The 63,058-nt window shown below is 55.8% G+C and overlaps 1 protein-coding gene, 1 long non-coding RNA gene and 1 other non-coding gene across 6 annotated transcripts; 2 read left to right on the forward strand and 1 right to left on the reverse strand.

The window, feature by feature from the left end:
* Positions 1-11,336: 11,336 nt before the first annotated feature.
* On the forward strand, positions 11,337-18,549 carry LOC137222622 (uncharacterized). The gene is made up of 3 exons (XR_010942523.1): positions 11,337-11,754; positions 12,367-12,541; positions 17,769-18,549. It is a non-coding gene; the product is annotated as an uncharacterized lncRNA (long non-coding RNA).
* On the reverse strand, positions 18,230-18,301 carry TRNAG-UCC (transfer RNA glycine (anticodon UCC)). Its single transcript has one exon. It is a non-coding gene; the product is annotated as a tRNA-Gly (tRNA).
* Positions 18,550-18,635: 86 nt separating the features above from the next.
* On the forward strand, positions 18,636-59,738 carry DPP9 (dipeptidyl peptidase 9). Of its 4 annotated transcripts, XM_067734107.1 has the most exons (22): positions 18,636-18,721; positions 19,710-19,762; positions 22,358-22,445; positions 26,086-26,339; positions 32,153-32,265; positions 33,461-33,634; positions 33,718-33,886; positions 34,635-34,748; positions 38,013-38,141; positions 39,413-39,474; positions 41,053-41,153; positions 41,816-41,993; positions 42,223-42,385; positions 45,772-45,851; positions 48,862-49,014; positions 49,420-49,555; positions 51,519-51,664; positions 52,615-52,761; positions 53,646-53,798; positions 54,425-54,567; positions 55,893-56,004; positions 58,674-59,738. In XM_067734107.1, exons 3-22 carry the CDS (start codon positions 22,390-22,392, stop codon positions 58,764-58,766), a joined length of 2,676 nt encoding a protein of 891 aa, XP_067590208.1. In that variant the 5' UTR covers positions 18,636-18,721; positions 19,710-19,762; positions 22,358-22,389; the 3' UTR covers positions 58,767-59,738. The 4 variants fall into 4 exon arrangements, with proteins under 4 accessions (XP_067590208.1, XP_067590209.1, XP_067590210.1 ...); XM_067734108.1 differs by lacking the exons at positions 55,893-56,004; positions 58,674-59,738 and adding an exon at positions 53,921-54,055 and having other exon boundaries at positions 54,425-54,562; XM_067734109.1 differs by lacking the exons at positions 55,893-56,004; positions 58,674-59,738 and adding an exon at positions 53,924-54,055 and having other exon boundaries at positions 54,425-54,562.
* The last annotated feature ends 3,320 nt before the right edge of the window (positions 59,739-63,058 follow it).

Here is a 63,058-nt window from a genome sequence, read left to right on the forward strand (position 1 = left end):
TCCTCTGTGTCTGGCTTATTTCACTCAGCATCATGTCCTCAAGGTTCATCAGTGTTGTAGCAGGTGTCAGGATTTCCTTCCTTTTTAAGCTGAATAACATTCCATTCTTGTGTATATACTGTGTTTTGTTTATCCATTCATCTGTCAGTTGACACTTGGGTTGATTCCACCTCTTGGCTCTTGTGAATCATACTGCTATGAATATGGGTGTGCAAATATCTGTTTGAGCCCTTCTTTCCAATTCCTTGGGGGTACATACTCAGGAGTGGGATTACTGCATCATACAGTTTAATCTTTTGAGGAACTGCCATACTGTTGTCTACAGTGGCTTAGCACGAGAGATGTTTGGTGTGAGAAATCTTCCTTTGACAAATAGCTAAATTTGAAAACAAATCTCGGTGGCCCTGTATTGACATGAGAGTATGTTTCTCCTACATTAAGCGAAGAAGCAGATTCCAAAAGAGTGTGTACGGTGATTCTTTTGATGTGCGTTTGAAATACACATACATCCCTCAGGGTCTTGGCCTTTCCCCAGAGACCCACACGATTCACTCATCCCCTCTACTCAGGTCTCCGCACAAATGTATCTTCCCTGAAACCTTCTAAAAAGAACGTCCCCCCTTGCCCCACTTAATTTTTCTTCCTTCACTTACTCCTTCCTGTTGTATTATAGTTGATTCTACTTATTCATAGGGGTTCTGTTTCACAAAGTTGCCACAAACACGGACCTAGCCAATGCTGGACCACTGCTCCTGGGGGAAGTACGAGGTTAGGTTCCTGTGAGCCTCTGGGTCACAAGATTTTCATCAACCAGTCAATACATAGCCTTGTTTTACGTGTGTTTCTGTTTAGGGACACCTCATTTAATATATATTGTTGATTCAATAGCATTGAACTCCCAACCAGTAGCACTATAATTCATGCCTGAATGAAGCTCATCTAACACACGTGTTTTCCCCATAGGCTTAGGACACACTGGGCGGTACTTCAGCACGGCGCTTGGGGCCACTTTAGAGAGCCAAATCACCACCACCACTGCCACCAACACAAAAAAGACAACACAACACTCACATCACCCAGAAAAGGACACTTGTCCACAATCTGAGCTGAAATCGGAAGACGGGCTTTGCCTGGTTCAGCCTCAGCAGGGAAAATATGTGGTGGGTGACATATTTTTTCACCATTCTGCACATGTCCACGAATGACTGTGAAAGTCAGACGTATTCATTTCGGAGTTACAAATAAATGTTAGCAACGAGGTGATTTTGCATATACCAAACCTGAAAATAATGAGGATTGACTATATAAAGAATGTGTATTTAGGGAATTCCCCGGCGGTCCAGTGGTTGGGACTCCATGCTTCCACCGCAGGGGGCACAAGTTTGATCCCTGGTCAGAGAACTGGGATCCTGCATGCCATGTGGCGAGGCCAAAAAAAAAAAGAATGTGTATTTAAATTTCATTATTGTTGTCTGTATTCCCCGGCTAAACTATCACATGGGCAGGGGTCTTGATCTCTCTTGTTCAGAGCTGTGTTCCCTAGCTCCAAAAAGAGAGACTGGCACACAGTAGGTGCTCAATAAATATTTACTGGTGGACAAAAAAGAACAGATAGATACATTTAAAAACAGCTATCTTGGGACTTCCCTGGTGGCGCAGTGGTTGAGAGTCCACCTGCCGATGCAGGGGACGTGGGTTCGTGCCCTGGTCCGGGAGGATCCCACATGCCGCGGAGCGGCTGGGCCCATGAGCCATGGCCGCTGAGCCTGCGTGTCCGGAGCCTGTGCTCCACGACGGGAGAGGCTACAACAGTGAGAGGCCCGCGTACCGCAAAACAAACAAACAAACAAACAAAAACATCTATCTTGTGGTATAATTGACATCGAATGAGCTGCATTTAAAGTGTACAATTTGCTAGGTATCGACATCCATGAAGCCATCACCACCATAAAGATAATGAACACATCTGTCACTCCCAAAACTTTCCTCCTGTCCCTTTGTCATCCCTCCCTCCTACCCCTCCCCATCCCCAGGCAAGCACTGACCTGTTATCTGTCACTATAGATGAGTTAGCACTTTCTGGAGTCTTCTATAAATGGAATCTATAACTGTATGTACTCTTTTGTCTGGCTTATTTCCCTAAGCATAATTGTATGTGATTCATCCATACTGTTGTGTGGATGTATAGTCTGTTCCTTTTTCTTGCTGAGTAGTATTCCATTGTGTGGATGTACCACAGTCTATCCATTCACCTGGAATGACATCTGGCTTTTCCAGGCTTCTTGTGATACGATACAATGAAATTCTGACATAACCACCTGGAGTTAAGGAAGACCCCACAAGTTAAGGGCATAGTCGCCAACAAGACTGTCTTCACTTCAGATGCATTCACGGACCAACAAGCTCTGCTGAGCCTTGGTGGTCAGAGTTTTTACTGGAGTTTCATTATATAGGTATGATTGATCCAATCATTGGCTATGAGATTGAACTTAATCTGCAGCCACCCTCCCCCCCCCCCATCCCTTAAGGTCAGGTTGACATCTTAAGGTTGGTGTTTCCTGCATGACCAATCCCCATCCTGAGTCATCTCATTTGCATAAACTCAGGTGTGGTCACGCCCCACCACGAGCAACCAACACTCCTATTGCTCAAGGAAAATCCAAGGATTTAGAAGTTATCTTTCAGGAACCTGGGACAAAGTCCAGATACTTTATAATACAACAGTTGATTACAAGTAAGGCTGCTGTGAACATGCAGGTACAACAAGTCTGCATATGAATATAAATTCCCTTTTCTCTTCGGTAGGAGTAGAAAGAGTGGGTCATGGCATCGTAAAAGCATTTGATTATGGACACTTTCAAACACACACACAGGGAAGAAGACAGAATAGTGAGTTCCCATCCCCGTCTCAATTTTGTAGCCATTCCCAGACATTAGGTAAGCATTCACAAATGTTTTAATGATCTCTCAAAGATATGGACTCTTTATAAAAAGTATAATTCCAATATCATCACCACTCTTTTAAAAACTAGCCATAATCTTTAATAAGCTTAATATCATGGACTAGTAAGTAGCCTGTCAGGACGCATAACGTTTTTGCACAATTGGTTTCTTCAAATAGCCCACATGTGGTGCTGGCGTACATTTTTTTTTTTCATCTAAAAGAATATTCACCAAAAAGTTACCAGTGGGGAAAGGAGTTAGGAGTGGCTGCTATTTTCTCCTGTTTGTAGATGGTAATAATGATAGTTAAAATTTATTTTTAAAATGTGCTTACCTCAGTGTCTGTCACCTGTGGACTTTCAGCTTTTACTGTCTGAGCGTTTGCTGTGTCCTCAGCACCGAGTCCTTTAGAACATGTTTTATCTTATTTAATCTGGACAGCTGCCCTCTGCATCAGGCTTGGTTATTCCCTTTTGCAGATGAGGAAACTGAGGCTCAGAGAGGTGGAATGACTTGCCCTCGGGAGCACCCAGCTAGTTAGAGAGGGGGGTCAGCCTGGAAGCCCAGGTGTGCCCAACTATAATTTCTAAATCGAATCTATATTTTCTAAAGATTCTACAACAAATATCTACCACTTTGGGGAAAACAGGGTGTATTCATCTCCTGTGGCTTCTGTAACAAATTATCCCAAATTCGGTGTCTTTACAACAATAGAAATTTCTCCTGTCACAGTTCTGGAGACCAGAAGTCCTAAACCAAGGTGTCGGCAGGGTTGGTTCCTTCTGGAGGGTGTCGGGGAGAAACTGTCCCATGCCTTTCTCCTAGCTTCTGGTGCTTGCCCGAAATCCTTGGTGTTCCTTGATGTGTGGATGTATCTCTCAAATCTCTGTCTCCATCTTACCATCATCTTCTCCTCTGTGTCTCCCTGGAGGTCCCCCTCCTCTTATAAGGACACCATTCATTGGATCTAGGGGCCACCCCAAATCCAACATGACCTCATCTTAACTAATTACATCTGCAAAGACCCTATTCCCAAATAAGGTCACACGTGGAGGTTCCAGGTGGCTGTGAATTTTGGGGGGGACACACTGAAGCCAGTACATAAGGTTAGCTTTTTAGGCACAAAAAGGCAGGAAGGAGGACCCTTCACCTGCTCTCCATAGCCTGGTGCCCCAAGAGCTCTGTGCCTGGGTCCCCTGGCTGGGATGGGGCCGAGTGCAGAGCCAGCAGCGACATGGGGAGTGTGAACCGATTGCCCCAAATCATCAGTGACACAGCCAGGGAAGGAGCCAGTCTTCGAGGCTCCAGGCTTCCAGGCCCCTGCACTGTGGGTTTCTGACACTTCCAGCCCTCAGCCAAGCTCAGGATGGGGACACAAATGTGGCCAAGCAGGGCAGGGACATTGGGGTTCTAGAGACACTTGTCCCATCTCCTCCCTGCTGCCCCCCCGCCACCTGTCGTTGTATGAAGTCGCCAGAAGGACCTTTGATGGTATTTCTCCTACTTTTGATGGAGACATCACCTGCACACGTGAAGCAGACAAATCTTGTGTGTTCAGCACCCTGAGATCATACATGTGTGTAGACAGTGTAACCACCATCCAGCTGCTTGTATGGAACACTCTGGGCTCCCCAGAGGGGGCTCCAAGGAAGTGTTTCAAACGGTAAATCTGGTCCTGTTCTCCCTCACCTAAAATCTTTCCATGAGTCCCATCACCGTGAGGATGACACTCACAATAATCATAACGATGACAGCAGTGTGGTGGGTGCTCAGGGTACACCAGGCACTCAGTCTACACCATAGAGCTTGTCTGCATGGACTGCCTTTCCCTCCCGACATCCTTTAGACGCAGGTACTCTTATTATGCCCATTTTATAGATGGGGAAGATAAGGCATGGAGTGTTGAATTCGTTTGGGCTAAATTTGAAGCCACATGTCTGGCTCCATCCCCACCTCCAGATGGTCATGCGGCTGCTCCTTGTTACACAGGTGTATGCTTGAATGTCACCTCCTGTGACCCCTAGCACCTAGCAGTCCGGGGTTAGGGGCTCAAGCCAGAGATGGGGAGAGACAGAGGTAGGGTAGGAGTAAAAAGACAGAGAGAAAGAGGGACTTCCCTGGTGGTCCAGTGGTTAGGACTCTGCGCTTTCACTGCAGGGGGCGAGGGCTCGATCCCTGGTCCAGGAGGGATCCCTGGTCCAGGGGGTTCGATCCCTGGTCAGGGAACTAAGATCCTTCATGCCGCGCGGTGCACAGCCAAAAACAAACAAACGAAGGCAGAGAGAGAGACAAAAAGAAGCAGAGACGGAGAGAGAGTGCAGAGAAAGAGAGAGAAATAGGCATAAAGGTAAAGCGATCATTGGAGACAAACAGAAGAGCTGATGTTCCTAGCAGGAGCTTCCTATATGTGCATGGCTGGGGACCACTGATGAGATCGACAGGCACCGATGCCAGTGGGGGCAGGGGAGAAAGCGGCAAGACCCCAAACCCAGGCACCTGAGCGTGGAGCATGGTGAGAGGGGGCTGCGACGCACCAGCGTGTGTGCACATGAGCTGAGCGTGAGGGAGAGCCCTGCGTGGATGCAGCTCTTTGGCCTTATGGCCAGGCTAGCATCCTCTCTCCCTCTCTCTCTCCCCCATCCCGGGTCTCCCAGCTTTTTCCCATGACTCTCTGTCTCTTGTCATTGTGTCTCTGTCTCTGTGTCTCCCTGGCAGCCAGTGCTGTGGGTGAAGGGGCGTGTGTTGGTATAGAAGGCAGCTCCTGGGGGTGGGGTCACCATGGCAGCGGCTGACGCCTTGCACGCCATCATTCACGTAGAAGTGGACCCACCCATGGCTGACAGTCACCCTGTGGTCCCAAATGACAGCCTCCACCCCATCTCACCCACCCAGTGTGGACTGCAGAACCACAAGCAGCCTGCTCTGACACTGAGAAGGGGAAATGGATGGGAGCCCCCTTCCCCCCAAACCCCAAAAACCTGGCCAAGGAAGAATCATGGGGCCTCTCAAGCCAGGCCCAGCTGAGGACTTCCATTCCCCAGGTCCCCAGGGAGGCAGGCTGGGGGTGGGGGGTGCTCAAGAGGAGGAGGAAGGGGGGAAGGGGCTCAGGGAGGAGAGGGGGCTCCGAGTGGGGAAGGGGGCTCACAGAGAGGGAGCAAAGTCAGAGAGTGGCTCAGCGAAGGGGAGGGGGCTCCAAAGGTGAGGGGGTCTCAGAGGTGGGCTCCAAGAGGGGGAAAGCTCCAAGAGGGGTGGGGCACCTGGGATTGAGGACTCCCCAGAGAGGGCCTGCGGCAATCCTGGAAGACTTCCAGGAGGCCTGGCCTGCTTCCCCCTGGGAGAGTCCTTCCCACCGCCACCCCCCAACCTGGAGGAGTGGACCCTGGACCCCACGAGTAGATGGCCAAAGGGACTGACCAGCTGACCCTGGTTTACCAAGGAAAGCTGGCCGCCAGTCAGGTTCTGAGTGGCACAGGGGTGTGTGTGTGTGTGTGTGTGTGTGTGTGTGTGTGTGTGTGTGTGTGTGTGTGTGTGTGTGTGTGTGTGTGTGTGTGTGTGTGTGTGTGTGTGTGTGTGTGTGTGTGTGTGTGTGTGTGTGTGTGTATCTCTGTCTTCCTAATCAGGTCTGGGGAAACAGACATGGCGATGGACAGAACTCAGCCCCTTCTGTGCTTTGGGGGGGTTTCAGCTGCCCCCACTGGTACAGGTCCCCATGGGCCTGGGAGCCCCAGCCTAGGTGCCCCGACGACCCTGGATCACGTGGTCCCCTCCCCTCCCCCACTTCTTCCCTCCTCCTTCCTCAGCCCACTGGGCCCCCTGCCGACTTTAATTGGCTTTCGTGGAGCTGAATTCATTGGGACTCTGCACAGCCCTGTGAGGTGGGGCCGGGCTGCAGCTCTCCCGCCTCCCTGCCTGGCTAATTGGGGGGCTTCATTGTCGAGAGGAGGCCCCCCCAGCGCTCCCCACCGCCGCCTGCTCGCTCCCGCAGACAATGCTGGGAGCCCGCTGTCCTTAAGGGCGGGCTGCTGTAATTTGGTCTAATTCATCCAGGGAGACAGCGATTAGAGCTAATAAATGGCCCCCAACCCTGCTTTGTCTCACCCGCACCCCCGGCCCCGCTTCCATCCTCCCCCAGCGGCCCAGCTCCTCTCCCCTCCCCCAGCCAGGAGAGGGCCGGAAAACAGAAAGGCCCTCCAAGCCTCAGTTTTGCCATCTAGGAAATGGTTATAGCGTTGGTCCCCAGGAACTGGTGCCCACCTGTCTCCGCCGCAACTTGGAGGCGGGGGCAGCAGCCTGCTCAGATCGGCGACCCTCCCCCATGTCCTGGAGACACCAGTGGGCCCCATTCCTTAATGGAATCTCCACTCCACCCCCCAAATTCAAGGTCATGGTTTGTGAATCTAGCAAAGGGCTCTGGGCCCACCAGACTGGGCACACCTCCCCTCACATAGATTAACCCTGACATAAAGCCACTCTTTTTTTTTGGCTGTGTTGGATCTTCGTTGCTGCGCGCGGGCTTTCTCTAGTTGTGGCAAGCAGGGGCTACTCTTCGTTGTCTTGTGCGGGCTTCTCGTTGCGGTGGATTCTCTTGTTGCCGAGCACAGGCTGTAGACATGCGGGCTTCAGTAGTTGTGGTACGTGGGCTCAGTAGTTGTGGCTCGCGGGCTCTAGAGCGCAGGCTCAGTAGTTGTGGCGCACGGACTTAGTTGCTCCGCGGCATGTGGGATCTTCCCGGACCAGGGCTTGAAGCTGTGACCCCTGCATTAGCAGGTGGATTCTTAACCACTGCGCCGCCAGGGAAGTCCCATAAAACCACTCTTGATGGTGGCTTGAAGCACCGAGAGGGTCAGTAGCATATCTGATGTCACACAGAAATTAAGGGGCAAGGTTGAGGGAATTCCCTGGTGGTCCAGTGTCCAGTGGTTAGGATTCCACACTCCCACTGCAAGGGGCATGGATTCGATCCCTGGTCGGGAGCTAAGATCCTGCAAGCCATGCAGCACGGCCAAAAAAAAAAAAAAAAAAGAAGGCTGGGGCAAGGTTGAGATTTGAACCAAGGCTTCAGGAGTCCAGTGCCTGTGTTCCTAACCACTAAGATATAGTAGCTTAGGGGATGAACTTAGCTTAGAGGATGAATTAATTTAGGGGAAGAACTTTGAATGTAGTCAACTCATGGGCAAGTTGGCCTTACTTCCTCAAACAAAGGAAAGAGACTTCTAGAAGGAAGACAGGAAACATTCATTCATTCATTCACACAATTAATGTATTTCCTGAACACAACAGGCTGTGTACTGTGGACAGAACAGTGGCTAAGACAGGTGGGCATGGCTTGGGGAAAAGCAGAAACAACAAGGAGACATCTGAAGGGACAATCTGGAGATGGCGGTGTTTCCCTGCCTGAGTGGGGACAGGTCAGGGCACAACTGGGGAGGGGGCTGGGCTGAGCAACAGGGGAAAGGGCACCAATGACACCCTGGGGACCGGGGGCCTGCAGTGGGAAACCCTTCCTGCGTGTCATCGCCGTGAGCCATTCAGTGCTTGCAACAACTCCAGGGGCAGGTGCTATGGTCACCCCCATTTTTCAGATGACAACACTGAGGTCGTCACAGGGCCCTCCTTGCCCAGCATCAGAGGCGGAGCCCGGTAAGCATCAGCTGCGCTCGTTGGCACATCCGTCTTTAGCCTCTGCAGCCGTGTCAGGGGTGGGGGTGAGGAGTAGGCCTGGTGCACACAGAGAGGACAGTAAAGGAGCTGGAAAATTCAGCTGAAGATTCACGGTGGGAGTTGTCACATGGTGGTCCAGCCCGGTCGACGGATGGGGTGGCGGATTCTTTCTCACGGTGGGCTCCAGACGGCGTCAGGGATGAGGATCCCTATGTTGGATCTGAGGCACTGACAAGTGTCCGTGTGATGACACTCCCAGTCAACAGCAGGATTCATACCAGTTCCCCCACCCGGAGGGGCCCTGGGGCCAAATAAAAATCACCACGGATGCTCTGTATCAAGGACCTTCTTTGTGCCAACCCCATAGTTAGCCTTTATTTTATTTAATCCTCCCATCACCCTCCACGAGAGAGCGTTATTATTATCACCCCCATTTCACAGATGAAGAAGTTGAGGCTCAGAGAGGGAAAGCCACCTGCCCAGTGTCACACAGTGAGGCTGAGTTTACCAGGATAGCCAAGAGTGAGTGAGACAGAAACGCAGTCCTGGGGAAATTCCAGTGGTGTGTGTGTGTGTGTGTGTGTGTGTGTGTGTGTGTGTGTGTGTGTGTGTCGGGGTGGGGGAGACAGATATGGGGGATGAGAAAAGCTTTCTCACGTCCCTCCATCACCGCACCCCCTCCCCCCCCCCCGCCACTTCCCATCTCCCCCCACATTTAGCCTTCAGACAGTGACGGTTTGATTGTGCGGAGCTAAGAATAACCCTCAACGGCAAAGTGCCCTGGAGATGCAGGGAGGTGAGAGGCAGAGATGGGGGGAAGGAAGTAGGCAGGGAGGCAAGTCTCATCCATGCATGCCCCCCACCAGCGCGCCCAGACTCCCTGATCTGTAGCTTCTGTCAACAGCCCAGGGCTGCTTCTTCTCTTATCTACCATTCCTGCAGCCCCATAAAAAAAATAACAAGCCGACTTTGTCATCATCTCTTGATTAGGAGGGCCCTTTCTATATTTATAGGTACTGGGCTAGCTGCGGACAGGTTTCGAGACTTGTGTTCCGGAGTCAGAATGCCAGGGTTAGAATCGTCACTCCCCGGCTGGCTGACAGGTGACTTCAGCTCTTTCAGCCTCAGTTTCCCTATGTATAAAATGGTATTAATGATCACACTTCACAGCGTCGCCAGAGGATGAAATACGTTAGAAGGGCACCCACGAGGTCTCTGATTAATGTTATCTGCAGTTATGGTTGTGGTGATGGTGGTGTGTGAGATAGAATTTAAGGACCCCCAAACACCAGGGATTGTGTGTTGGCGGGGGGACTCCACATGGGCTACGGAGGAAGAGGCCTCATTTCATAAATCGATCAAAATTGCGAAGATAAGGTGAGCAGGTGAGTTCCCAGCTACTGCAAACCTCCCCAGATAATCAGTCAAAGAACTGATTCATTCAAACATGATCATTGTGGTTCCAACACCCAGGGAACAAATAGTTTAAAAGTATTTCTCAACAGCAAAAAAGGAGTGAGCGAGGTTGTTTATAAAATTAATCTCTCTCCCTCTCTCTCTCCCCCTCTCCCTCCCTCCCTTCCTCCCCTCCCCCCCATACACTGCTTTTTGTGTAACTTAAATTGCCAAGACTCAGTTTCCCCATCTGTAAAATGGGCATAATGAGAGTCCCGACCCCCATAACTGTGGGTTCTGATAAGGAAGTGATTAAAACAACTAGTTCAGGACCTGGCACCTTAACTATCATTATTTAACTACTAGTTAACCAGTTCATTAGCTAGGAGTTAACTATCATGATTTTCTTAATTAATTTTTAATTAAAAAGGTGGTCCCAGCTCAAAGAGGACATCAACTGTATCAGAAATGGCTTATTTATTGTTTTTAAAAGACTCAAAGCAAATATCCTATATTCTTACCATTTTAATGGGTTTTAATTATGACGCGTGGCTCACCAAAATTCAACAGTGCATAAGGGTGTGCCGTGAACAACGAGGCTCTCTCCCACCTTGTGAAAAAGATTCGATGGCCTTTTATTTTATTTTTCGTTATCTTGATGTCCTTGAATTTTATCTATATAGAAGGCCGTCTAGTCTAGTTACTGCCAGAAATTACTTTCCTCGGTGTCTCCTATTCGATTCTAGCAATTTCCAAAGCACGTCTATTTTCACGCGTCTGCCCATGCAAAGGGGAGACCCATCTGTTGTTTGCTCTTTTTAACTGTAAATGTCTCGAGGTTGCTGGGGGAGGGGGGGGTGTCTTTCTACATCAGCACATCCCCTCTCCTCCTTCCCTAACTCCACTGAAATCGGGGGCGCCGGGGGCGGGGCGGGGTACCACTCTTTATTTTATTTTATTTATTTATTTGGCCGCGCTGCGCGGCTTGCGGGATGCTAGTTCCCGACCAGGGATCCAACTCATGCCCTGGGCAGTGAAAGCGCGGAGTCCCAAGCACTGGACCGCCTGGGAATTCCCCGGGACGGGGTAGGGTGGTTCCATTCTTTAAATGAGCTGTTGAAGAAAAGAGGTTTTTGCATGAGAGCCGTGATTCCACTGTCCCACAAGCTTTTCTGTATGTTTGGAATGGTTTCCACAACGGAATCTCAATTTGTATGCAAGCTGAGGAGTAGAAAGTCAGTCTTGCCCAAGCTCGCAGCCCCCAGCCTCCAGGAGCCTCACCCAAAGGTCATGGCCAGCCACCCCTGCTGCCCATTTCCTGGATTCCTTCCAGGGGTATTCCGTGGATACACCCGACTGTGTTCATATACATTTGTATCCTTTCTGGATCGTGATTATTCTGATAAATGGTGGTGTAGGACATACACCTCCCCAAACTGTCCCAGCTCAGAGCACAAAGGGCCTCCTAATTCATTTTATGGCTGTGAGTGGACAATTGGGCTGTTTCTGTTCTTTAGCCCAGAAAGCTCTTGGGCTACACTGTCTTAATATACTCGTGAATGACCCTGGTACGGCCCAGGCTGAATGTTCCGATGGCTGGTTCTGATTCAATGACTTTTATTTTATTTTTAGTTATCTTGATTACCTTGAATTTCAACTATGTAGTACACAATCTAGTCTTGTGCCATGGACTTTGGAGCAAGACCATCTGGCTTCGAATCTCTAGTCTGCTACTTATAAGCTGTGTGACCTTGGGTAAGTTATTTAACCTCTCTGTGTCTCCTTGAGTGTGTTACTAACTTCTCCATGCCTGAGTCTCTTCACCCATTAAAAGGAGGCTGCTGCTGATGATAGCGCCAGTATCACGGGATTGTTGGGAGGACTAAATGAGTTTAAAATGTGACATTGTCTCGCATTTCCATTATTTTATGCATGCTATTCCCAGACATACAAAGGGATCTGTTGCAGCCAGCATTTGCAAGAAATGTTTCCCAGACTGAAAACATTAAATCCTTACCCCCTTCCCTTCTTTCTTTCCTCTTCCTTTTCTTCCCCCCAACCTTCCTGAAGGCTCCTGGAAAGCTAGACACTTTGGTAGGACAGGCCAGCAACCCTGCCTGCTGAGGCCACCTGCTTCGGGACAAGCGGGTGCTTCTGCAAATACTGGGGCGGGGGGAGGGGATATTAGGGGTGTCTGACTCTGAGATGCTGAGGTCTGGGGCTCAGAGTGGCGCTGGAAGGGAAGATGGGGTGGATGGCAGTCAGGGGATAATGTTGGGTGGGTGGCGGAGATACTGTGCGATGCCCGGGGTCTGGGCTCCTGCTGCCACCTAGTGGAATGACAGAATTATCTTCTTTTTTATCCAGGGAACCTGAGTTTGTAGTCTCCCCAGGAAGATGTACCAGACCTCACACAGGCAAACACAGGCTCAGAGAAGGGGAGCGACTTTCTGGGAATCACACAGCGCACTGGATGCCTTGAGTATGTTTGAAGGACACAAGAGATAATTTTAAAGGAAGTTTTTTTTGTTTTGTTTTGCAGGTAAGTGAGCTCTCAGGCCTCGATGGGGCTCATGGGGGAGAGAACATGTTTTCAGAGGTTCTCCCCCTCCACCAGGAAGCCCACCTGTATTACTCCATCCCCACTCCCAGGCGTTTTCTCTCCACTGGCCAGCTGTTCATTTGTTCATAATTTCAACAAATGTTTACCGAGCCCGTAATGACACGTAGAGAACAAAATAGATTCAAACAAACAACAAAAAACCCTGAGCTGGTGGAGCTCACAGCCCAGTGGGGTAGGCAAAGGAGAAACAAGTAAACAAATCTACAAATGGGATTATTTCAGAGACTGATAAGTCATTGAAAGAACAATGAACTGATAGGGACTGAATTTATCGGTGCCAAGGTTGGGGGAGAAGATTAAAGTTAGCAGGGCTCAGGGAAGTCACCTCTGAGGAGGTAACATTCAAACCAAGACTTGGAGGAGAGGGAGTGAGCCCTGGAAAGAACTTGGAAAACCAGCAGGCACGGCCCGTGCAAAGGCCCTGGGGCAGGACTGTGCCTGGTGTGTTGGAGGAACAGCCAGGAGGCCTGTGTGTCTGGAGTAGAGTGAGTGAGGGGGAGAGAGGGAGGAGGGGAGGGCAGGGAGGGGATGGGGCAGGTCGTGCAGAGCCTTGTGGGCTTCGGGGAGGACTTGGGCTTTTACCTCGAAGGAGGTGGGAGTCCTGGAGGGCTGTGGGCAGAGGAGGGGAGGGAACCTGAGTCCGGTGCTCACAGGTGCAGTGGCTGCTGCGGGAAACAACAGGCTGTGGGCGGGAAACAACAGGTGACTGCATTTGTCCAGGTGGGCCATGATGGGGAGGACCAGGGAGATGGCCATCAAAGAGGGAAGAAGTGGGACTTCCCTGGTGGCGCAGTGATTGAGAGTCCGCCTACCGATGCAGGGGACATGGGTTCATGCCCCGGTCCGGGAGGATCCCACATGCCACGGAGCGGCTGGGCCTGTGAGCCATGGTGGCTTAGCCTGCGCGTCCAGAGCCTGTGCTCTGAGAGGCCCGCGTACCGCAAAAAAAAAAAAAAAAAAAGAGGGAAGAAGTGATCAGATTCTGGGTATATTTTGAAAGCAGCGCCAATTGGATTTGCTAAGGGATTGGGTGGGGGTGGGAGAGCAGGTTCTGGCTGAGTGCCTGGAAGGAAGGAGCTGTCCTCTACTGGGGCAGGAGATGGAGGGAGAAGCAGTTTCATAGTTCATCTGGGCTACTGTTACAAACCACCATAGACTGGGTGGCTTATACACAGGAGACATTTATTTCTCACAATTCTGGATTGCTGGAAGTCCAAGATCAAGGTGACAGCAGATTCAGTGTCTGGTGAGGGTGTTCTTCCTGGTTCACACATGATGTCTTCTTGCTGTGTCCTCATTGGAGGAAGGGGTGAGGGAGCTCCCTGGGGTCTCTTTTATAAGGGCACTAATCCCATTCACGAGAACTCCACCCTCATGAGCAAATCACCTCCCAAAGGCCCCACCTCCTCAGACATCACATAGGGGGTTAGGTTTAACATATGAACTTTAGGGGGACACAAACATTAAGTCCTTAGCAAGCAGGTTGGGGAAGATAGGAGCTCAGGGCCATGGTAAGTGTGAGTCCCCCACAAGCCCTCCAAGCGCAGACATCCAGGAGCAGTCGGATCCCGAGTCTGGAGCTCAGGGGAGGCCTCGGTGTCATCGGGGTATAGAAGGGGTTAACGTCCTAGGAGTGGAGGAGGAGAAGGCTGCCAGAGAGGAGGGGAAAGACCTGAGGACCCAGCCCTGGACCAACGAGGGAGAGAGAAGGAAATCAATGGGGCCACTGAGGAGAGGAGGGTACCTGAGTATTTCCCAGGAGGAGGGGGCGGTTGGGTCAGGTGCTGAACTTAACATGAAGTCACCAATACGTTTCCCCTTTTTATGGCTGAATAATATTCCATTGTGTGATGGACCACATTTTGGGTATCCATTCATCCATTGATAGACCCTTGGGTTGTTTCCACGTTTTGGCTATTGTCAATCATGATGCTATGAAAATGTGTGTACAGGTTTTTACAGGGATGTGTTTTCACTTTTCTTGGGTAGATACCTAGGAGTGGGATTGCTGGCTCAGATGATAATTGTTTAACCTTTTGAGGAACTGCCAGACCATTTCCCACAGCAGCTGCCCCATTTTTCACTCCCACCAGCAAAGTCCAAAGGGTCCAGTTTCTCCACATCCTCAGCAACACTTATTATTGTTTTTCTTTTTCCTGTATGTACATATGTATGTATGTATGTATTTCTGGCCAGGGAATTGAACCCGCGCCCTCGCAGTGAAAGCCCAGAGTCCTAACCAGTGGACCGCCACGGAATTCCCTGTTATTGTTTTTCTTGATTACAGCCCTCTTAGTAGGGGTGAATTGGTAAGTCTGGTCAACATTAGCTTCCAGATATCCCTCAGGAAAAAAAAAAAAAAGAAGGAATTCGCTGGCAGTCCAGTGGTTAGGACTCCGCAGTTCCACTGCAGGGGACTGCGTTTGATTCCTGGTCAGGGAACTAAGATCCCGCATGCCCCACAGCGCAGCCAAAAAATAAAAAAAAATAAAAAATCCATCAGATCAGCCCACTCATCACCAGCTCTGGGTCAGCTTGACTTCTGCCTTACCCACTCCACTTTCCCCAGTTCACATAGTACGTGTCAGTAATACTTGTTGAATGAATGAATGAATAGATGGAATACTATGCAGCCGTCAAAAAGGATGTCACAGAAGAATGTTTAATGACGGGGGGAAGGTGTGGTCGCTAGAATAATGCCCACCACAATGTCCACATCCTACTCCCCAGAACCTGTGAAGATGCTCCCTTCCATAGCACAAGGGACTTTGCAGGTGGGATTAAGTTAAAGATTTTGAGATGGGTAGATTATTTTGCATTATCTGGGTGGGTCTGATGTAACAAAGGGGTCTTTGTAAGAAGGAGACAAGAGAGTCAAAATCAAAGAAAGAAATGTGACAACAGAACCAGAAGTTGGAGTGATGTGGGACCATGAACCCAGAAGTGTGGGCAGCCTCTAGAAGCTGGAAAAGGCAAGGAATGGATTCTCCTGGATCCTCAAGGAACAGCACCTCCAGAAGGAATGCAGCCCTGTGGACACCTTGATTTTAGCCCCATTTGGACCACTTTTTGGACTTCTGACTTCCAGAACTGTCAGATGATACATTTGTGTTGTTTTCAGCCAGTGTTTATGGTAATTTGTCGCAGCAGCAGTAGAAAACTAAAACAGAAGATCTTCAAGATATATTACTGGGTCACAGTGCCCTGCTGAGCCATATTGGGATCTGAGGCAAAAGGAAAACTGTGTGCTTCTTGGTATGTTTTACGTGATTTTTAGTAGTTAATTCCTCCCCCCAAAAGCATATGTTGAGAATATTATCGATATGTTTGCTTCCATTAAACACAGAAAAGTAAAATTATAAAAAAGAGAAAAGTAAAATTATAAGTTCTTAATGTTGTGAGTTCTAATATACCTTTTTTTTTTCTTTCTTTTTCTTTTTTTTTTTTTGCGGTACGCGGGCCTCTCACTGTTGTGGCCTCTCCCATTGTGGAGCTCAGGCTCCGGACGCGCAGGCTCAGCGGCCATGGCTCATGGTCCTAGGCGCTCAGGGGCATGCGGGATCCTCCCGGACCGGGGCATGAACCCGTGTCCCCTGCATCGGCAGGCGGACTCTCAACCACTGTGCCACCAGGGAAGCCCTCTAACATACCTATTTTTAAGTTTCAATATTTTCAACCATGTCCTGGGGGAAAATAACCATTAAAAATGCGTAAAAACAGACATATGGGACTTCCCTTGTGTCCCAGTGGTTAAGACCCCCACCTTCCGGCCTTCCCTGGTGATGCAATGGTTAAGAATCCGCCTGCCAATAGAGGGAACAAGGGTTTGATACCTGGTTAGGGAACTAAGATGCTGCCTTCTGTGGGGCGGGACCTGTCCTGTGTCTGTATGTCTGTCCTTCTGCAATGATTCCTGCTCTGTGGTCAGACACCTCCCCGCAAAAAGATCCTACTTTCTTTAAATAGTCATGGACTTTTAAGGTTTCCTTTAAAATGTTTACCATTGTTATTTCACATCTAACTGTAGAAAAGTTTCACTATTGTATCAGAACTTCTCCAGAAAAGTGTCACAGACCTTTTCTCCTTTGGGGAATTACGCCTAAATCATGGTCTCCATTAAAAGGCAGATCTTAGTTGCTGCAGGGCAACTAAGCCCAGTGCAACGCAACTAAGACCGTATGCAGCCAAGTAAATAAATTTAAAAAAAACAAAACAAAACAAAAAACAGATGTAGAGGGGCACACGTTTTTGCTCTTGCCTCAGACTCCAATATGGCTTGGTAAGACACTGTCAGAACCTGTCTTGCTTTAAGATTTTGATATTTTGTTCACCATGGGGTTGCTTTTTGCCATTATTTTGATATTTTAGAATAATGCAGGCTTCCCTGGTGGCGCAGTGGTTGAAAGTCCGCCTGCCGATGCAGGGGACGCGGGTTCGTGCCCCGGGCCGGGAAAATCCCACATGCCGTGGAGCGGCTGGGCCCGTGAGCCATGGCCGCTGAGCCTGCGCGTCCGGAGCCTGAGCTCCGCAACGGGAGAGGCCACAACAGTGAGAGGCCCGCGTACCACAAAAAAAAAAAAAAAAAGAATGCATTAAAATATTATTTAGTTTTTTTAGAGCCACCTTAATTTTTGCACTTGAGGTCATTGCCTCACTCTCCTTCTAATCCTGGCCCTGTAAGGGGGAAAAACAAACAAAACAGATTTTACAGCAATCTGATCCTAACTCCTTGCCATTACCTCCCTTCCTTCTACTATCTCTCTTAAAAAAAAAGAAAGAAAAAAAAAGATTGGTCCAAAATGAGTTAACTCTGGGTTATAAGATGAGAAGTCATTTAAATTATCTTCTTTCCATGTCCGGCTTGTTTTGGTTTTTTTCTTTTCACTTCGCAATTTGCTGCACCTGGCGTCCTTCAGCGGTCTTGCAGAAAGTTCTTGTAGAAAGTGGTTTGGGCTGAAGCAACAATGTCAACATTTGTAGACAGGCAAGAGTTTAAAATCTATCTATGAGACGAACAATGAAACATTGTTGGGCTTCAGGGTGGGTTTGAGAGCAGTTTCTCTCTTGGATTGTTTTAATAGTGTGTTTGTGCGTGTTGCGAAGGGGGTTATTGGATTTTTTTTATTCTGTATCTTCCTCCTTCCAGCTTCCATTGCATCAAGCAGAGTGATGGATATTCAGTAAGAGCGGATATTCAGGAAGTTGCTGCCCAGACCACCGTGAAGGAAGGAAACAAATAATGTTCATTTTAGGAGCTACAATGTAACAATCTCCGTAACATTGTTTATGATAAGCTTAAGAAGCGCGACCCTAACATGTTTCCCTAGTGCTGCGGTTATCACGTTCTCCTCACAATAGAAAGGTCCCCGGTTCGATCCCCAGCAGAAACATTTCTACATCTTTACTGTAGAATTTTAAAATTTGCTTCAAAGTAATTTCAGTAGAAATTCAGCGTCGGTGCCTTTTTCTTTTTTCTTATTTCTCTAGTCTTTTTTAGATATTATGGAATTTAAAAAGTTATTGCAAAGTAACACAAACTCTAGGTCGATGTTTGACGAGAAAGTTTTAAGTGGACGGTAAAACTAAGAAAAAGCTGTAAAACACACCTGCGTTGGCCGGGAATCGAACCCGGGTCAACTGCTTGGAAGGCAGCTATGCTAACCACTATACCACCAACGCTTGGACGAACACATTTTTCTCTAGGAGCCTTTAGTAGAAGTATTATCGGTTAGGCCGGGCAATACCAAGTTACTGGGGGTGTCTCTCCCAACGTCCCTGCTCGCACAGGAAGACGCCACGTTTAGGACGTTTCACCCCACTTGCCGCGGGGCCGTGCTGGCGCGTTCCCCTCCCCAGCGCCCCGGACTCCTTGGTGCCGGCCGGGAGGTGGCCAATCCCAGGCCGCCGCCTGGGCCGCTCGACTTCCGGGTCAAAGGGGCCTGAGCTGCCGGGTGTCCCGTGTCCGCTGCCGCCGCTGTACCCTGCGCCCGCCACTTCCTGGGCTGCAGTCCCGGGCATGGAGCCGCGAGCTTGAGACGCCGCTGGCCCCGGGACGCCCTGCCCAGCCCGGCCCTCGCCCCGCGCCGGCCTCGAGCCCCGGTGAGCAGAGCCCGCGCGCCCCGTCCGGCCTCGGCCGCGACCCTGAACCCGCCATTGACCGGCCCCACCTCAGTCCCGACTCTGGATCCTCCACTGACCGGCCTCCCCGGTACTCTCCGTCCCGGCCTCCGCGCACCCCGGCCCCGCCATTGCCCAGACTCGCGGTTGCTCCAGTCCCCGCCTCCGTTTCCCCTCCGCCCCGGCCTCTCCTCACTCCTTCCCCGCCCGTTCCCTCCATCGGCAGGGCCACCTCTCAGCCTTTCCAACGCCCGGCCTCTCCCGACCTCCTCTCCCATCCCGTTGCTACCCAGACCACCTGGCTCTGACCCCTTCCGGGGGTGGCCTCACCCAGTAACGCCTTCCCTTCCTTGTCGGCTCTGGAGGTCCCCACCTTCTCCCCGTCCCCATCCAAACCCACGCTATCTATATGAGACCAGAGACCACTTCCTTGACCTGCTCCACCCCTTCACCCCTCCCCAGCGCTCGGCTTCCCCGCCACCCACATCCCCACAGGTCCAGCCCCTTCCCTCAGCTTCGCTCCCAGGCCAGTCCAGCCACCCACCTTCTTCGCACAGAGGCTCCGACCAGCCTTGACACTTCCCCATCCATGCGGCAGCTGAGCCTTCAGGAGTAGCCCGTTCTCTTTGAGCCCATCCCTGACCCCCTCCCCCCCACCGCGAGGAAGTCACTTGCCTCAGCGGCAAGAACAAACCTTTCCAGGAGCTGGGACTAGAGCCCAGGAGGGGTGCCCTGTGGCCACCAATCCCTGTCGTCCCTTGCTGGATCCTGGGCGAATTGGGCCCCGTGGCAGGACTTTCCTCCCTGGTGTGGTTCATACAGCGCTTCAGGGCTGTGAGGCATCCTTAGGAACTAGTGGGTACAGAAAATCAGGCCCAACCATCAGGGACTCTCCGAGTGGCAGGAAAATGAGTAGTTAGCCGGTCCCTCCATTAAATCACAGCGTTAATAAGACATTTACTCTGTCAAGGTCTGTGTCCCACGTCTGCAGCTGGAATGGAGGCTCTCTGGACCCTTTAGAAGGTCAGTGGTGCTGGGCTGGGGTGGCCGGGAAGGCTGGGTGTGTGCTGGTGGGATTCATTTGCCTGCTCCTGGATACAGAATTTGGCAGGAAGTGGTTTTCTGCAGCCCTGGGGTCACTGGTCTTGGGGACAGTTAGCCAGGCCCCAGGCCAGGGGCTGCAGCTTCGTGTGCTCTTGCTGGAGACTTTTCTTTCTATCTAGCATCGTATGCTAGATGTCCACGGACAGAAGCCCTGGAAGGACTGGGGGAGAAAAAGGAGGGAGCACTAATTCCAGCTGGATTTGGTGGATGTGTGGCTGCATCTCCCCCTCCCCCGCCACACACACACCTTACACGGTGCCTGGCGCTCAGTCTGTGAATGGTGTGGATTCTGGCTCTGAAAGGAACTTGAGTCCAATTCTCCCCTTGGTGTAATTTTAAGTAACTTGGTTAGATGGCAATATTAGCTGGCCTGTAGTTTCTGCTATGTCAGCTGCTTTACCCGTGCCATCTCACTTAATCCTCACAGTAGTCCTAGGTGTAGGCACTGCAGTCCCACTTTTTTTTTTAATAAATTTATTTATTAATTTGTTTATTTTTGGCTGAGTTGGCTCTTTGTTGCTGCACGCGAGCTTTCTCTAGTTGCGGCGAGCAGGGACTGCTTCTTGTTGCAGTGGCTTCTCTTGTTGAGGAGCACGGGCTCTAGGCATGCGGGCTCAGCAGTTGTGGCTCACGGGCTCCAGAGTGCAGGCTCAGTAGTTGTGGCACACGGGCTTAGTTGCTCTGCGGCATGTGGGATCTTCCCGGACCAGGACTCGAACCCGTGTCCCCTGCGTTGACAGGCGGATTCTTAACCATTGTGCCACAGGGGAAGCCCTGCAGTCCCACTTAGTAGCTGGGAAAATTGAAGCACAGAGAGGTTAGGCGGCTTCTCCAAGGTCACATAACCCAGTAGTGGCAGAGTCAGGATTTGAACCCAAACCTCTCTGACACCAGAGCCCACAGTTTTCACCACTGGACTGAGGTGAAATCAGTGCTTCTTTATGGTGACATTTTGCTTCACTTCTTCCATCGGATCTCTGTCCTGGGACCAGGCGCTGCTTTCTTTTCCTTTAACCATCAGGACACCTGTCTCGTCAAGAAGGGGGTGGGGTGCCCACCAAACCAGGGGTCCCTACCAAACCAGGGGTCCCTTTGACTTTGTTCAGTGTTCAAGTGAGTACAGGGACTCGTTCATTCAACCTGAGACGTTTGCTGTATTGAGTGCTTCCTGTGTGCCGGGGCCACAGCAGGAACAGGACAGATGGGGGCCTGCCTCCGTGGAGCTGACTTCCTGGTGCGGGGTGCTCACACACCCAGAGAGGGCTTCTCAGCCTCAGCACTAGCGAGATTTGGGGCCAGGTTATTCTTTCTGGTGGGGGAAGGGCATCCTGCTAATTGTGGGGGACTTAGCAGCATCCCTGGTCTCCACCACCCAGATGCCAGCAGCATGCCTCCCAGTCGTGACAACCAAAAACGTCTCCTGGGAACACCAGGCCTCGTCAAGACCCCCTGGCTTAGGGGATTCACTGACCGCCCCCAAGAGACTCTGCGCTCCATGACCACCTGACCCTCAGAGGTCCTAGGATGCTGCACACATTTAAACACACAAACCAAGAGGGAGGGACAGGAGGCGACTCACAGACGCCGGGGGCCACCCTGATTTATACCATCTGAACCATTGGGGATTTATTTTGGTGTCTAGTGTGAGCTAAGGATCTAACTCCATTTCTTTCCCCCAGACAATGAATACAGGGTTTCCCCCCCTGGGCACTGTGGACACTGGGACCAGATCATTCTCTGGGGTGGGCCATCGTGGCCACAGTAGGGTGATGAGCGGCATCCCTGGCCCCACCCACCGGATGCCATGGTACCACTCCCCAGTCAGTGGGAACAGCCAAAACTGTCTACAGACACCACCAAGGGTCCCCTGGACGGGGGGTGGGGAGAGAGGGAAAATCACCCCCATTGAGAACTACCATTTTAGAATGAGTGCTTGCAGAAAGGCCCAGGTGTTGAGATGGGGATAACAAGGTAGCAACTTCAGACTTCATGCCAGGAAAGACCCCTGAAGAGGTGATACTGGGACCCAAAGGATAAGAGGAAGCACATCATACAAAAAGCAGGGCAAGGGTGTTCTAGGCAGAGGGAATGGTAAGTGCAAAGGCCCTGAGGTAGGACTGAGTCAGCGTGTTTAGGGGAGATTAAGGCCAGCGTGTCTGGAGATCATGGTCAAGGAGGTGGGGTCAGGAAGGCCATCAGGGAGCAACCACAGTGGGGAATTTGGGTTTATTTGATTTCCAGCAAGTGCCGTGGGTGGTGGCCCCCGAATCGTTTGAAACTCTCATCTCAGGGACTCTCACCTTGGGAGAACCACCCGGTTTCTGGCAAACGCCTGGACAGGTGTTCGAACTTCGAGTTTCAGGACAGGGCCTGCACCGTCTGCCTCATGAGGAGGCCCTTGGCATCGGGTGTTCCCCGCAGACAGGAGGGTGGCCTCGAGGAATGGGAGCGGGGAGGGGGGCCCACAACCCCACACTGCCAGAGCTGCAGCCCTTCGGTCTGCCCCCCTCGCAGGCTCACCCACCCAGAGGTCAGCCGAGTGGTTAATGCGGAAGGTTAAGAAGGTGCGGCTGGACAACACAAACACAGGACGTTGGAGAAGGTAAGGGGCATGCCGTGGGAGCGTGGTCGGTGGAGACGCGGTAGAGGTTCCCGAGTTTCCAGCAGAGTCTTAGGTCTGGGAAGGCACCTTGGCCACCTCGACGTTTCGGCATTTCCCCAGGGTGCGCGTCTGGCGGTTCTGCGTGGGCGGCAGCGTGGGCTAGGGAGGGGTTGTTCAGCCTTGGCCTTTTTGACACTGGGGCTGGGTCATTCAGTGCCCGCACTGGCATTGTCGGGTGTGGAGCGTCACCCACCCGTCACGACAACCACAGATGTCCCCAGACATCACCCCGTGTCCCCTGGGAACGGGATCAGCTCCAGGTGAGAACCCCTGGCCAGATGGTCAGGATGTGGGTTTTGGGGTCCAACAAACTGGGGCTCCTGTCCTTCCTCGTGGGTGACTTTGGGCGAACCACATGACCTCTGAGCCTATTTTCCAGTCCAAATGAGGACGAACCCAGCACTCACTAACCAGGGTTGCAGTGAGGATTAAACGTAATCACCCACACAAGGCCCAGGCGCTTGTAAGTTCCACGTGTGGGGCCCGGCGCGGGCTGAAGGGACCGCAGGAAGTCCGCACCCTAGCCGACCTCTCTCACTATCAGTTTTCTGATCCTCAGGCTCATCTGCTTTTAGGGAGCGAAGGATCGGGGAGGCAGGAAGGGAACGGAAGATGGTTCTGGGAGACAGGGCTGACGTTAAGCACAGTCACTCGTTTCCCGGATGTGGGCTCTGAAAACGGGTGGTGTGCGTGCATTCGGGTATCGGGACCCCGAGTCTCGTCTCTCCTGTGCGCTAGGTACCACGTGGGCACGGGCTGGGCTGCACACTGACTTGAAGAAGCTGAAGGCCCAGGCAGTGCCAGGGCATATGGCCTTCATAGGGCAGAGGATGGCCTGCTGCTTCCAGGGAACCGCACCCGCAGGCATGCGCGAGTTCCCTGAGGGCCACTCTGAGGCATTTCCGGAGTGTGGCGGGCCCCGCCCCTCCCCTCCCCTTGTGCCTTATGAGAATCTGCTTCCCTCATCACTGGCCCCGCCTGGGTCTCCACCAGGTGCCCCTGTGGGCGGGTGGTCCCAGCCCGTGAAGCACTGGCTCAGACAGATCACAGAATGCCATCGGGCCTCGACTGTGACCGCACCAACGGGTCCCGAGCTGTGCACTGGCGGCATCGTGGGCTGTGAGGCGTCCTACCGATTGGCAGAAGGAGAGCGTGGGTGGACCTGGCCTAAGTGGCTTAGAATCCACTTTGATTTCCCCAGCTGTGTAAACTCTTGAGGCAAGAAGCCGAGCCCCAGCTGGCACTGAATGAGACGGGCCGGCACCCTACGGGCTGCATTGCATTCACCTGTTCCCCCTCCGAGGCTCCCTCTGCGTCTGGAGAGGAGAGGGGCGAGTGGAGGGCCGGGGTGTAGCAGCAAGCCTTAGCCTGGGAGCTCGGGCTGCCTGGCCACATCTAGAAGATTCCTAGGACTTTCTCCCGATGTTTCATCTCGTTTCTCATCTCCTGGATCGTGTTTTTGCTTCCTGGGCGCTCTGCGCGGATCGGAGGCAAGATCATTTTTATCGTTCTTTGCTGTGGAAAGAAGTCATGAGATTCCGGGAGTGCTTCCGCCAGCCTCTCCGCTTCTGGGGTTCCCCGTGGGAGCCCTGGAGGCCACGGTCTGTTCTTTTGCCGTGAGCAGGGCTTGAATTGTGGCAGCCGAGTCGGTGGGGGGCTCGGCGGGTTAGAGGACATCCCCTGCCTTGGTTTTCTGGGCTTGGTGCCAGCAGCGCTTGGGGCCGTGTGGGCTCTGCAGCGCTCAGCCGGTCCTGGCCCGGCCCCTGCCCAGCACCGCCCGTGGCCCCTGCCGCCCTCGAGGTGAACCGCAGCTCTGCGGCAGGCCGGGACGGGCCACGCGTGCCCCTCGGCAAGGCTTCCGTTCTTCCAGGGTTTGCTTTATTTGACCCGAGGGCCCCGCAGGCTCTGATGGCCTGTGGTCTGTGTCTTCAAAGCCGCCGTGGGAGGAGCTGAAGTGTCTGGGGGACAGGACACGCCAGCTTGTTGCCCCGCCACCGCTCTTCCCCAGCCCGGCTGGGTCAGGGAGGACTGAGCAGGGGGCGCGGTTGGAAAGGGCACTCTGATAATCAGCCCGCAGTGGGTGCTCAGGAACCATGGGAACCGCCTCGTGTCTCTTTCTCCCCTTGCCTCTCAGAGCGGGCAGGGGTCCTTTGTCCTGTGGTGGTCACTTCAGGGTCTCGTATTGGCAAGGGGCAAAGCCTTCTGGGAGTCTTAAGCCTCCCACTGGAAGGGGGGGCACCAGCTCTGTCCATGACTTCTCTAAAGCCGTCCCCTCCTGCAAGGGAACTCAGACTTGTGCCTGCAAAGCCGCTAATCCCAGAGGATGAGGAATCCCAGCGTCTGGCGAGGTCTCCAGCCATTCGGTGCCCTCGCAGGAACTCGAGCCCGGCCCACTCACATTGGCTGGCCTCGCTAGACGACCCTGGCTCTTCCAGAACCGGGTCACCGTGGCCATGTTTAGATTTCCCTAAAACAAATATTTGTCTGGCCAGCCCTGTTCAGTCAAGAAGTGTGCTGAGCAGCGGGGGTGAGGGTAGGGGGGAGCCGTTGCACAGCAGCCGCTGCCCCTGGAGGGGGAGGAGAGAGTGGGATGGCCTCTGGGGGAGGGTTGCACATCCATCCTCTCACGTGGAGCTCCCCCGATGTCCAGCGAATATCTGCCTGGGCCTCTGAGCACCTCTGGTGAGGCACGAGAGGTTCCCCCGCTGGCCAGCAAGCTGACAGCACCGGTGAGGAGGTTTGCAGACCCACTGCTTAACGCTCAGTTCTTGGTGCGGGAGTGACTGTGTCTCCCAGCGGGCTGTAGGGGAGACCATGATTGCTGTGGCTCTCCGAGGAATGCCTCCCGTGTGCCGGGGCCATGTGAGGTGCTGAGACGCTGCTGTGAACGGGACAGACGCGGGGGAGACAGAAAGGGGACCCGTGAACAGCCACTGTGACGAATGCTCGGAGGGCAGGGCAACCAGGTGGCAGGTGAAAGGTGAACGGAGAGACAGGTTTTGGTACAGATGTTCACCTGAGGACCCGACAGATACTTAAGCTGAGATCTGATTAGAAGTTAGTCCAGTAGAAAGAGGAAAAAAAGGGTTCCAGGCAGAAAGGATAGCACATGCAAAGGCCCTGGGGCAGGAAGCAGTCTGGCCTGTTTGGGCAGCTGAGAGAAGGCCAGTTTGCCCGAGGCCTAGTAATGAAGGTGGGTGAGATGTGAGGGCCTGGCAGAGGTCAGAGGGCAGAAACCATCGAAAGCCGTGGGGAGCGCTGGTTTTTAACCCTGGAGGGTGTGGAAAAACAAGGAACGGTTTTAGGTCAGGGGATCCGAGTTGCAGTGCATGTGCAGTCAAGCTGAGAGATGGTTGCGGTCATTCAGCTGAGAGGTGATGGTGGCCTGGATCTCAGGATTCGTGGATGGAGAGAAGAGGAACGATTTGAGAAATACTTAGGCGGGGCAGGGAAGGTTGCACGGGGCTGGGGCCCTGCCAAGGGAGTTGGAGAGTCTGATGGGAGGCAGCTTGTAAGTGGAACCTAGGTACCGCCCCCCCACCTTCTCATTGTCTTCCCACCCGTCCCTCCCTCCTCGTAGCTTCTCGTTGAATTCCGAGGGGGCGGAGAGGATGGCCACTGGGGCGCCGACATCCGACCGGGGCGACGCAGTCGAGATGGAGGACCCAGCCTCCCGCTTCCAGGTGCAGAAGCACTCGTGGGACGGGCTCCGGAGCATCATCCACGGCAGCCGCAAGAACTCGGGCCTCATCGTCAACAAAGCTCCACATGACTTCCAGTTTGTGCAGAAGACGGACGAGTCGGGCCCCCACTCCCACCGCCTCTACTACCTGGGTAAGCCCCCGGGCTCCCCTCGGACCCCCACGGCTGCCCTCGAGCCAGGCAGCATTTCTGGGACAGCTGTTACTAAGTCCTCTAGTCTCCAGATGTTGGCCAGTCCAATTAGTTAGAAGGTCCCAGTAGAGGGCCTGGCCCTGGGCAAACTGTCCCATGAATGACGTAGTGCTGCCCACGTTGTGATGCCACCCGTGGATGACATCTGTTTACAGTGAAAGTCTGGGGCAAGGGTCCCCCACGGGGCTCAGATGTGTATGTGACCAGAGCAGAGGGCAGTCCTACTCCATCTGTGTTACAGCAGCACCATGGTTCGGGCCTGGCCTGTGGGTCTGAGGCCCTGAGATTGTTTCCAGCCCTCGTCAGCGGGGCCCGCCCCCTGAGTCACTTCCCCGCCACCTGGGCTGGGCTGGGCCTGGCTAGTGAGCAACTTGACTTCCCCTCAGTGGGAGTTCAAAGTAACTCAAGTAGATGCTTGCCGGCTAGCAACGCGTTAAGAAGGAACCTGAGGCTCAAGGAAAGGTGCCACGGTGGCACCTTTGCCTTGTGGGCTGACAGTTGGGGTTTGCTCTCCCTGCCCGAGATCCCTGGCGGCTAAGCACGTGAATGGCTAATCACGTCTGCCTCCCGGTATGTGCCTTGAGAGCAGCACTTTCTACGTCATTGGCAATTATTTATGTGTTTGTGTTCCCTGCCGGCCTTTGGGGCACAGATGAGGCCTCGTGTACACCTGTGGCCTCAGCAGCTGGGCCAGGGCCTGGCTCCTGGTGGGGGGACAGCAAATACCTGTTGAGCAAATGAATTTCGCTTAAAGGTCTTCCAGGGCAGAAAGGAACAGTGCCAAGCATGTCCCTTTGTAAGTAGCCTGACACGTTATTGTTGGTCCAGAGCAGGTTTTTAACCTCAGCACTGGACATTGGAGGCCAGCGCTTTCTCTGTGTATCCTCAGCCTGCCCCCAGTCAGCCCGCCATCAGTATTGGAAGCGAGTGATGGAGTGAATGAATGAGTGAAGGTCATCCCCTGCCTGAGGCTGACCCCACGCCGAGGACCGTGAGAGTGACTGAGATGGACGCCAGATGGCTCTCCCTTTCCCACAGTCCATGAGTCCATGCCATCTCTCCTCCTAAAGGCCCATGTGGAAACCATATGGCAGTTTGGCAAGCAGAGGCAGACAGAAGAATGGTCTAGAAGGGTCGGCAAGCGACGGCTGTCTGTTTTTAGAAATCTAGTTTGGCCGGTGCACAGCCATGCCCACTGGTTTACAGACCGTCTATGGCTGCTTTTGAGCATAATTGCAGCAGAGGTCATATGGTCCACAAAGCCAAAAATACTTACTGTCTCTGGCCCCTTGCAGAAAAATGTTTGCCAACTCTAGCCTAGGAGAGATTAGGGCATGCTTCAAGTTTCATTTACCCAAGGGAGAGTTGGCTGTTAGGACCGAAAGTGGCCAAGGCTCTGGGACAGTGGTGAGCTGTTGCCTCTCTCTTTTTTTTTCCTGTGGTTCCGTGGCCCCCAATCCCTTTCTCCCAACGCAGTCTCTGTTGGACCTCTCACTCTCTCAAGTTCAAGGTGCCGTCCTGGTCACGGTACTTATATGAGCTTCCTGGGGCTGCTACTGAAACAAATGCCCACCGACTCAGTGGTTTAAAACAACAGAAACGTATTCTCTCTCAGTTCCGGAAGCCAGAAGTCTGAAATCAGTTTCTCTGGGCCAGTCAAGGTGTCCGCAGGGCCAGTCTTCTTCCGGAGGCTCTAGGGGAGAATCCGTTCTTTGCCTCTTGAGGCTTCTGGCGGCCACCGGCATTCCTTGGCTTGTGGCTGCGTCACTGCAGTCTTTGCGTCTGTGGTCTCATCGCCTCCTCCTCTCCTGTGTGTCTGTAATCTCTCTGTCTCCCTCTGATAAGGCAGGAGATTACATTTAGGGCCCACTGAGATAATCCAGACTAATCTTCCCAGCTAGAGGTCTTTAACGTTATCCCGTCTGCAAAGGCCCTTTTGCCAGGAAGGTAACGTACAGTTTCCAGGGATTAGGACATGAGTGCGTAGCCATTGCTAAGCCAACCACAGAGCTGCCGAAAGGGACAGAAATGCTCCGAGCTACTTTGAGCCACCAAGGGCCCCTCATAGTAAGGACACGGGTGTGTCAGGGAACCCCCCAGCCTCATGACCAGCACTGAGAAGCCCAACCATATGGAGTCCAGGCATCTGCCCTCGTATGTTTCTCTCCGTGGCTCCACCCTCACTGCCCACTTACCTTCCACTGCCACACTCCCGGGATTGCACGTCTGGTTCCAGCCACCAGCAGAAATGGACCAGCTTTTTCTGAATTTCTGGGACAGCGAGTATGATTGGCTTAGACATCCACTCATCCAGTCATCCTTGGCCTGGGGCGGGCGGTCCCTGCTGTCTATAGCAGGTGCTAAGGGCCCTCTCTTGTAGGGGGCAGCTCCAGACAAGGACTGTGGACCCACTGCGGCTCCAAAAAGTGCCTAGAACAGCCCAAAGCCATCCTACTTCTCTTGGGGTGACGTTGCTCACCCTTGAGCTGATCCAGTCTGCATCACTCAACACCCTCGGAGTACCCTTGACCTCACTCCATGTCCAAGTTCCTGGGGCAGGTCTCCCCAGAACCCCCATGTATTTATAACCTGTCTGCACTAGCCTGGTGCCAGGGGAATGCTGGCAGCCAGAAGCATTTATGGATTGAACAGAAAGGACCTCTAGGGGCGATGCCCAGCCCGCCCCCTGCTCCCCTGGGACCCCTGCCTCCTGGGCGGGCCCCAGGCTTGCCAGTCACCGTCCTCTGGGAAGGCTCATTGGGAGCCCAGTGCACGTGGGATGGAACAGAAAAGGGAACGTGCCTGCTGCTCGGGCACGTCCCCGGAAGATGATTCCAGGGCTCAACTGCTCCTAGTGGGTCGGCTCCTCCCCCCTGCAAACGGGTGTCCTGCATTCGGTGGAGGAGGGCACGGGGCCCCAGACAGCACTGGGGATCCCTTAGGGGGTCCCTCGTGTCCTGTGTCCAGGTCCAGGGTCACACGCCCCATGTGGCCCCTCATCCAGGCCACGCGGTGTTTGCCCAGGCCTGGGCCACCTGCCGTGCTGGTGGGCTTTGGGGTGGGGTGCTGTCCCCAGAGATGGAGTGGAGCTGGTAAGAGGAGGCGCAGGGGGGACCGTGACAGCAGAAGTCAGCGGCTGTGGTCAGCCGTCCCAGACCCTTGCCGTGCACACCGGCATAGGTGCCTGCCGAGGGCAGCTCCTCCAGGGAATGTGCCGGGATGGGCTGTTTCATGTCACTGCTTATGAATTGTTGGCGGGGGGAGGCAGCTCTGATGTCCTTGGCAAGGCTGCACCGTTGATTTCCTGTTTGGAAGGCTCTGGCTCCCAGAGAGCTTGCGGACAGGGGCTGTCCAGAGCCCACAGCGCTCGGCCGAGAGTGGCCACCTGCTCCCTCCCAGCTTTCCACGCTGGCCCTCCCAGCCACCACGCTGCGTGGTGTTTGCTTTTTTTTAAATTGAGATGTAATTCACATCCCATAAAATTCTCTCTTAAAGGTGGAGAGCTTGGTGGTTTTGGGTACAGTCACAGTATTGTGCAACCATCACCACAGTCAAATTCCAGAACATTCCATCACCCCAGAAAGCAACCCTGTGCCCATTAGCAGTCACTCCCTATCCCCCTCCCCCAGCCCGTAGCGACCCACTGACTTGCTTCCTGTCTCTGGATTTGCCTGTTCTGGACGTTTCACAGAAATGGAATCACAGGGACTTCCCCTGGCGGTCCAGTGGTTAAGACTCCGCGCTTCCACTGCAGGGGGCGCGGTTCCATCCCTGGTCTGGGAACTAAGATCCCACAAGCCGTGTGGCCAAAAAAAAAAAAAAAAGAAATGGAATCATGCACTGCACGATTCTCGTCCCAACTTGTCTTGTGAACTTCAGAAGATAGCCCCATCGGCAACTCAGACGGGCGGCGTCACATCCGTGCCTCTAGCTGGGAATGATTCCAGCTGTGGCAGCTTAGAGAGTCCTTAGAAGTCGAATTGTGAATGCTTCCCACTTGTAGCTTGCGTTTTCACTCTTTTTTTACTAACTATACTTCATGAGGAAACTGTCATGAGTGGAAGACGCGAGTCACTTGCCATATTGAGAAGCTACCCATAAGAGTTACTGTGGTGGAATAGGTATTATTTATGAAGCTCTATCTAGCTCTGGAGGTGCCAAGCTTGGGGGGCGGCCCGCCTGTTCTCCCACTCTTAGAAGTGAAGCGCTGGGGCTTCCCTGGTGGCGCAGTGGTTGAGAGTCTGCCTGCCGATGCAGGGGACATGGGTTCGTGCCCTGGTCCGGGAGGATCCCACATGCCGCAGAGCGGCTGGGCCCGTGAGCCATGGCTGCTGAGCCTGCGCGTCCAGAGCCTGTGCTCCGCAACGGGAGAGGCCACAACAGTGAAAGGCCCGTGTACCGCAAAAAAAAAAAAAAAGTGAGAGCGCTTACGAGGAAGAGAGGCCAGCACCAGACCGAGCCTTCCTCCTGGAGAAATTTGGGATTGAGAGGGGTCAAAGCGGGACGCCTGCTTTCTGTGACCCGCTGTTGGCCACAGCGCATTCCTGGGCCACCGCAGAGCATCCCGCCTGCTGCCTGGGGGCTCTGCCCCAGTCCCTCACCTTGTTGCCCAGAGAGTGGGGAACCCAAAGCTTCCCGAGAACCATTCTGCTCCCGCCATTAACTTTGTTAACAGCCATAGTATCGTCATCCATCGAGGCTGAGGCACTTCCAGTTGGGACTTCCCTGGCAGTCCAGTGGTTAGGACTTCGTGCTTCCACTGCAGGGGGCATGGGTTTGATCCCTGGTCGGGAAACTAGGATCCCACACAGGGTGTGGCGTGGCCGAAAGAAACCTGGTTAGAAGATACGTCCTTGTTTTGTTTTAGTTGCCGCTGTTTGTGCTGAGTGCTTGTATCTCTTACCTCACTTCATCCACACAGGGATCTCGCTAGGCAGCTTCTGTATTTTACAGATAAGGTCACGTTAGCTCAGCGGTTCTCAGTCGGGGTGCTCCTGCCCCAGGGGATGATGCTCAGCAGTGTCTGGGGACGTCTGTGGTTGTCACACTGGAGGTGCTCTTGGCATCCAGTGGATGGGGCCAGGGAGGCTGCTCCACACGCCCCAGTGCCTGGGATTGCCCCCCAGAGGATGACCGGCCCCGGTGTCCGCAGCACCGAATGGGAGAGGCTGGACTGGATACACATTTCCCAGTCCTTCTGGACCTTTGCCCGTTCTCTGATCCTCGATTAATTCCTGGACCAGAGCCCAACCTGTGGAGAGCTGGGAATCACTGACCAACCCCCCGTTTTTCATCCTCTTGTGTGCTGTTTCTTTTTATTTATTTATTTATTCATTTATTTATTTTGGCTGCGCCAGGTCTTAGTTGCGGCATGCGGACTTCTTAGTAGTGGCATGCATGTAGGATCTAGTTCCCCAAGCAGGGATCCAACCCGGGCCCCCTGCATTGGGAGCATGGAGTCTTACCCACTGGGCCACCAGGGAAGCCCCATTGTGCGCTATTTCTTCAGTAACTGAGGCTAAGATATTCAGCACTAACATCTCAGGTGGAATTGCCTGCTGCTCCTGCTGGCAGGTGTAACCCAGGGTCCGTGGCTTCTCTGGGGAGGGGTGTGCCGTCAGGGTGCTGGAGAAGCAGGAGGAACCAGCCGGGCCCAGCCATGGGGAGTCAGGGCCCGAGGCCGGTCCCGCCCGAGTCCCTCGCCCCAACCCTGGCGAGGGCGCCCATTCTGGTTTTCCTCTCTTCCTCCCAAGGGATGCCCTATGGCAGCCGAGAGAACTCCCTCCTCTACTCAGAGATCCCCAGGAAGGTCCGGAAGGAAGCACTGCTGCTCCTGTCCTGGAAGCAGATGCTGGATCACTTTCAGGTGAGCCGTGGGAGTCGGGCCCTCCCGGTGGGCAAGGCAGGTGGGCGCACGGCAGCCCCTTCTTCGGCCTCACTCAGCTTCCTTGGGCCCTGCACCCACCCCACCCCTCCTGAGGGGGTCCCAGCCCATCCCCCGCTTAACAGCAGCCCCTCAGAGAGGAGCGCCTGGCCCTGGACACCTGTGCCACACCCACCCCCTCCCTTTGGTGCACACCCGAGCCCCAGCGTGTAGCTTGCGGTGACACCTCCCGTCAGAAGCACGTCTTCCTCTTAAATGCCTCACCAACGGCGTGCAAGCAACTTGGGCCGAGACCCTTTTATAGAAATTTAGCTAATAATGGATGCCGCCCAAAGTCACCTCGCTTCCAGAGGGGCAGACGGCCGGTGAGCGGCGAGAGTGCTTTGTGCACTGGTGTATGTTGATTTATTTTTGATCAAAAATAAAATATGACAGTACGCAGGGAAGGGAACCCGTGCAGCCCCTCTCCTCTGCCTGTCCCCTGTCCCGGGCTGACCAACTCCTATTCACACGGCTTTCCTCGCAGCGTGGGGCTCATTGTGCTTTGGATTCTGCTCTTTAAAAATGCATTTCTGGGAATTCCCTGGCGGTCCAGTGGTTAGGACTCCGCGCTTCTGCTGCAGGGGGCGCAGGTTCGATCCCTGGTCGGAGGACTAAGACCATGCATGCCACGCAGCACAGCCAAAAAAAAAAAAAAAAAAAAAAATTAATAAATTAAGAAAATAAAAATGTATTTCTTCCCCTTAACGTTCCTCTGAATTTCCACATCATCTTCAGAATTCTTCTTGGGGCAGCTGCATGGTGTCCACCATAGTTTACCTGCCCGCCCTGCCCAAGGTCAGGCGTTAGGGTGGTCAGGCGTGGAATCTGCCCCACCCCTACCCATGCCAAGAGCATGAACGGCTGGTGGTGGGTGGCTTCAGCTCGAATGCTCTCGCAGGAAGAGGCTGTGACCAGGGAGGGAGGGCGGGGGTCTGTAGGGTGTAGGGTGGCCCTGGGGGTGGAGGAGGGCCTCATGTGTCCTAGAGCGATTTGGTGGGGGGTGAGGAGGTTGCAACTACAGGTGAGCCCCGCAGCCCTGCCCATCTGTGCCGCTCTGTGGCCAGGGTGCTGGAGCCTCCAGCTGCTGATGCCAGTGTTCCGCCCCGCCCCCCGGCCCCGCCCAATGTGTCCCCAGGCCACGCCGCACCACGGGGTCTACTCCCGGGAAGAGGAACTCCTGCGGGAGCGGAAGCGCCTGGGCGTCTTCGGCATCACCTCCTACGACTTCCACAGCGAGAGCGGCCTCTTCCTCTTCCAGGCCAGCAACAGTCTCTTTCACTGCCGGGACGGCGGCAAGAACGGCTTCATGGTGAGCCCCCGCTCTCTGGTGGGGGGAGGCGGGGCAGGTGGCGGCCTCCTGACCCCCTGAGCTGGGTCTCTGTGTGTCCCCAGGTGTCCCCCATGAAGCCCCTGGAAATCAAGACCCAGTGTTCCGGGCCCCGGATGGACCCCAAGATCTGCCCCGCCGACCCCGCCTTCTTCTCCTTCATCAACAACAGCGACCTGTGGGTGGCCAACATCGAGACGGGCGAGGAGCAGCGGCTGACCTTCTGCCACAAGGGTGAGGCCGGGTGGAGGGCGCCGGGAGGAGGGCGGGGCGGACGGGAACCAGCACCCCTGGTGTGGTCTGTCATCACAGCCACCAGTCCAGCTTCTAGAAAGACTCCCACCCCTGTCACTGTGCTCCCTGCCGGACCACCAGGCGCCTTCCCAGAACGTGATCCCACGGCCCCTCTCCCGTGGCTCCCCCTCTGGCCCCACAGAGAGTCCAGCTGCCTGGCTCAGGGTCTGCCTCTGCGTGAATCGCCCCGGCCACTGGGGCCTGGCCTCCACGCCGGACACTTGTGCGCCTCTGCTCCCCTCACCCCCTCCTGCCTCCGCTCTCCTGTCCCCATGCCATTCTTCCAGCCCAGAACTCACCAGACCCGGCCTTCCCCTCAGGCCCCTGCTTGCCGACAGTGACATCAATCCTGTGCAGATATATCTGCGGGACTGCATGGGTTGTGGCCTCTGACCCTGATCCCTGCCTCCTGTCCTGCCCAAGGCCCTGGTGCCCTCTCACTAAACCTGAGCTTCTCAGCCAGGGGCGACTGGGGTACTGGCCATGTGCTGAGACATTTTCAGCTGTCACAGCGAGGTGAGGATGCTCCTGGTATCGAGTGGGTGCGGCCAGGGAGACTGCTGCACACCCCACAGCGCCCAGGATGCCCCCACAGAGAACGGTCCGGCCCTGATGTCAGCCGTGCCAGGGGAGAAGCCCTGCTCTAAACCAGACTCCTCATCTCTCGCCCGGCCCCCTCCCCATCCAGGCTTGTCCAGTGTCCTTGACGACCCCAGATCCGCGGGTGTAGCCACCTTCGTCATCCAGGAAGAATTTGACCGCTTCACTGGCTACTGGTGGTGTCCCACAGCCTCCTGGGAGGGTAAGCGCCTTTCCATTTTTAGAAGCACTTCTGCAAACACTTCTGTTAGCAGAAGCACAGTGTACATGCTGGTCTGCTCTTTGCTCTTTTCATTTAAGATAAGCCTCAGCAACCTTCCCATCAGCATCTGTGTCTCAGTCCTTTGAGGCCGCTGTGACAATACCACAGCCAGGGCGGCTTGTAAACAGCTGGCATTTATTCCTCACTGTTGCAAGGGCTGGGAGTCCAAGTCCAAGGCAGATTCGGTGTCTGGTGAGGGCCTCTTCCTTGTTCACGGATGCTGTCATATCACCCTGTCCTCACATGGTGAAGGGTCAGGGAGCTCTCTGGGGTTCCTTTTTGTGTGTGTGTGTGGTATGCGGGCCTCTCACTGCTGTGGCCTCTCCCGTTGCGGAGCACAGGCTCCGGACGCGCAGGCTCAGCGGCCATGGCTCACGGGCCCAGCCGTTCCGCGGCATGCGGGATCTTCCCGGACCGGGGCACGAACCCGTGTCCCCTGCATCAGCAGGCAGACTCTCAACCACTGCGCCACCAGGGAAGCCCTGGGGTTCCTTTTTATAGGGGCACTGATCCCCTTCATGAGGGCTCCACCCTCGTGACCTAATCACCTCCCAATACATCACACTGGGGGGTAGGGTCTAACATTTGAATTCTGTGGGAACACAGACATTTAGTCCATTGCAGTCAGCACCCAGAGAATCCTTTAACTGTGGATGTCCTGGGGGCGTGGATGTACCACAGTTTAGTTAAGAAGTCCACACTGATGGGCACTTTGGCTGTTGCCAGTTTCCGGTTTGGGTTTTGTTTTGGTGTTGTAAACAATACTGCAGCAAAATCTTCCTACATTTATCCTCGTGACCTCCTGGGAGTATGTTAATGGTCCTCAGACAGGGGTGGTCTGCCCCGCCCCCCACGCCCAGGGGACACTGGGCCGTGTCTGGGGACATCTGTGGTTGTCACGACTGGGGGTGCTCCCAGTATCGAGGGGGTGGGGGCAGGGGTGCTTCTCCACACCCCACCCCAGGGTGGCCCCCCGCAGAGAATGGCCCGGCCCTAATGTCTGCAGCGCCAAGTATCGAAAATCCTGCCTTAGAGAAAATTCCCAGCTGTAAGAGAGATGAATTGAAGTTACATGCATCTTAAATCTTGACGGGTTTTGCCAACAAGTTAGAAAGAAGCCAGATCAGCAGGCCACTTTGTATCTGTTTTTCTGTGCTGTGCGTGAGGCGAGGGTGTCTTATCTCCCCTGTTCAGTGGACCAAAGTCTGTTTCCTGAGCACGGGGAGAGTCGTTTCTTGCGGTGCGTGAGTACCATCACACCCTCTGCTGCACGAGCAGGAGTGGGCCAGGCCTCCGCTGCACATAGAGTCCTCCCTGGCCTTAGCGCCTCTGTGTGCGTCCGTGGGCGAGCGGCCACGCAAGCCAGGATGCGGGGGCCCAGGCACTGGCCATCCGCCGCCTCAGCCGAGTGCCACCTCGTCTGCTAGTCACCCCTGCCTTGACTTCAGCGTGTCTTCTCCTTAAATCAATTTGAAAAGAAAACATCATGGTCCTACCATGAATAGAAGCTAGGCATGAAAACCGTGCAGCGGAGAGAAACCAGCGCCGAACATGCTAGCCAGCGCCCAGGTAAAGGACGACTTGCCAGCGTCAGGCGCCTAAGGGCTGCTGGTGCTGCCGAGACGGGGCCGGGATCGGCACGTTCCTGGGGAGGACGCCGCACGCGCTCCCCCTTCATCTGGGCCGGGATCTTTCACCACCGCAGTGCTGTGTGTGCCCCTGGTCCGTGTCTCTGGGGAAAAGGGCTCCAGGTCAGGAGTCAGGGTCCTGGGTCAGGTCACTCAGCTTGTGACTCTGCGTGCCTGAAGCAGGTGACCATCCACCCTTCGACTTCCGGCCTATAAAGTGAGGTCTCTCCCCCTCGGCCCTGTGGCCACAGAGGCTGGGTCATTCTCTGTGGGGGGCCTTGGTGACTCAGCGTGTCACCTGTCACCTGAGTTGTGACAGCCACAAATGTCCCCAGACATTGCCACATGGCCCCTGGGGACACAGAATGGCCCCTGGTTGCCATTCACTGGTCTCGATGACATCAAGATACTCACTCTACTATTCTTAACAGCTCAGAACCCCTCAGGGGCTCAGATAGAGCCCCTGAATGCTGAGGCCAAGGGACGTCTACCCCGTTTGCTGTAGCCCCACTCATGGCATGCACCCGTGGAGCTACATGACCACAGCAACCCAAGAGGGTCTTTCCTGGCCAGGAAACTCAGGGCCCCGGAACAACCCATGCCCAGTGGACAGACATAGGAGCCCTTATCACTGAGTCAGAGCTGCAGCACTTCCACTGCCTCAGCCCTGTGGCTGCCAGCGCCCCATAGAGCAGGTGTGGAGACCTGAAGGCAGGGTGGGCTTGGCCGAGGTCAGCGGATGTCATTGGTTCATCCTAGTGAGTCAGGCGAGGGTACAGGGAGCAGATGGGGACCCTTCTCGGCAGCCGAGAAAGGAACAGCCGTGGGGTCCGTCCCCTTGATGTTGGCATTGCCCGTGCTCACACCCCTTGCTAGGCTGTCAGCTCCCAGTGATTCGCTTACTTCTCATGACAACTTCCACTGTACCCCTTCTTGAGCCCTGCCCCAAGTGTTAGTCTGCTCGGGCGGCCGTGACCACGTCCCACAGATGGGGCAGCTCAGACGTCACAGCCTGGAGGCTGGACGTCTGAGATGGGGTGTCGGCAGGTTTGGCTTCTTCCGAGGCCTCTCTCCTCAGCTTACAGACGGCTGCCGTCTCCCCCTGTCCTCACGTGGTCTCCCCTCTGCGTGTCTGTGTCCTAACCTCTTTCTATAGCAACAGCAGTCATACCGTATCAGGGCCACCCTCAGGGCTGCATTTTAACCGAATCACCTCTTTAAAGACCCCGATCTCCAAATACAGTCCCGATCTGAGGTCCAGGGGTTGAGACTTGAATGTAGGAGTTGGGTGGGCGTGTGGTTCAGCCCGTAAGTCCCCACGTGGCCATCTCCCTTGCCTCCCCGTGCTGGGAAGAGCGCCGTTCTTGCTCTGGTTTTACAGGGAAGGAAATCGAGGCCCCAGGAGGATATGTGACTGGCTTCAGGCCTAGTACACGGCAGAGCTGGGTTTCCGGCCCCAGGGACCATTCTTGTCTGGGCCCTGCCATGGTAGAGCAGAGTCCCCGTGTGGGCAGGGGCGTGCAGGGCGGCAGAGGGGACACCCGGCACCCTCAGCAGCGGCCCTGCCCCCTCCCAGGTTCAGAAGGCTGCAAGACGCTGCGGATCCTGTACGAGGAAGTGGACGAGTCCGAGGTGGAGATCATTCACGTGCCCTCTCCTGCGCTAGAGGAGAGGAAGACGGACTCCTACCGGTACCCCAGGACAGGTGAGGGCCCAGGACACATGAGGGCGGCTCGGCTCTGAAGCCTCATAGAACACAGTGAGGCACCAGCCAGGATGGGCCCACAGGACCCAGACAGGGATGGACCCGGAGAAGCAGGCTGCACTTGGGAACAACAGCCAGGCCAGCGCCACCGTCAGTGGTGACTGGTGTCCTGCCTCGGGGCCCAGGAGACAGTAGGAGCCCTGGGGAGGCAGTGGGAGGTGTGGGCCCCCTCCGGGGGCGCATCAGACACTCACTGCCTTGTGAGAATACAGGGTTTGCCCAGAAATACATGGAAGTCCCAGAAATCTACCAATTCTTAAATGTGGCTCGAATCATTTAAAAATACTTAGCAGGACTTCCCTAGCGGTCCAGTGGTTAAGACTCCACTCTTCCACTGCAGGGGGCACGGGTTCGATCTCTGGTTGGGGAACTAAGATCCTGCATGCCGCACGTGGCACGGCCAATTTAAAAAAAAAAAAAAAGACTTAGCCACACAAAATACATGTGCAGGCCAGGTTCAGCATCTTTGGGACCTCCGTGGAAGCCTACGACAGACTCGTTCTTGCTAACTGTGGGCCGTGCTAGGCAGAGCCTTCCTACGGAAACTTCCAGTCCCTGGTGTGAATGGGGAAGTCGGTCCTTCCCTTCCCCTGTTGGAGAGACGAGGAAACAGAGGCACCGAGACATTACCTGCTGGGGTGCGAGAGCCACGGGGGCCAGAGTTGAGATCCGTCGTAGGAATAACAGGGGCCTGAACCAAATCCCACCCTGGAGGGCATGTCTCGGTCACCCCAGCCTATAGGCCACCTGCCTCCCGACAGCTGAAGACTGGCTGTGTCACTGGGACGTGGGCCACCTTTCTGCATCATTGGTGCTTTTGTTAACGGGCGTGTGCTGTCTTTGCAGCCAGCATTCAAGCTCTCCAGAGGCAGAGAGGCATCCTCCTCGTGTTTGTGTCCCCCTCACGGCCCTCCCACCAGCCCAGGCCTGACCTATGTTCTTAAACAGCAGAGATGTTGCCACGTCACTGTCGGGACTAAGGTCCAGGCCCAAAGTCAGACAGTCCTGCCTGGGGGACTTTGTGCCTGGGCCAGAGAGGGTGACGCACCTACAGAGAGACCTTTGGCCACCTGGCGCCTTCCTCCCCTCCCCCCACGCCGGCCATGTCCCTGCCTGTGAGGATCACCCCCCACCCCAGCCACCGCCCCCAACACCTGCTCTGAGCCCTCTTGGCAACACCTGCCAGATCCACCTCGCTTTCGTTTCTGCAGGCAGCAAGAATCCCAAGATCGCCTTGAAACTGGCTGAGTTTCAGACCGACAGTCAGGGCAAGGTAAGAGGGGTCTGGGCGCCCGGGAGAAGCTTCTGGATGAGGAGAGGAGGGCCGGGGTGTGCACTGGGAGACGGGTCCAGAGGCTGCTCGCCCCCATTGCATGGCAGGTGCTTCTCTTGGCCAACTGAACCTGAAGAGGTTCTGCCCGGAGCCCCGGCTTCCAGGCTGGGCCCTGCCGCCCGTCACTCTGAACCTGGACTCCGAGACGGGGAGTGGTGAGCCCAGCCCCACCTGCCTCCAGGTGGCCCCGAGGCGTGGGGAGGGGACGCCCGGGCATGCGAGGGCGGTGGCTCGCAGAGCTTCCAGAACAGGGAGCTCAGAGGGGTGGGGAGCAGTTGCCTGGAGCACCCCGACCTCAGGCCAGGGGTGCCCCACCCCAGCCTCTGAGCAGCTCCTCACATATCACTTCACCGGCCCCATCTGTTCTGCATCCTTCCCTCTGTCAGCTGGTCGTCGTCGCACACAAGGGTCCTCATCGCCCAGGGAGTCGTTCCTCAGGACCCCACAGCCAGGAGGGCAGAGGAGGCTAAGGGGAGAAGGGCTGTAGGGATGCCCAGCCCCACGTGGGAATGTCAGAGGGCGACGCCCCTCGCAGCAGAGGTTGGAGCAGGCGGAGGAGCCGGGAAGCCCCTGCATATTTTTGCCAAAATGGCTTCTCATGTAATGTTTCATAAAAGAGGCGTGAGATTAAATACACCTATTTTCATGATTGGGGGGGTGGTTTTGGGTTTGGGCATGATTAGGCCCTAACCAAACCCCTTCTGCACTCTTGACCGGAACATTACGGCAGGTTCTACAGGGATCTGTCCTAAGTGGCTTTGCTGAGCCCCCACCAGCTGTTGTAAATGGTTCCTGGCCGCGTCGGATGGGCAAGGTCCCGAGGCGGGCGTGGGTTTTGCCCACTGAACAGGCAGGTGGGGCAGGCAGGGGTTGGTGGCGAGCCTGGGTGTGGGCCGTGCTGAGGCCCTGCCCGCCTCTCCTGTCACCCCTCCCGGGGAGATGCCCTGCCAGCCCCGTGTCACCTCCAGGAAGCTGCAGCGGCCAGAGGCTGTGTCTTACCCAAGGCCACCCGGCTCTTCAGTGACAGCCCAGGCCAGAGCCCTTGGTTTCCAGGCAACAGGCTTTCATAGCAAAGTACCACTGGGAGGTTTAAGCCACTGAAGTTCATCATCTCCCGGTTCTGGAGGCTAAAGGTCCAAAATCAAGGTGTTGACAGGGCTGGCTCCTTCCGAGGCCTTGAGGGAAGATCTGTTCCAGGCAGCCCCCCTTGGCTTGGAGACAGCCGCCTGCTCCCTGTGTCTCGTCACAAGACGTTCTCTGCCTGAGTGGTGCCTCTGTCCCTTTTTATAAGGACACCCGTCCTGTTAGGTTGGGCCCCCCCACCCCAGTACGACCTCATCTGAACTAGTCACACCTGCGACCACCCCGTTTCCAAATAAGGCCCCCTTCTGAGGTACCAGGAGTTAGGGCTCCAACATGTGGAGCCGGGGGGGACACAGTGCCCCCCAACAGTGGCTGTCTCCTCCTGGGCAGCACATGGGCAGGCCAGACTGTGACCCGAGTCTGCTTTGCCTTTAGATTGTGTCGACGCAAGAGAAGGAGCTGGTACAACCCTTCAGCACGCTCTTCCCGAAGGTGGAGTACATCGCCAGGGCCGGCTGGACACGCGACGGCAAATAGTGAGTGTCTCCCTCACTAGGTAGAAGGTGTCCTTTTGCAGTCGTTTTCTACCTCTTCTGCCCAAGTTGGGGCAGACACCTCTAAACCAGGGCCCCAAACCACCACCCGGGGGCCAAATCCAGCCCGCTGCCTGTTACCATACAGCCCACAAGCCAAGAATGGCTTGTCCGTTTTTCAGTGATGCAGGGGGAGATCCAAAGAAGAGTATTTTGGGGGCTTCCCTGGTGGTGCAGTGGTGAGGTCTCTGTGCTTCCACTGCAGGGAGTGCGGGTTCGATCCCTGGTCAGGGAACTAAGGTCCCACAGGCCACGCAGCACGACTGGGGGGAAAAAAAAAGAAACTGTCCACTTAGAGTAGAATATGAAACAAAGGATAAATAAAGGCTGAGGATTTGGCAGAAGTCGGCCAAGTTTACAAATGATGTGAGGTGTTTTCAGAACAAACTGGATTGCACGGTTCTGTCAGCACCCCCGTCTCCCCTTGAGCGGGCGTGCCGGCTACGGACCCTTTGCGTGCTGCAGGGTCACCTACTCAGGTGTCAGTGAGGTCGGCAAAGGAGGCGCCGTTCTGATCAAACACAAGTGTGGAAGGGGGGCCATTGGGCCCTGGCTGGCCTCCGCTGGCCCCTGAGGTGCCGGTCCTCTCTTGCCTCACCCCCCAGTGCCTGGGCCATGTTCCTGGACCGGCCGCAGCAGCGGCTTCAGCTCGTCCTCCTGCCCCCGGCCCTGTTCATCCCCACCGCCGAGAACGAGGAGCAGCGGGCAGCCTTCGCCAGAGCCGTGCCCAGGAGCACCCAGCCGCACGTGGTGTACGAGGAGGTCACCGACGTGTGGATCAATGTAAGGGCAGGGGTGTGTGCCCCACCCGGGCCGGGGTCCCGCGTCCCCGCCCCCAGCTCCCCAGCTGGACGGGGGCTGGCGATGTGGAGAAGCCAGCTCCGGAGGGAGAGTCGGTGGGGTCTGACCTCTAGCCAGGCAGTCGGAGCCTCCCCTTTCTCAAAGGGATGTGTCCCCCCACCACCCCAGCCCCCGCCTCTGACACATCCTCTCTCTCTCTCTGCCCGGACAGGTTCACGACATCTTCTATCCCTTCCCCCAACCAGAGGGAGAGGACGAACTCTGCTTCATCCGCGCCAACGAGTGCAAGACCGGCTTCTGCCACTTGTACAAAGTCACCGCTGTTTTGAAGCCCCGTGGCTACGACTGGACCCAGCCCTTCAGCCCCGGGGAAGGTGAGCGACCCTGACTAACACCTTGCTCATCGCCTGTGGTTTGTTCCCTGGTCCCACCCCAGAGGGAGTGGGTGCCAGTGACTAAGAGGCCGGCCTTTCCCAGTGCCAGTCCTGGTCTGGCAGGGTTATCACAGCCGGCTCCCGGCTTATTCAGGCGGCAGTATTTATTGAGCGCCGACTACATGCTAGGCCCTTTGCACACCAAGTCTGTGCTGTCTGGCTCTTTATAGGAAAAGCTGCCCCGCCCTAGGTGCGGGGTGGGGGTGGTGGGGGGCGGGTATCACTGTAGGAAGAGAAAAGCGAAGACCTCTCCTCTGGTGGAGGAGGCAGGCATCATCCACATACAGTGAGAGGCCAGGAGGCCAGGGGCACAGCAGTGGATAACGTGCCACAGAGCAGAGACCGGGTGGAGGCAGAAGCAGCCACAACACGGCGCTCCAGGCCGAGGGTCAGCCCGTGCAAAGGCCCTGCGGCAGGGCGGGGCTGGGCCTGGCGTGTTGGAGGCACAGCCAGGAGGCCTGTGTGGCTGGAGCAGAGTGAGCGAGGGGGAGACAGGGAGGAGGGGAGGGCAGGGAGGGGACGGGGCAGGTGGCACAGGGCCTCGTGGGCCGCGGGGAGGACTAGGGCTTTTACCATTGACCTTCGGCCGGTTTAGAATGATTCTTGTGGCTGTTCATGGAGCAGAGCCTGAGGGAGGGGGGAGGTGACAAAGTTGGGGTCAGGCAATGGGGCTGAGCTGACTCTGCTCTAGATCCAGGTGGGCCCGATTCTGGATGTACTTGACTGCTGAGCTGACACGGTGGATTGCACTGGGGTCTGAGAGAGAGAGAGAGAGAGAGGGACGGCGTGGACGTCTGAAAGGGTTTTGGAGTTCCAGTCTGAGATGGAAAGACTCTGAGGGGACAGTTTAGGAGAGAACTGTTGAGTTGGGTTTTGGACATGTTCAAGTTGAAGCTCCGTGCAGGTTCTGGGACCAGGGTGGATCCACGGTGGGAATGTGGGTGTCCTCACACACGGATGGCATCTCAGCCTGGGCACAGGCTGGGGCACCAAGGGCGGAGCCTGGGTAGGTAGGGTGTGGTCTGAGTGCCAAGCAGGGCTCTCAGAGCTTGGAGCAGGGTCTCCCCGGCACTGCGGACATCAGGGCCGAGTCACTCTCTGGGGGGTGTCGGGGCCCTGTGGGGTGTGGAGCAGCATCCCTCCCGCCACCCACTCGATGCCAGGAGCACCCCTGTTGTGACAACCACCGATGAACCCAGACACCACCCAGTGTCCCCTGGGGGTGGGACTGTCCTGGATGAGCCACAGGGCTTCAAGGCCATGCCCGCTAAGGAGACTGAGGCCGCCACGGTGTGAAGACGGTCACCCAAGGGAGGGGGTATCCGGGGGGCTCGGGCGCCGCAGGAGCCCGAGGGTCAGGAACAGACTAAGCCACAAGCTGCCGGGGCGTCAGGTGAGATGGGGACCAAGGAGTGACCACCGTCTGGGCGTTGTTGTCCTTCAGGGTTGAGCGCGGCTGTCACAGGCCAGCTGAGCCGTCTCAGAGACACTCGTCAGCATTTGCTTTCCTGTTTGGAAACCCCCTCGCCTTGGAGATCTCACTGGAGAAACCCTCATCCTCCCTCTTGAAATGGGCAGCCAAGAGCTCTCATTCTGCCTGGTGGTTGTTGAGTGGGGCTCATGGCAGGTGCCCCCGGGGGACCCTTGCCTTTGAGGTGGGCCCTGCTGGTTTCTCCTCCGCCCTTTGGTGCCCCGACTGCATCCTCCCCACCGCCCTGCCTCAAGGCCTCCGCCTGCTGCAGGCAACTGAACGGTCCAGAAGGCGAGGCCAAAGGAGTGGGTTCCTTAAGGGCGTCCCGGCCAAGTGGGAGGGCAGTCAGGAGGCTGGGGGACCCGGTCAGGAGGAGTGTGTCCAGGTGACACAGGTGGCTCCCCAGCAAGGGGCCGGGAAGGGAGGAGGGAGGAGCCTGGCATGGTCTGCGGGACCCTCTGGGCCGTGAGCAGTGTGGGCTTGAGCCCAGAAGACGACTGAGGGCAGTCAGAGCGAGTGGGAGCAAGGCAGGGGGGCCAGCAGGTTGAACCATCGCCCAGGCCTCCTGGGGGCCTCCTGGGGGCAGCAGGAGAATTGAGGGCACAGCGACTGTGGACTGGGAGAGGTATGTCGGCAGGGCCGGCCCCAGAGGAGGCCTGTGCGACTGGGCTCCCTGCCTGGGCCCAGCAGAGTGGGTGTCCAGCAAAGGCGTGAGTGGGCAGGAAGTGGCGCATCCGGCCCCTGGTGAGTGAGGGGCGGAGGAACAGCCCTCCCTCCCGGGTCTTCTTGTGACAAGTCACCCGGCCCAGGTCTCTGCACTGGAAGTTCCTGACTGTGCAGCCCTGTGGATCTGTGCGGGGACATCTGTCCCTCCCTAGGTGACGTGGTCAGTAGTGTGCTTCAGATCCAAGAGGATAGAAAACAATTTTAGGGACTTCCCTGGTGGCACAGTGGTTAAGGATCTGTCTGCCAATGCAGGGGACATGGGTTCGAGCCCTGGTCCGGGAAGGTCCCACGTGCCACGGAGCAGCTAAGTCTGTGCGCCACAACTACTGAGCCCGCGCACCTACAGCGCGTGCTCCACAACAAAGAGAAGCCACCACAATGAGAAGCCTGCGCACCGCAACGAAGAGTAGCCCCTGCTTGCCGCAAGTAGAGAAAGCCCATGTGCAGCAACGAAGACCCAGTGTGGCCAATAAATAAATAAATATTTAAAAAAAAAAAGAAAAGGAAAGAAAACAATTTTAGCCAGTGCTCATAAACTGTCTTAATAATTTCTAACATGTGGCAAGACACATTCCGTATTGTTATGTACCTGGTAAAAATTCAAAAGCGAGGCCTACCCACCAAAAAACCTCCTGTAACTCCACTGAGCCTTTGCTCAGCCCCAGAGTTTAATCAAGATCTGGTTACGTGGCCTAAGCAGTCACAGGTCCAGGCATGGAAGGTGGCAGTTTGACCTGCAGGATTCTAAAATTGGGTGCTTTTTTTTTTTTTGGCCACATGGCCTATGAGATCTTAGTTCCCCAACCAGCCATTGAACCCGTGCCCCCTGCAGAGGAAGTGCAGAGTCTTTACCACTGGACCACCAGGGAAGTCCTGAAAATTGGGTGCTTTTGATAAAAATGCAGATCCTTGGTTTTTCTGGGGAAATGCTGGCGCCCCATCCACATGGTGGGAACCTCGCACCTCGCTCCCTGGGCTGTGGTGTGGCAGGTCCTTGTACCATCCCTGGGGCCCAGCCAGTGTACCTGCCCATCACCTGGCTGCCTGGGCTCCGTGGAGAATTCATTGTGTGCTTTGAGTCCCCATCATAGCTTCCCGGGCTCCCTTCACCTCTTTTCCTTTCTTCCAGATGAATTTAAATGCCCCATCAAGGAGGAGATCACACTGACCAGCGGCGAATGGGAGGTTTTGGCAAGGCACGGCTCCAAGGTACCCGAGTCTCCATGCATGCTTGTACACGCATATGTGCACAGACACAATGCACACGTGCTCCCGCCCCCTCCAGACCCCCGGGCCTGTGGCTTCTCTCTCCGCCCCCCCACCCGGCCACTCCCTCCTGCTCTGCACGCCGAGGGCCACGGGGGCTGTGCTTCCCACCAGCTGGAGACCCTGGGTCCAGGAAGCAGGCTGTCCTGAGCATCCTTTGTTGGATCCTAGTGGGTGAGGCCCAGCCCATTCTCAGTGCCATCTGGAGCATTCACTTAGCCTCCATCCACTCCCTGAAGCCACCTGTCCCCAGGACAGCAGTCTGTGAGTCTGTGGGACACTGGTGGTGCCCACCGTAGAACTGTCCTGCAGCTTCCAACGGGGGCCCACCCCCATGCCTGCCCGGGGAGGTTTGGGAACAAAAGATGCAGCTGCAGGGCTGAGAGGTGCACCTTCCACTCCCCGACCCAGATGCTCCATCATAAAGATGTGACCAGGGCTTCCCTGGTGGCGCAGTGGTTGAGAGTCCACCTGCCGATGCAGGGGACACGGGTTCGTGCCCCTGTCTGGGAAGATCCCACATGCCGCGGAGCGGCTAGCCTGTGAGCCATGGCCGCTGAGCCTGCGCGTCCGGAGTCTGTGCTCCGCAGCAGGAGAGGCCACAGCAGTGAGAGGCCCGCGTACCGCAAAAAAAAAAAAAAAAAAATGTGACCAGAGTATCTTCACCGGGGTCCGGGTCTACAGAATTCCAGATTTTCCAAAGAGACCCCTTAATCAGACCTCCTGGATCCCTGCCTCACACCAGCATAAAGGCCTCCTGGACCAAAGACTTAGATGGAAAAAACTAAACCATACAAATAACCAGGAGGAGAGGTGGCCAACCCTTTTAAAGTTGAGAGGTGGGCTGCCTGTGTGCTGCCCAGGGCTGCCAAGAGAAGGGGGCCAGGCACCCCTGGGCAGTGCAGCCAGGGGGCGTGGCTCGGCCTTTCTGGGGTGCAGAGGCGGCATCTATTACAGCGTCAACCTATGTCTCACCTGACCCGGCAGCCCCAGGTCTAGGCGTGGACCTTACGAGGCCACCCCAGGGCACCCTCGAGAGGTTAACGTGCAAGTGTGCATTGCTGTGCTCTTCATACAGTGGGAAATAGTGGTTAGAAAACACTCGAGCAAGAGAAAAGTTATTGCTGAGTTCCGGTTCTGTAGGTAACTGTGTCCGTTCCCATATGACCACACCTGGCCCTACTCAGTCGCCCTGCTGTGGTTGAAGCTCACTGGAGGCCCCTGTGCTCATAGCCTCGCTCGGCCCCTCGCTAGCTGGGTGCTAAGACTCAGTTTCCTCACCTGTGAGATGGGACCATCAGATAGCACTGGTCCTCTCCACAGCAGTTTCCCCCTTGGCGCCATGGACACTCGGGGCCAGAGATGGGCACTGTGGGTGTGGAACAGCCTCCCTGGCCCCACCCTGGGGGTGACAACCACAGATGTGTCCAGAGGCTGCCAAACGTCCCTGGGGGGGCAGAACAGCCCTGGGTGAGGACCCTGCTTTAAAATATTTGGACGCCCTCAGCGCAGCATCTGGCAGACACACAAGACAGTCCTTTCTCTAAGGACTTCTCTGGCGGTCAAGTAGTTAGGACTCGGCGCTTTCACTGCCGAGGGCCTGGGTTCAGTCCCTGCTCAGGAAACTAAGATCCCACAAGCCGTGTAGTGCAGCCAAAAAAAAAAAAAACCCAAAACCTTTCTTTAATGTGAAAGTTTTACCTTCTGCATGCCTTATCTTTTTACCCAGAAATTTTCTTTAAAAAAAAAGCATTTTAAGAATTAAAAAGGGAAAGAGAGCCCTCTGCCACCTCCACGGCCGCATGCTCCATGTGGCCTGTGCCATGGCCCCAGGCCTCGGTGGGTCCCCCGCCTGGAGATCCTTCCTGCCTGCATATCTTCTCACACGGTCCTTGTGACGACAGCAGCACACGACTTAACTACCTGCGGTGTGGGGTTTTCCCACGACATCCTCCATTTCTAGAAAACCAGCATTTATTTTTCAAGTACAGTGACAGCGAACACATCAGTGTTTGTTGTAAAAATTGAATCGTTCTAAATAATCCCCTTCCATCCTCACCCCAGACCCCTGTGACCTCCCCACTCCGCCTCAGAGGTGACCACGGGGGGAAATCACTGCAAATCTTTCCTATTTTCACACATCTCCACAGGAGCATCATAATTTTAGAGGATTTGTAGGGTTTTTTTAGACAGTATAGCTTTATGTGGCCACAGAGAACTGTGCCGTAATTACGGAGCCAGTCCGTCTTTTGGGCATTCGGGGTGTCACCTCTCTTTAGTCTGAAGAGCACTTGGAGCATCTTTGTGCCTTCGTTTTGAACTCACCTCTCTGGTGGAGTCCTCAGGAGCAGTTCCCAGGGGTGTAATTGCCGGTTCAGAGGATGTGCCTTTTTGAAGTGTCTCTTTAAGCGTCTGTGCTGCGTGGTCAGCCCCAGCAAGGCAGTGCTTGTTCCCGGCCCCAGAGCAAGGTTCCTTCCTGCACCTCCTGAGGACAGTGCCTAAGAACCATGCCAGGGGTCTGATGGGCGTTCCCCCAGGAAACCGGTGGGGCAGGGAATTACCACTTCTTAACCCTGAGCACCTGGGTCAGAGAGGTGGGCTGTCCCCACTGGGGACCAGGGCCGGGGACTGGCAGGCCCAGGACAGGCCCTCCCTCAGCCTCTGTCCCAGCACTGGGGCCTCAGCCCCCCTCAGCGGCTGATCTGGATCTGCCTGGAAGGAGCTGTCCGGACCCAGAGTTCTGACTGCAAGTCAGACCGGAGAACACGCAGTTAGCCCAGCCCTAGTGGGGTCTGCTCCTGCCCCACGGGGTCTGTGAAGTCTCCCAGACAGCTGTCCAGCCTGTGGGCTCAAGCCAGCTCGGAGAGAACGGGTCCCCTGTCCACAGAACGCTGGGCCCTCCCTGGGGGTGGGGAGGGCGGCCCTGTCACCAAGAGCCCCCGTGCCCCCGCAGATCTGGGTCAACGAGGAGACGAAGCTGGTGTACTTCCAAGGCACGAAGGACACGCCCCTGGAGCATCACCTCTACGTGGTCAGCTACGAGTCAGCCGGCGAGATCGTGCGCCTCACCACGCCCGGCTTCTCCCACAGCTGCTCCATGAGCCAGGTGGGCACCTCCCTGATGCTCCCTTCCTTGGAACATTCTGGAAGATCAGGCAGCATTCTGGAACATGAGCACAGGGCTACCCCCATCCCGGGCAAGCAGCCAGTGGCTGTTTGCTGGCTGCAGAACCAGCAAGATAGGCACACTCTGGCATCGGGCAGGTCTGGCTCTGACCCCCACCCCCGCTGGGTCCAGCGGCCTCCGCCTGGGGTCCCCTGGCCAGGGGACAGGCTCCTCTCACCTCAGTCTGCTTATCTGCAAGGCAGGGCTGGTGGTAACAGCAGCAGAGTTAGGTAGGGGAACACACCACACGGGGTGAAGATGGCATGTGGTTGATGCAGGTGGCGGGCGAGCAGGGAGGGGGAGGGGGAGGCGCCCCGCGGTCTCAGCACCCCGTCCCGCCTGCAGAACTTCGACATGTTCATCAGCCACTACAGCAGCGTGGGCACGCCACCCTGCGTGCATGTCTACAAGCTGAGCGGCCCCGATGACGACCCCCTGCACAAGCAGCCCCGGTTCTGGGCCAGCATGATGGAGGCGGCCAGTGAGTAGCCCCAGGCCCCCGGGCTCCTGAGCGAGTCCTTCCCCTGGGGAGCCCCAGCTTGCTCGTCGCAGGCCTGGTAAATAAGGCCGGTGAGAGGGGGCCATCTGGGCGAGCACAAGGCATTGAGCGGCGCGGCCCCGAGAGCGGGTCGAGCATAACCACAGGCCCCGACCTGTCCTGTGGGCCCCCCGAGACAGTCTCTGGTTTCTGCGCTGCTGTTATGGATGGAGCACATACTCAGTGCAGGAGCCGACTCTGCCAGATGGATGGGGTCCCTACACGGGCCATCCTCGTCCTCAGGGGCGGCCGTCTCCCAGGGCGCCTGTGCAGAGCAGACGCTCCAAAGCCTTCATTTGTGGAAGGAGCCGGGAGTAGGTCGTGAGGGGCCTCGGGGAGCACGAGGCAGCTTGTCAGTTTGCCCAGGAGCCTCCAGGGTGCCAGGACTCTGCCCGGTTGACCCCATGTTCCAATTCTGGCTGCGGAAGCGAAGGCAAGTCAGCTCATCTCGCTGAAATGTTTGCTTATCTACAGAACGGTCCAGTGGCCCCCCATGGGATGTAAACCAAGCGCTCACGTAGCGCCCAGCTCATAGGAAGCGCTCACTAAAGAGGACGCCCTTTCCTGAGCCCAGCCCTGCCACTTGCAGATTTCTAGAACATTGTAGGAAATAGGAACCCCTGGAGTTTGGGGTGGGTTTTATGGGCTGGAAAACAGTTTGTCACATCACCGCCCCCGAAAGCTGAATAAGCAAGGAGCCCCCTCCATCTGACAGCTCAGGCCCTGACTCTCCCCATGTCGCCATGGACGTGACAGCGTGGGAACTCTGGCCCTGGTTCACAGAAGAGGAAACAGGGAAGGGAGGGGCCTGCCAAGGCACCCAGCACAGCCAGTGGGGCAGCACTGGGGGCGCGGGTGTCCCGATCCCCAGCCCCCGGCGTGCAGGCAGGCAGACGGGGGCACCGCTGCCCCAAAAGTCCAGTCTCGCCACATCTGTGAGAAGCTGGCAAGCTGGCCCGTGGGCCAACTCCGGCCACGTCCAGTCATTTTGGCATCACCCGTGGTGACTTTGGGGCTGCAGCAGCAGCAGAGTCAAGTATAGTCAGCCCCTCCCTAGCCACAGGTTCCGCATCCACGGACGCAGCCAGCCGCAGAGCATTCCAAAGAGAAAAGCTTGAGCTGTGTGTGGCAGCTGTTTACGTAGCGCTTGCATCGTATTTACTTAACGTTTGGTATCAGGTACTATAAGTAACCTAGAGGTGACTTAAAGCTAAAGCGCGGGGGAAGGTGTGCATAGGTTATATGCAGATACTGTGCTATTTCACATGAGGGGCTTGAGCATTGGCAGGTTTGGGTATCTGAGGAGCGCCCTAGAGCCAATCCCCTGAGGATACAGAGTGACGAGTGTGGTTACAACCCAGAGACACACGACGGCTCTTCTGCGTGTAAAGCCAAAAATACTTACTACTTAGCCTTTTACAGTAAATATTTGCAGACCCCTGACCCACATCACTATTTACTTATTTTCCTCTTAAATTGACACTCTGTTTAACCTAAATGAACTTAAAGGAAGAGTTGTCTTCACCACTGGATTGGAAAACCAGTGTTGCTTTGCAAAGATACAGGTAACCATGAAAATCAGAGAGAGCCCCCTCCCCGCCATAAAACTGTCCATTAATCAGATCCCAGCGTTGTCATCACCTCCGTACTAGGTGAGCCAGTGTCGGGGCTCTGGAGTTGGTCCCGGCCAGACTGTGGCCTGGCCCGAGCTGGCTCACAGGGTGCAGGGTCACTTCCGCCCTCAGCCTCTGATTTTAACTGTCGGGCAGCACAGGAGATGGGGTGCCTCCGGTCCACCCTCCGGGGCTGGGGGAGTGTGGGTGTCGGCCAGACATAGGCCCTGCTTCGAGGTGGGCTTCCCGGGCCCAGCCCGGCCCTCGGAGCCACAGCCACTCTGTCTCCGCAGGCTGTCCCCCGGATTACGTGCCCCCGGAAATCTTCCATTTCCACACGCGCTCGGATGTGCAGCTCTATGGCATGATCTACAAGCCGCATGCCGTGCAGCCAGGGAAGAAGCACCCCACTGTCCTCTTTGTGTACGGAGGCCCGCAGGTGGGCGCTGCCCTGCTCCCCCACACCCTCCCCCTCCCCCAGTGCCCCTCCCCATCCCCACTGACCACGCAGGGTCCTTGGGGGCCCCTGGCTCTCCGCACACCACACTTTCTAGCACAGCCACCCTTTCACCTGCTGATACTCCTGTGTCCCTCTGGGAAGCCCCCCTAAACCCGGCGTGTGTGTCTGGGCCACCTGCCCAGCAGTGACCCACTCTCACCCCTGGTCACCAGCTTGGGGACAGAGGTGGCCAAGGGCCCTGGGCCCAGCTCTCTGTGAAGGGGACAGGCCAGGCAGGCAGGTTGGCAAGCAGGTCCATCTAAGAGAGCGGTTCTCTGCTGGAGGTGATCTGTCCCCCAGGTGGTACTTGGCGATGTCTGGGGACATTTGTAGTTGTCGCAGCTGGGGTGGGGGATGCTCCTGGCATCTAGTGGGTAGAGGCCTCGGATGCTGTCAACACCCTACAGTCAGCGGGATGCCCCTACCCGCAGAGGACGATAAGGCCCCAAACATTCATCGTGCCAAATAAGGGACTAGCGTAAGTGACGTCACTTGGGGAACACAGCGCCCGCCACCCGCAGCAGTTTTTGTGTCTGTTTTTAGAGATAACTGAAGGGTAGAAAAGAAAGAGGCTGAAGAAATAAGGGAGTAATTCCATGGAGGGCCTGGGGCAGAGTCCCTGGCCGAGAAGGGAGCCTGGCCGGGACCTTCCTCTCTGTAGCACATCCCAAGCACAAGGCCTGGTGCACAGTGGGCCCCCGTCTGACCTTCTCCTCCCCACCACTTCCACAACCTGCCCAGGGCCATCCATAGCCTTCACGATAGAGCACAGGCCCTGTCTTCAGGCTGTAAGCCCCCGTCCCATCCCGCTGGCGTCTCGCCCGTCTAGCCCATCCTGCCGGTGTTTTACTTGTATTTCTCACACTCGCCTCATCTCGCCTTCCCCACAGGTGCAGCTGGTCAATAACTCCTTCAAAGGAATCAAGTATTTGCGGCTTAACACTCTGGCGTCTCTGGGCTACGCCGTGGTCGTGATTGACGGCAGGGGCTCCTGTCAGCGAGGGCTCCGATTTGAAGGGGCCCTGAAAAACCAAATGGTAACATCTCTTCTCAGTCCCTTCCTGTGTGGTGAAGGGGGACCTGGGGCTTGGGGGTGGCCCTGGGGCACCTTCATCAAAGATGGTCCTGGCCAGGATGTCAGTCATAAGTGGGGCGGCCTTTGGAACCAGAGGGAACATCCACTCTGTTGCTCAGCTCTGAGTTGAGCCTGTGGGGAGACAGGTAGACACACGCCCCACCTGGTGCCTAAAACCCAGATGCAGCCAGACACGTCAGTATAGGCCTGATCAGCAGGAAGTCCCAAGGGTTGGTCAAGACAGGCACTGGTGGCTGTGGAAGTGGTGCTGATGGTGGTGATGGTGGTGGTGTTGATAATAACGATGGTGATCGTGATGCGGATGGTGATGGTGATGGTGGTGGTGATGCTGAGGATAATGGTGATGAAGGTGGAGATGGTGATGAGGATGAGGACGGTGATGAGGATGATGATGATGGTGGTGGTGGTGATGAGGATGGTGCTGGCGGTGGTGAGGACGGTGATGACACCAGCTGTTCATCAAGCCTCAGCATACGCCAGGCCTCAGAGTACAGGACACTCGGCATCTCGTTTCATCCTCACACCCACTGTAGACTCGATCCTATTCATGTTGACGTCCTCGTTTTGGGGATGAGGAAACTGAGGCCCAGAGAAGGGACATGACTTTCTCAGAGTCAGCCAGGGGATGGTGGGGCAGGGTTGGTGCCAGGCCTGTCTGACCGCCACCCCAGACAGCAGATTTGCATGGGGCCTGGAGAGAGGGGTAGCTTCCAGAGAGCTGCTTTTGATCCAAGAGGAAGAGGGCTCCCTGCAAGGGAAGAGGTGGGACAGCAGGGCGCGTGCCTGGGAGGAGGCCACTGAGAGGTGCCTGGCCTCATCCCCCAGGGCCAGGTGGAGATCGAGGACCAGGTGGAGGGCTTGCACTTCGTGGCCGAGAAGTACGGCTTCATTGACCTGAGCCGGGTTGCCATCCACGGCTGGTCCTATGGAGGCTTCCTCTCGCTCATGGGGCTGATCCACAAGCCCCAGGTGTTCAAGGTGGGTCCTGTCCCCACCTCCTCCCTCCTGTCTGCCAGCGCCCACCCGTGCCCCTTGGAGCCCGCCCCCCCGGGGGAGGCATCTTGGCAGGGGCCTTGCCACGTGGCTGTTTCTCCCCGCAGCAGCCCCATGGGGCCGAGCCCCCCTCCTCATTGCCCGCCACTGCTGACCCCAGGATGGCGTCCGGCTGCACAAAACCCCGCCAGCAGCTCTCTGTGGGAGGCTGAGCCCGGGACCCCGGCCTCGGATGGGCAGAGGTGGGGCATGGTGTGAAGAGCGTCGGGGGAGGGGCCCCCAGGCCGGCGGCACTGTCAGGGCACCGCGGGGCGGCGATGAGGAGGCGGAGGCGGCAGGAAGGCAGTGGGCCCAGGGAGGGGCCGATCCCGGCCCCGGCGTGCTCATTCAGCTCACCCACCCTCCCGAGACAATGCACGGTCCACGGGGGAGACACGTCTGAGGGCCCCTCCCCTGCCAGCCCCCGTGTGCATGCCCGCTCCTCACGTCCTCCGGGGGAGGCCCCGGGACAGCCGGCCAAGCGCAGGCTCCCAGGACCTGACCTTTGTGTGTATGTGTCTCTCTCTTTCTTTCTCTCTCTCTCCCCCCGCTCCATCCACTGTGGCCCTCAGGTGGCCATCGCAGGTGCTCCAGTCACAGTCTGGATGGCCTACGACACAGGGTACACAGAACGCTACATGGATGTCCCAGAAAACAACCAGCTTGGCTATGAGGCGGGTTCCGTGGCCCTGCACGTGGAGAAGCTGCCCAATGAGTAAGACCCCCACCCGCCCTGACTTCAGGGTCGCCAGGGCTGGCCCGCCTGTGGCCGGCTGGGCGTGGCTTCCGCACCTCCCACTGTGCCTGCCCCTTGGTCCCCTCTGCTCCCGCAGCCCTCCCTCCTCACCGCTCCTCACTGAAAGCAGGTGCCTGGGTTCTCTTGGAGCGAGGAGGGAGGGAAGCCCCCCAGCCCTGCCCCCAGAAAGAAGGGAAGGTCTAGAGCACACCTTGCACGTGCTGGCTCCCCTCATCCCCCAAACACGCGGCCCACCATGGACCCCCTGAGTCAGTTTTGAACCTGAACGGCCTCTGTCTTGTGGGTTTTGACACCGTGGTTCAGAACACAGGTCCACAGTGTTTCTAACATGTAGGTGTGTTGGAACAGCTCTGATGTCCCACGTCAATGCTTTGGGCATTGGCTTCTGATTCGCCGATCGAAAAGAAACTGGCGTGGCCAGTTTCTGGTGTGGCTCTGTCTAGTGAACCTGGGCCCCACCTTTAGTGCCAGGGTTCTCGTCACAGGCTGACCCCGCCAGGGCCCCTCTCCCCACAAGGCTGCTCTCTAGTCTGGAGGGTGGCCTGGGCTCCACAGTGGCGTGCTATCATGCAGCCAAGCTCAGAACCCACTGCTCCATGGCCACTCCGATTTACGTTCACATTCATCCCCATTCACTAGAACAGTAAAACCGTGGAGACAGATGACCAGTCGTTGCCCAGGGTGGGGAGTGCCTGCTCATGGGCACAGGGGTTTGCTCCAGAGTGATGGAAGTGCTCTGGAACTCAGGATAGACGTGATGGTTGCACGACACTGTGAATGCACCGAATGCCCCAAAATCCCTTTAAAATTAGTAATTTTAGGTTGTGTGTCACTTCAATAAGTTATTTTTATTTATAAATCAAAATTTTAAAAAGTAAGGTTCCTCGACCACCCTTGCCACATGTCAGGCACTCAGTAGCCACCTGGCGGCGATGGGTGGCGCAGGTCTAGAACGTTCCATCGTCACAGAGTGCCCGTGGGCAGCACTGCTCCAGAAGCTTCCCCGAGCTCAGGGCATTCCAGGCACAGCCTCTGCGCCCACCCCTCCCCTCCTCGCCTGGAAGGAAGTGAGGGGTCTCCCAGACCCGCCAGTTGTGCACTGTGCACGGGATTTGAGTTCCGCCACGTTCTGCTGATGAGCTGCTGCTTCCGCCCTCGCTGTCCTGGGGCTGGGACGGGACCCTGGGCCCCCAGCCCTGGCTGAGCGTGGACTGTGGTGCGAGTGCCTATGGGCGGGAGAAGGGGGTCTCGCCCCAGACCCTCACGCCCACCTTGTCTTCCAGGCCCAACCGCCTGCTCATCCTGCACGGCTTCCTGGATGAGAATGTGCACTTTTTCCACACAAACTTCCTCGTCTCTCAGCTGATCCGAGCAGGAAAGCCTTACCAGCTCCAGGTGGGTGGCTCCTCCCAGGAGCCCGCTGCGTGGGCAGCAGTGGGTTGGGGCACCCGTGGCCGCGCCCCCATCCTCACACCTGACTGCCTGGCTCCACACTTAGCCGGCTCCCTGGGTCCAGACCACCATTCAGCAGTCGCGCGCTGATCTCTCCGGGTCCGCGCCACCTGCTGCTGGCGACACCTGGGAACTGGGCCCGGTGGAGGGAGGCTGATGTTACCGAAATGATTGCGCATGCGCGCCAGGAACCTTGCTCTGAAGGAACTGTACAGAATACTGACAGCATCTGGGGGCGGGGCGGGGGGGGTGTCCCTTGACGGGGGTCAGAAAATAATTCCCCGAAGAGGTGACATTTAAGGGTGCTAAAGAGTAAGTGGGAACTCATCTAGGCCTGGGGGGGCGGCTGTGGAAGACACCAGACAGGAAATTAGTAGGCGGGAGCAGCTCCAGGACGGGAGACCAGGGTAGGTGGAGCCAGCAGAACAGCTGGGGAGCAGGATGTGGTGACCAGCATGGCAAGCCGCCCTACGCCTCCGCTGATGGGCGGGACTTCAGCAGTAAGGGGCGGGACCTTGTGAGAGGGCGGGGCTTCAGCGGTAAGGGGTGGGCCTCAGGGGAGGGCTGTGTTTTGTTCCGAAGGGTGAGGCGAGGTGTCAGGCCTCCCTCTGGCAGCCCTGTAGACAGAGGCCCATGGGGGCCAGTGGGACATGAGCCACAGTCAGTTGTCCCGGCAGGAAAGGGGGCGGGAGTGGGGAGCGAGAGGCCTGGTGGATTCGGAGGAGTGGGGGGTGGGTGTGCTGGAGGCGAGAGGGACAGATTTTATTACCTGCTGCTGCCCTGCAGTCTTTCCGCTTCCTGGACGCCTCCATGCGTTCTGAGCTGTCAGGGGAAGACATGTTGCCATTCAACAAATGGGGAAACTGAGGGTCATCGGGCAGGAGGGACAGGCCGCAGGGACCTGTGGCTGGGCATGCGCTTGCCAGACAGGGCAGGAGGGAGGCGGGGCTCCCTGTGGGTGAAGAGCTGGGTTGGGCGTTGCTTGGCAGTCCCCCCCCCAGCTGCACATGCTCTCCAAACACAGGCCAGAGGCAGCTGCACATCAGAGCAAAGGAGTCAGGCGGGGCCAGGGTGGATCCTCACCTGTCCCTTCTGAGCCTGAAGCCCTGAGCCTCGCTGCTGGGATAGCCACTCCCTTCCCATGTGGCCATTGGCGGCAGGTCCTTTAACCTTGGGCCTTGTCTCCTCATCTGTGAAATGGGCGTGATAACCCCTGCCTCCCAGAGCTTGTGAGGGTCAAATGAGTTCTCTCAGGAGAAGCATTTGGCACACAAGGGGGTCCCAGAGGCTTGTGCCCCTGCCTGCCCAGGGGAAATTGAAGGTGAGACAAGACACTCCCTTGGGGGCTGCGAGTGGGGGAGATGGAGCACGCCCACCTTCCTCTTCAGACACCGGGCAGCAGTTGGCCTGGAGGCTGACAGCCCCAGCTTGTTGGTGCATCACGTTTGTTGTCAGATGTCAGGCCTGGGACTGGGGGCTGGGAGCACAGTGGGGAGCCAGATGGACCCCCTCCCTGCCCTCACAGCCCAGAAGGAGGAAGAAGTAACCAGACCCAGGGTGGCATGAAGGGGTGGGTGCAGCGGGGTCTGTCCCAGGCAGTGCCGCTGCCCCGGGCCCGGAAGGAGTGGGGCCCGTGAGGCTGTAGGGGCAGCGGGACCCAGGAGTCCAGGTCTTGATCTCAAGCTGGCAAGTCCTTGCGGACCTCTGAGCTGGGGACCATGTGATCAGACTTGTGATTCATCCAGGTTGGATTCATCAAGGCAAGGGTGGAGGAGGGGAGATCTCTGGGCAGTTCGGTGCATTCCTAGGGTCTGGAGCAGGTTTCACGCCTACCCCATGAGCCCTTAGGGCTCCTCTGAGAACTGCTGGGGTGCAGGAGCCCTCATTTCATAGCCAGAGGCAAGACCTGCGTCCCTGTCACCATCTACCCAAGAGCCTGGACATGCGCTCAGCCAGGCTTCAGGGACTGGGTGATTCCTTGGGCATGGCCCTTGGCACCAGCGTGCTGCCGTTTCTCTCTGGGGATGACCCCCCCTCAGGTGGTGAGCAGACCCAGGAAAACACCTGGCACAGCCTGGGGTGGGAGGCTGTCCTGGGGCCTTAGCATGTATAATCCCCAGTGGGGCCTGTTGGCGAAATGAACGTGGCTCAGTTGGAGGCACCAAACGTCTGTGAGACATGAAGCCCCAGCCACTCACGGAGCTGGGTTCCTTGCAGCTCTCTGGGTTTGGGGGATAGAGCAGCAGCACAGTTTCTTAAGGCTTTCATATGTGCAAGTCCTCTGTGTTTGAGACCTTAGCTTGCCCAGGCCACAAAGACCCTACAGGGTCTGAATTCTTCGCTCAGCTTTCATGGGGGGCTGCCGTCAGGCAGGCTGTCACTTGCCCAGAATTAACACAGCAAGCTGGCCGTGGAGGGGGGATTCGAACCTGGGTCCCTCAGTGCCGGAGCAAGACCTCTTCCCTTCCTGCACCCTCCCCAGGGGTTGGGGGGCGGGGGCGGGACCGAGGCCCTGAGGAGAGACACTCTGAGCCCGGGGGTGGGGGGGTTCGGGGGTAGCAGGGTGCAGGGGTGCCTCGGTGCCACCAGCCTTGCCTTCTCTGTCCACCCAGATATACCCCAACGAGAGACACAGCATCCGCTGCCCCGAGTCCGGCGAGCACTATGAAGTCACACTGCTGCACTTTCTACAGGAATACCTCTGAGCCCGCGGGCCGCCGCGTGCGGGCCTGCACAGTCAGAGCACAAGTGGCTTCGCCGCCGCCGTTGCCGGAGGGACCGAGAGGCCCCGCAGGCCCTGTGCAGCGCCTCCTCCCACCGGCCCCGCCAGACCGCCCGCCCCAGGAGCTGCCGCCTTCGCCCCAACGCCTTTTACTGTTTTCGTTAACGCTCCTGGGGTTTCAGCCTGCTGCTTCTTCGTGGCCAGGATGGAGAGATGAGACCAACATCCACGAGGCACTTCCTCAAGCCATCCCTCCTCTCCCTGTCATCCAGGAGCGGGAGCCTCAACTCCGCTGGGCACTGGAGGCCAGAAGAGACTCGGAGGAGCCAGCCTTTGCCCCGGGGACCCCCAGGCCCAGCCCGGCCACCGGCGCAGAAGCATGCGGTTGCCTTTCCTCCCCACCCGCCCACTTCATATTTGTGTTTCGTTTTGTTTTTCTTTTGGGGGTGGGCATTTTTATGAATTATTTAAAAGAAAGATAGCAAGGGGTGCCTAAATCTAGATTCAGGGTCTGCCGCTGGGCCACAGGGTTCACCCCAGCCAGCACCCGAAGCCCACAGCAGGAGTCGTGCCCGGCAGGCTGTGAGCGGTGCGCAGGGAAGCGGGGCAGCCTTCCGGCCCGGCTTTCAGGCAGGCTCTGAAGCGCACCCGGCCCCGTTCTCCCCAGCCCAGCCCTCCGCCACACGTTTCTGCCTGGCCCGCCGGCCCAGACCGGGGTTCCAGGGCTGGGAGTGGAACCCTCCCTGCCTCAGGGTTATCCTTACTCCTTCCTTTCCCTCCCGCCAAGAGTTCTGCCAGGGGCGGGTAGGAAAAAAACAAAAAAACAAAACAAAAAAAAACCCCACCAGAGACGAACCACCTCTACACATTATGAAAAGAAAATATTTTTGTCGATTCTTATTCTTTTATAATTATGCGTGTAAGAAGTAGACTCATTAAACGATTCCAGATGGAAGCGTCGCGGCCTGCCTGAGGTTCCTTCTGAACCCCTGGGGCTGGTGATGGGGGCTCCTCGAGTGGGCGGGGGTCCCGGGAGGAGGCTGAGCCAAGGGCACGGCAGTCCTTGCAGTCGAAGGATGGGGGCGCTGCTTGCTCAGCGGTGCTGCCCTGGCATGAAGTGGGGGGGTGGGGCGCCAACTGGCCCAGTAAGGACAGTCCCAGAGTCCTGAGGCAGCCCGTGGGTGCCTCTGACGTGCCTGGCCCTTACTTCCTTTTGCACCTCTCCTTGTCCAGAGACTTGACTCAGCGGTTGGGGGTCAGGACACACCGATAAGGGACGGCAGGCCGTGCCCCTCTTCATGTCCTAACAGCTGAGAGACTAGGAGACCAGAGACCATGCCTGCGCAGAGGGCACTCTTGGTACTTGAGTTTCTAACAGCACGGTGGCCTCTCCCTGTGCCATCAGCCACTCCATCCTTTCGGAAAGTCCAGTTTTTTTTTAATGGCTTAAAGAATAAAACAAACTAGTACAAAAGAATATAGAGGAAAAATACGCCCTCCCTCCCGAGAGGTAACCCCTCCCCAGTCTCTCTTTTTAATACCTGCCCTCTGTTCTGCCCTGTGAATGTGCCACAATTTATTTTGCCAGGCGCCTATCAAGGGGTAACATAGATTATTCTGGACTTTTCGTATAAATCAACACTTTGTCAAGGGCCAGATAGTAAATATTTCAGGCTTTGTAGGCCAGGCAGTCTCTGTTACAACTGCTCAACTCTAGCCCTTGCAGTTCAAAAGCAGCCACGGGTGATGTGTGAATGAGTGGGCGTGGCTGTGTGCCAATAAAACTTTATTTACAAAGCCACACAGCCGGCCAGATTTGGCCCACAGGCTGTAACTGACCAAACCCCTGGGTATAAAGGATCCTACAACAAACAGCCTTGTACATGGTTGGGGCATATGTCTGAGTGCATAGGGTAAATTCCTAGAATTATAAAAAGGCATATGCATTTTTAATTTTGAAGAATATTGCAAATTACCTTCTAAAGAATGCCTCAGTGTACACACTTCTTTTTTTTTTTTTTTTTTTTTTTGCGGTACGTGGGCCTTTCACTGTTGCGGCCTCTCCCGTTGCGGAGCACAGGCTCCGGACGCGCAGGTTCAGCAGCCATGGCTCACAGGCCCAGCCGCTCCGCGGCATGTGGGATCTTCCCGGACCGGGGCACGAACCCGTGTCCCCTGCATTGGCAGGCGGGCTCTCAACCACTGCGCCACGAGGGAAGCCCTGCCCACCTTTCTTTTGATCTATTGACCTCAGTGATTTGTAGACACTCTTTATATATGAAAGCAATCAGTCCATGGTCATACACGTTGCAAATTGAACTGTGTTGTTTTTCTCAACCAGTTTTATGGGTAGGAATCTCAGCCAGTGAATGTTTAAAATCATCTCAGGAACAAGAAGATGTCTTGCCCTTAATCCGCTGTGAAAGAAAGTGGAGAGGCAGCTAGTCACAAGTCACAGAATGACAGAAGCTGGTGAGAAAGGGGGCACTGGGGTTGCCCCCTGAGGCTTGGCAGCCCATGCCCTGCAGTTGTCTCAAGCAGGAACTTTTTGGGGGTGGGGGGGTGGGGGTGGGGCGGGGTGTGCCTCACAGCATTCGGGATTTTAGTTCCCCAACCAGGGATCGAACCCACACTCCCTGCACTGGAAGTGTGGAGTCTTAACCACTGGACCGCCAGGAAGCCCCTCAAGCAGGAGCTCTTCATCGGAACTTACTACCCCTACCTCCCTCGGTCAGTACTCAGCATCCATCAGTCAAACTTCAGTCAGTTGTATTCCTGCCCGGACAACAAGGCCTGGGGAGGGACATGGGAGGATGGGTGACGGGCAGCTACAAAAGGACAAGTGTCTGCTGGCAGAAGGTCTTGGTCTTGGAGGTGGCAGTTTAAGAGACCTTTGTTTTCTTCATGGTTGATACAGGGCCACTTGTTTTCTCCACCACTGGTGGGATTTCCATCTGAGGGAGGGTTCCCACTCTGTTTCAGGTCGCCCGTGTACGTGCTCGAGTCCTTTCTTGGTGCAAGTGCTCAGCTCTTCCCTAACTGGCAAGAACCCATAAGCGATGGACATAAAAACCCGTTTCATATCGTTTGCAGATACTTTCCCAGTTTGTCATTTGCTTTTCAAACATATTTATGGTATTTTTTAAATTCTCTATTTTTTTAAATTGAAGTATAGTTGATTTATAATGCTGTATAGTGTTTTGTTTTGTGTTTTTGGCCGCACCTCGAGGCATGCTGGATCCTAGGTCCCCAACCAGGGACCGAACCCATGCACCCCTCAGCGGAAGCGTGGAGTCCCAACCACTGGACCACCAGGGAAGCCTCTTTCTTTTTTTTTTTTTTGTTTTTTTAAAATCAACTATAGACACATGAGAAGTTGCAAAAACAGTGCAGAGTCCCGTGTACCCTTCATTCACGCAGCTTACATCTTACTTAACCCCAGCACACTGTCACACCAAGAAACTGATGTGAATACGACGCAATTAACTAGACTCTAGACCTTATTCAGATTTTATCAGCTTTCACATGCACTCATTTGTGTGTGTGTAGGTCTGTTCCACGCTGTCACCTGTACAGATTCCTAGAACCACCACCACAGTCAAAATACAGAGCTGTTGGGGACTTCCCCGGTGGGTCAGGTGGCTAAGACTCCGTGCTTCCACTTCAGGGGGCCCAGGTTTGATCCCTGGTCGTAGAACTAGGATCTCAAATGCCCTGCGGCCAAAAAAAAGAAAAAAAAAAAGCTGTTTATTCACCACAAAGGAGCTCCTTCATGCATCCTCTTCATTATGTCCTCACCCACCCTGTTTATGGCGTCCTGACCATGGAGAGAAAAGTCGTGATACCTGTGTTATCAAATCTTTTCTTCCTTTATGACTGCTAGATTTCATGTCATGATCAAAAAGCAGGATCTTGGGAATGATGGGTTTTTTTTCTTTTAATCCCTTCAGTTTTTTGTTTGTTTTTTGGAGGCAAAAAGGAAAACGGAGAAACAAGAGGCTTGGGGCTCAGTCTTTCTGAAAACACAGACACACACCTACCCCTCTTTGAGTAGGAAACTCAAGACCACTCACAACTGAAATACCTTGTTAGCAAAAGCGCTTGGCCACTAACTGGATCCTTCATAGTGACAGGCTGGTCAAACATAGCGCTGAGGATATGGAGATATAATGGAATCCTGCTGTGTTTAACACAGAATAGGTCTGCCGGCCTCCAATTTATGCAGCCAATTCCTAACGGGTCCACAGCAGCCAGCTGCAAAGAGGGAGCTATTTC

This window comes from Pseudorca crassidens, chromosome 3 (genome assembly GCF_039906515.1).
Source record: "Pseudorca crassidens isolate mPseCra1 chromosome 3, mPseCra1.hap1, whole genome shotgun sequence".
NCBI classification, from domain to species: Eukaryota; Metazoa; Chordata; class Mammalia; order Artiodactyla; family Delphinidae; genus Pseudorca; species Pseudorca crassidens.

What these genes read in the sequence shown, in the direction of transcription:
- DPP9 (XM_067734107.1), top strand. Translation starts at nt 22,390, where the DNA reads ATGCGGAAGGTTAAGAAGGTGCGGCTGGACAACACAAACACAGGACGT. An exon ending in TGGACACGCGACGGCAAATA is followed by an intron (nt 41,154 to 41,815) that starts GTGAGTGTCTCC and finishes CTCACCCCCCAG; the next exon opens with TGCCTGGGCCATGTTCCTGG. An exon ending in ACAGCTGCTCCATGAGCCAG is followed by an intron (nt 49,015 to 49,419) that starts GTGGGCACCTCC and finishes TCCCGCCTGCAG; the next exon opens with AACTTCGACATGTTCATCAG.